This window comes from Triticum aestivum, chromosome 3B (assembly GCF_018294505.1).
Source record: "Triticum aestivum cultivar Chinese Spring chromosome 3B, IWGSC CS RefSeq v2.1, whole genome shotgun sequence".
NCBI classification, from domain to species: Eukaryota; Viridiplantae; Streptophyta; class Magnoliopsida; order Poales; family Poaceae; genus Triticum; species Triticum aestivum.
Genome location: NC_057801.1, coordinates 244,500,891 through 244,572,979, shown reverse-complemented (window position 1 = coordinate 244,572,979; position 72,089 = coordinate 244,500,891). Strand labels below are relative to the sequence as shown.

Here is a 72,089-nt window from a genome sequence, read left to right as displayed (position 1 = left end):
GATGTTGAGTATGTCTACATGGTTTAGAGTAAATTAGATTCAGGTTGATGATCTCGATCATGATGCCATGTTTCTCGATGGACCATAAGCTAGGAGATTGGATTCATTGTCAGAGTTGAATTAGGGATCTATAGGAGCTTGAGGTTGGTTTTTATCATGATAATGGGAATTGGTGGATGAACAATAGTAAGGGTAGCCCTTTCAAGCACTTGGGGATTATAGGACATTAGTAGATCATGTGGAGCACCATAGACATTCAATTAGATTTAATGGATTATGTAGTAAATGATGCAAGTTAATGGGTTGTTGGAGTTGATTCATAGGAAGGAAACAAGATCTTGGAGTGTCATACGACGTGTTTCCTTAGGATAGAAATGCACTATCTTAGACCTTGGAAGAATAGGCTGAACACTTGGATTGTCATGTTTAATTTGAATTTGGCGTTTGTATGTTCTACCCATGGATTTTTGCATGAGGATAGCCACACACGTGAGTTTGGGGATAGTAGACATGTATGATTTTGTCAGACCTCCCCTCGGGGAGCCATGAGGATATGAATAGCATGAGTGATGAGTGGAGTTGACCTATACGGCATGCCTCTTTCGGTAATATGGTGTGATTTGTTTGGAAGACTAGATAGAACAAATGGCATCTCAGGAACTGTGCTTAAGGATAATATGGTAAACATTCACCCACACATCAGAATCCTTGAAACCCTTAAGCCCTACCAAGCCACATCATGGTAGGATCACGATGATGGGCTTTGGCTATAGGTCCGGAACACCTTGACCCATACTCAACCGTGACCACCACCAATACCCCAGCCTACTTTATGTACCCCATGAACAAGCCTTCATGGAGTACTTGGACTGGTTGGTTGGTGACCTACTTGCCTTCCCGAAAAAGGAAGAAGAACCGTTCAGCTGGTTAGGGGACATCTGAAGACCGCCATGTCAAGGAGGAAGAACTACACCAACCACCATCGACAAGAAGTGAACTTCCTCGTCGAAGACCGTGCCTTTCTGCAAACCACTCATCTCGAAGGAACCGAGCATTTCCATGTCAAAGGAAAGATCACACCAAGATTTATCGCCCCTCCAGATCACAACATTTTTCACGTACCACAACTCCGGAAGTGTTTCCAACTTCCTAACTAGCCCGATCTCTGCAAGAACATCGATCAATGAGCCATCGACCTCCAGCCCAATATGACCTATGCGAGAGAACCCATTTGCAACCTGGATCAAGAAGAACGTTATACACGAAGCCACACCACCATCACGTACTTAAGGTTCAATGGAGCATCGCTCGGAAGCAGAAACAGTATAAGGATGTGAAGACCACCCCACATCAAAGTTTCCATATTCCTTTCCGTGCCTAGTTTGGGAATCTCGGGGACGAGATTCTTGTAAGGGGGGTAGGTCTGTCACACCCTGATTTTCATGGCACAATGATAAAATGTGGTTTAACAAAAACTTTTGAGTGTTTTTGTCCTTGCTTGATTTGATTTTTGTGTGTTGGTTGCAAGTGCTCTAAAAATCCAATAAGTCCTCCAACTCCTATACTTCATATCCTTGCTCCAAACTCTTGAACCAATGATCATGCCATGTGTATAGTACATTATAGAATTTTCTTACAAAAATAATTTGGCCAAAAGTATTTTCTAAATTTAGTTTTCCAAAACCCCCTGAATTGAGGTTTGCACTGCAAGTACTTGATTTGGGGTATAAAAATCTTTCAAAGAATATGTTTGACTCCTATTAGGTATAGGACTACCAAAAACCACAAAAATATAATTTGAAAAGTTATTTTCCTATTTTGTTTAAAGGCTTTTTCTTTAGGCCAGAAATGGTCTTTAATTGGTAAAATTATTTTAATGCTTTAAAAATATTTGGGAAAAACCTAGGGAAACTCAGTGGACATATATTGTCCATATATAAGAGTTTCAACACATGGTCATGTTCCAAATATTGGACAAATCCCTCAAAAACCCTTTCTGGATATTTCAAGCTTTTCAAATATTTACAAAGGAAATAATCTCTAAAAATTCCAAGAAAATTCTAGCATGTCACAAATGACATATTTGATGATCTTGCCAAGTATCATGTCATGGAGAATAGTATAACCCCATGAAATCCCCTCAAAACCATTTCTGTCCATTTTGAAGTTTGAGCAACTTTACATTGCCAAACATGTCCAAATGTTCTCAAACTTTGTGAATATGCTCAAATGGTCTAATTACTCATCTAGACCAAATGTCACAAGTTGGAGAGAATGTTATCTTGATCAAAGTGCCCCAAAACCCCTTCCTGTCCAGAACCAAACTTGAACAACTCTACATTGCCAAGTGTCTCCTTTTGGTCCCAATTTTTGTGTACATGTTCAAATCCTCAAATGATGATACTAAACCAATTGGTGCATCAAGGAGAAAAGATTTTCTTGACTAAATCTTGGAAAATCCATTTCTGTTGATTTCTAGGGTTTACCAAAGTTACATTGGCAACTTTCTTCAAATAGACTCAAAATTGGTGAACAACCTCAATTCTATATGCCATTTGATCATGTTAATTCCCATGGCAATTGGACTCCTTTTGCTTTCCCAAATCAGCATCAAACGCCTTCTGGCAGAAATTTAAAATGCATGTTTTGGCCATTTCCACTAATCTCCATGAGCTAAACTTTCTCCCACAGCATCATATGGTCCTCCTCTAACTCCTGCATGCTTTGCTGCCCAAGGAGCAATGATTAAGGGGGGCAGAGACCCATTTTTCTTCCCTGGACAGCAGTTTTCCCTCTCTCTCTCAACCCCACCTCTCCTCTAGTGGCTCCCCAGGGCATCCAATGCCTTTGCAACATTGTTTACTCCCTCATGCAGCCACTAGACACAAGTGGACACGCGAGTGCGCGCGGAAAAGCTGCAGATGCCGGCCAAAGTCATGCTCTGGAGCGCCTAGCAGGGCACCCGACCGTTGACGCTGCATCCCCCGACCACCTCGAGCCTCCGTCGTGTGTCGGTCGATGCCCCTTGACGTCCGCTCCATGCTAGAAGGCCACCCACTTGCTCCCGCACCCTCCTCTCTCTTCTGCAGCTTGCGCCAGAGCACCACCCCGCTCGGCCAATGCTCGTGCCGCTCCTGTGGCCCGCCCGCAGCTCGCACTAAAAAAAAGACACATCCGTGACATTTTGGGCCGAACAATTTTTTTTCTGTCATACTTATGACACTTCTATGATGATAATTGTGACAAAAACCCGGTATCATCATAGATGTGGTGGGCTTCTAATTCTATGACAAAAAATCATGACATGAAATGGGCTTTTCATCCTGGGCGGGCCGGAGATGCAGCTGCATGACATTCTTTGGGCTGTCCATGACGGAAAAAACCGTGGTAGAAGTGAGGGCGAGGAAAATTTCGGGGAGTTCCCGGTTACGGTGGGTTGTTGGGGGCCAAGCGATGCACGTTTCTCTCATACACGTACGTGTGTGTGTGAGAGGCATTGGCTCTAACTGAACCCGAGCGATTGCACTGCAGGCAACGCATTACTGAACCCGAGCGATCGATCAATGGCTGTTAACTAAACCTGATCGAGCGATTCCTTCGCTACTGCTGCTAACTAAAGCCGATCGATGCTGCCTTTGGATGAATAGTGAGCGTTGCGGGGGGGGGGGTGGATGAACAGTGAGCGGTGGGGGTGGATGAATAGGACCCCGTGGCGTTGCCTCTGGATGAACAGGACCCCGATTGATTGAGCCGGTTGGGGATGGATGAACAGGACCCCGTGGAGGGCTAGATGAACAGGACGACCCCGTGGAGGGCTGGATGAACAGTAGATGGTGGAGGGGTGCCCGTGGAGGGGTGGCTGGACAGTAGCCGGTGGAGTAGCGCAAGCTGGAGGCTAGATGAACAAGAGCCCGTGGAGGCTGGAGGAGGTCGACGGTAGCCCGTGGAGGCTGGAGGAGGTCGACGGTGGAGATGAACAGTATCCCGTGGAGTCCCGTTTTGTGGTACGCCACACCCTTCCAGATGAACAGGACCCCCGTTTCGATCGTAGCGCTCCAACACAAGTCCGTTTCGTCCATTTTGTGGTACGCCACACCCCTCCCTATCAACAGGACCCCTGTTTCGACCATAGGAGGTCCATTTCCTCCGTTTTGCGGTACGCCAGACCCCTCCCGATGAACAGGATCCCGTTTTGAACGTGGCTGGTCGAACACAAGGCCGTTTCCTCCGTTCTGCGGTATGCCAGGCCTCGTTTCCATTGCTTGTTCCGTCCAAGCCCTCCTGATGAACACGACGACACATTCAGTTCTGACCCAGCCGGTTGGCTCCCCATGAACAAGAGGCGACGTTGTTTCTCCGTTCTGACCTAGCCATGTACACGAGCCCTGGACGTACGTATGCGCGAGTAGGCGTTCGAGACCTCGTCCGTATGTACGTACGTGGCCGTATTTTCTTTCTTGCACCCTGGCCGTTGTACGTACGTGTACATGCTACGTGCACGCCTCTACTACGACACGGTGCGCGCCTCTACTACGACACATGCGTGCCTCTACATCCACCTGTATGTACGTACACATTCGCGACCAGAATGACAACACTATGTATGCTTCGACCAGGTTGGTCCCGACTGTTAGGCACTTCCTTGCGTGCAAAGATGTAGCTGGTAGGTCCCAGCAGTCAGGGGGTGAATCTTTTTTTTGCCCGGACACACTTCCTTGCGTGCGAAGTTGTAGCTGGTGGGTCCCAGCAGTCAGGGGGGAATTTTTTTTCGCAAAATACGGTGGCCCGTCCAGTGGGTCCCTGCTGTCAGGTGGAGGAACCATTATTTTCCGCGTAATAAGGAGGCACCTCCTTGCTGCGGCCGTGGACCCAGCTGTCAGCCTCTCCACGTATAGTCCACGTCGGATGGAAGTCGTTCCTTGACCACGTTGACCACGCCGCGCCGAGAGCACCAGGGCGGTGGACGACAGTGAGGCCTAGGAAGGGGACGACGCGGAGCCAGGGAAGATGCGACAATGGAAGCCCGCGCGGAGAGGAGTACGAGGGTTCACTGGTTCAGCTGCGGTGTGAGGCTGCCATCGCCGCAGGGCCTGGCCAGCGGTGGGAATAGTAGGGGGCAGTGAGGCCTCTGCAACAGCACAGCCGGCCACGGGAGGCAGGAGCCTGCGGCACGACCGGCGCTGCTTTGGGCGGCTGGAGCAAGAAGACCAGTGGTTGAAGAAGGACTACGGCCGTTGGATGGACATCGTACGGTCACTTGAGCTAGAATCGTTCATATTGACTAAGTTGACAAATTCCTCCGTCCCTGTCAACTTAGTAGGCCCACAAGTCAGCCTCCCACCAAGGTGGGTCCCAGCTAGCAGGGGAAGTATTCATTTTTTTGTGCGTAATAAGGAGGCACTTCTGGTGGGTCCGAGATGACAACAAGGGGAACGTTTTTTCGCGAAATACGGTGGCCCGTCCGGTGGGTCCCAGCAGTCAAGGGGGAAACATTTTGTTTTCACGAAATAAGGTGGCCCGTCCGGCGGGTCCCTGCTGTCAGGTGGAGGAATAATTATTTTGCGCGTAATAAGGAGGCACTTCCTTGCGGCCGCCATGGACCCAGCTGTCAGCCTCTCCACGTACAGTACTCTTCCGATGGAAGTCGGTCGTTGACCACGTTGACCACGCCGCGCCGAGAGCACCAGGGCGATGGATGATGGTGAGGCCTAGGAAGGGGACGACACGGAGCCGGGGAAGACGCATCAGTGGAAGCCTGCGCAGAGAGGAGTACGAGGGTTCACTGGTTCGGCTGCTGTGTGAGGCGGCCGTCGCTGCAGAATAACAGGGGGTGTGGGTGAGTGGAGGGATGGCCTGGCCAGCGGTGGGAGTAGTATGGGGGAGGTGAGGCCTCTGCGGCAGCACAGCCGGCCACGGGAGGCAGGAGAAGGCAGCACGACCGGCGCTGCTTTGGGCGGCTGGAGCAAGAAGACCAGAGGTTGAAGAAGCACTACGGCCGTTGGATGGACATCGTACAGTCACTGAAACTAGAATCGTTTATATTGACTAAGTTGACAAAGCCCTTGGTACGCGCCAACTTAGTAGGCCCATAAGTCAGCCTCCGAAACGGTGCGCCCCAGATGTCAGGGGGACGAATCATTTTTTGGGTGGCCGAAGCTAAGAATATCCGAGATTGAAGAAGAAGCACGACATCAGTTGGATAGGTATCCAATGACCACTGCTGCTAGAACCGTGTGTTGACTACAATAAGTTGACAAAGCCTTGCATACGCGTCAACTTATTTTTTTAGGGGACGCATCAACTTAGTAGGCCCACAAGTGTGTGGCAGAGAACTTATAGCCCATTTGCGATTTGTGAGAATGTACAGGCCATTTTTGAATTCTAATGGAATTTACTACAACCCATTTATAGTTTGTTAAAAGTACAACCCATTTTCTAGCTAGGACAAGATTAATAATTTCAACCAACCGTTGAAGACAGAATTCAATAAAATTTCCCACATTTTGATGGGATCCGAAATATTTTTATCCCGAAATTTCTAGTCGGATTAAATATAAATTTGTATTACGTAAAAATCCAACGAAACATCGCGCGCAACAATGAAAATTTAAGATTTTGAAAATCTGTAAATAATATTTTATAAACTAATTTCGTGTTTGGTGCATTTTTTTATAGTTACTGCCTAGTTTTTATAACTCCATCCCATTTATTACTTTTTAAAGCCCATTCTCCTGTTAAGCCTAATGCATCCCTCCTAGGAAAGATTTGCAGCCCAGCGGGGCGGAGAATAACAAGTTGACCTTGCCTAGGTATTCCTCAAAAAACCTATAGCTGGGCTAGCCATTTTCATCTTGAAAAAATTAATATCTGGACTGAATATATGGCCTGGGCTAGACGGGCCACAACCCGCCCAGTTAATACCCTGCTCTCCTCTGAACAACAACGAAATCATCGCCAAGAAAGAATCTACCGTACTCACGCCTCAAGAACACAAATACTGCTCGAGCTGCTTGGTCCCAGCTTTCAGTCGCACCTTGTGCAATTCTCTCGTTTATATTGACTACATAGGTTGACAATGGTGTGGGACCGTGATGTCAGGAAACCAAGAGGAAGCAAAAAAAATATAGTTGTACATAATAAGGAGGCACTTGCGTACGTACAGCTATGGACCTAGTGGGTCCCTAGTGTCATCCAGTCAAAATAAAGTCATCTCCTGAATCCTCATGTTTGTTGACGATGTTAACAATGCTCGGCGCCACGGTGAGCGCAACAACTCGAAGGATGACGGAGAGGGCCTCGCGAGCCCTACGGATGGTCTGATACAGCACCTGCTGCTCATTCAGGAAGCCAGGATCATCGGACACCTATGAGCACCTTCGAGAAACTGAGACGGCATGAAACGGTAAGGCCACGCTTGGGAGCTCTGGTTTATTTCAAACCTGTATTAACATACAAGTGTAATTTATTCGTCATTGGAAACAACGCGTAAAATACAGGCGTAATGAAACCGAGGGCCCGAGGTCTGTAAGTAAAACCGGCAGGTTACGCGTGTAATTTGAGAGACCAGTGTATATTTTACGAGCACTGCTATATGGACGACATTACCAGACGATACATGCATGACGTGCGTATCATGCCATTCATGGGCAAGGCTGAAACAGCAGCTAACGGCAGGATTAGCAATCGTCCGAGTGTCGTTCAGCATTTTTATCGTGTGTGAAGTACTTTCGATATTTTACTAGTCAAAATCGACCAACCAAGCGCTTCGCCCGAGGCCATCTGCTTTTATTTACAAGCGTCAGTTTTACAAGCGGGTCTAGTTGGAAAACGACGATCCAATCACGGCCTAATGTCATGAGTTGGTTGGAAGATCATATGGTTTCACGTCTAACCTACCCGACTTGTCGTATAGGCTATGAATGAAACATAAGACAATGAACTTCTTAGGCACAGAAATAACAGAAGAGGATGACCTTCTTAACAAGCAAATCACTGGCATTAGATTGACATGCAAAACAATACGAAGCATTATTCTCAGGAGGCACGGTGAACAGCTCGTGATGCCGCATGCCACAACATTCCAAGCTCAACTTTGCAATCAAACACAAGGTCTGGCATTACATAGACAATATTCAGAACAAACTCTTAACACAGGATTATCTCAGCAGAGTAACTATTTACTTCTAAACTGAACACAGGAATAGGAAAAAACAATTGACGCTTCTCACAGCAAGGTCGTCCCACTCAAAAATATCAAATGCATGTCTTCTGGCTAACATCAATGAGCAAATTTTGACAAGGTTTTCCAATTCCAATATATTAAACTAACGTCTTCTTGCTAACATCAATGATTAAACTTTGACAAGCTTTTCCCATTCAAAATATGTAATGCCTATGATCGTGGAGTCCTGTCGTAGCTTCCTATACTTGTTTGGGCACTTTTTGCTTAGTGCACTCCACGTGTTGTAGAATTGCCAATGCTCTCTATAGACTAGTCATGTCACCAGTGTCTAATAATACTCTGTAAAGCTTCTCGGTCATTCCTTCTGTAATGTAGCGCAAATAGTGACTGCTTCTTTCTGGAAAGTGGAACGACCAACTAGACCCAGTAATGCAGCAGTTTGCCTTGGACACATTGGCTCCTTTTGTGCAGTTCAACTAAAATCGAAGTCGGAATAAAACCGAGCTTTAATTTTGATATCCCTGTAAGCAACAATAGGTATAAGGGAAACAATTACTGAGAAATAATGGTTGATGACTTGTACTCCCAGAAGAAAAGCATCTACTGATCTACCTTATCTTAATGGGAAACAAAGCAGGAGAGTAGCAATTCTCCATCAGTGTGATTCGTTCATATTGACTGAGACATTATCTTAACAATGCCTTGTTTCAACATGTATAAAGAACGACAAAGCAAAAAAGTACCATTCCTAAAACAATGCAACTGATTCATTTTAACAGAGACATTACCTTAACAATACCTTGGTTAAACATGTAGGAAGAACTACAAAGTAGGATAGTACCATTCCTAACAAGTGTTGCAGTTTTGAACTAAGATTCAGTAGTTAATTAATTCTGAGAGTGGCATTGCTTAATTTTACCAGTGGCATTAGATTAACGAAAAGCATAAACAGTTCCAGGGGGGAGTTGGTGCAACAACAATATTCTATCTACTTATAAAGGGGGTGATGCAGAGTTTGTTGTAACAAAGCAACAAGCATCATGTTTGGGTTGGTCCCATTTTTGTTCACTACTTAATGGGAAAAGAGAGCAATACAATAGCTTCAATTAAATATTTATTTAAAATAGTACCAATACAAGTAGCACGACATCTCAAAACACACTGCACGATCTTGTGGATGAAGGCAAGTACCTACCTGTCATGACGCTCACAAGATCACGTACGAATCTGCCAACACGAATAGGAAATGCAATCTCGTTTTGTGCAGTTGCACTGAAATCAAGCAAAGTGTTTCAAGTAGCGAAGCAAAATGTCGCAATAGCAACAAGTTGAATAGATACCCCTATTTTAACGGACGCAAAAAGGAAACAATTACTTGCCAATAAATGAGGATGAAACAAATGGTGATAGAAAGAAGCATCTAACTTATCTAGGATGGAAAACAAAGTAGGATAGTAGCATTTCTAAAACGGTTGTATTGATTCATATTAACAGAGACATTCTCTTAAAACAATATTCGTTAAAAAATGTAATTTACTTTTAACAGTGGCATTGCTTCAATTTTCCGGCGGCATTCTTAGATTAACAACAGCAAAATAGTTGTATGGGACATGCCAGCACCATGTGCGTCCACACGTATAAATGGGTGATGCAGAGTATGCAGCCAAGAAGCATATATGCGTTGGTCCCATATTTTTTCTCTTTGACCCTTTTTTCTATGTGAGGGCAGCAAATCTAGTCCTGCACAAACTACCCGACCCCCCAGTTTCTTTCTCTTTTCAACAAAGAGATCGGTTCCTTACAGATGTGTGTACTGGGTTACCCCCTTTTTCCCTTTTCGACCAACAAAGCGACTGGATAGCCAGTCTATACTACTTTTTGTCCCTCCTTTCCTCATTGAACCACGTCCTAGATTCTTGCTCCAGCCCACTGCACCCTTCTTTCCTCTTTGAACAAAGACCTAGATTCGACTACAGATAAAAAAAGATCCACATGCAGCTAGAGCAACGACGGTTTCAAAGAAACTTATACCTTAGTATCGTCGGGATGTGGCAAGGCGTGCGGCGGGAGGCCGGATCTGCCCACAGTACGTACGGCTGCGAGGAAGAAGGGGTCGGTGGCCCTCCCGCATAGGCGCTGGGTGAAAGAGAACAGCGCAGCCGGCAGTGAATTGCCTCCCTCGCTGAAGGCGATAGAGTGAACGTTGCACCTCCTCCCCTTCCCGGTGCGACGGGATACAGATGCCTCCTTCACCAGCTGTGAGTGGGGAGAGAGAGACAAGAGGCCAACACATTCTTGTTTAGATCTGGTGAAGAGATGGTGAGAGACTATAAATATAACAAACCCTAGCAAATGAACGTTGAGCCTCCAGCGTGTACACATATATGTAGTGCGGCGAGAGTGTGGAGAGTGCAAACCATAGCGAACAAGCACTGAGGCTCCAGCTTATATATATACTATAGTACGAACTAAGCTACGGTGCCTTCACTGCACCTTCTTTTGGCTGTATGACAGGTGAGCCAGCCACATTTTGGGCCCACCTGTCATAAACCTAAAGGCAGGTGCACTAAGTCAATGAAGCTGCGTCCATACAGTACTCTCGTGTATACGACTAATATATAGTGGAGTATTCTTCTTTTTCTCTCCATAACAATCGTTTTAAATTGTGTACGTATGAAACGAAACTCTTTATTTAACGTACAGTGAAGAAAACTACTACTACTTCCGATGAACTAACGATCCACGCCCACGCATCCTAGTCGCACTTCCTGTCCTTCACGTGCGGTACACTACCCTCCCTTAAGTGAACAACCACACATGCGCCAAATTATCGGAAACGTGTGAGAGTGTGTACAAATAAAGAATTTTAATTTCAATTATTGGAAAGGTTTGAGAGTATTACAAAGTTTGACTTCAGTCAAATCTAATATGCAGATTAAATAAAAATGGAGGGCTACTACGTCCATCTGGGTTTTTAGTCCACACCATTTTTTAAATCAAAGTTAATAGTTGGACAAATAAAATTATAGGGGAGCTGCAGACAAAGTTATGAGAAGGCTTAGAAATCAATACAAAACTTATGCTCTTAGTACCAACGCCAATCCTTTTTCGAGGAAACATTTGGTTCATAGCAAATTGTGTGATAAAATTGCACCAACGTGAAAGACGACTGCGTCTCCAACGCAACCAAGGTGAACTGACGAAGGATATCATCTTTGTGCATAACAAGCAAAGAACACTGATGGAAGACAGTTTGTTTTTCATTGAAAATCGATCAGCTTCACCAGCCGACGCAACCATGAGGTGCAACCATGAGCATCGATAGGTCATCATGGTGATGCATCATCCATTTGGCATCAAGTTTGGGTGAGGCACCTATGAAGTTCGACAAATCCTCACTGTGGTATGTTTCTTCTCAGTAATCAAGCTCGTGGAAGGAAGAATCACATGGCAGAGGACAGTGAGGTGGAACAACAATGGCCATCCAATTTTGTGCAGTTCCACTAAAATTGAGGAAGACATGCCCGGGTATGGAGATACGCATCGCTATTTCCAAAAATATAAAAAAGGGATATAGTGTTGTTACTTTGTTTTACAAGATTAGCAACGATATCTCAATTGTCAATAAGAATTAATGAAAACTACACCAACAAACAGAAGAATCATAATTATCTTGATGGGAACTAAACCAGGATACTCAAGAAAAAAGCATTTCTTCATTTAACCAGTGATAGTACTACCACCATATGGACAATGACCGCACAACCACCATGTACATTTTGTCGAAACAACATGTATACCTCCACCGAGGCATAAATCAGGACAACTTTTCGAGTGGCATTTCCTCTATAATAGTACTAGTAGGTGATGTTGGACCAGCCGACGCACCCTAGCTACTATACATGGGGAGCTGGGGAGTAGTCGCATAGAAGAAAACCCGCATGCAGCGACCTGGGGAGCTGGACCAGTACAAGAAGTTATACCTCAGGTGGGCGAGATGTCGTTTTGGTGGGCGGGTGGGATCTGCCCACACGACGATAGCGAACAAGGGCGCGGAGGATCTTTGTCCGCGCCAGTGTCGGCTCCGAGAGGACGGTGCGCATCGGCTTCCTCCGTCGCCGACGGCGACAACATCAACGCTGCACCTCCTCACCTCCCGCAGCGGACAGGATTCGGCCGGATCTATGACCACCGGTGAGGAGAGAGATAGAGTGGACACTGTCATCTTGTTTTGATATGGAGAGGGTGAGAGAGCGAGACGCGAGAAACTCTATCAAATAAGAGGCTATAATGGAGTAAAAAAAATCTCTCCATAGCAGTGGTTTTAAATAGAATACGCGTGTTCCTGGAAAAAAGAAACAAAAACTGGCGGACAATTTTTTAACGTACCAAGAAAGAAATCTCGATCAAAAACACGCCCCCGCTTCCAGGTCGTGAGAGTCGTAGCGCACACACACATAGACATAGACATGCATATCCGTGTTTACGTAAAATTCCATTTCCATCTCCATCTCCAATCATATTTGTCCAATTGGCACATTATTTACGTTGTTAAATATATACGCAGCAAATTTAACGTACAACATCTCTTGTTTGCGAACGTCTGGACCGCTGGCACGGCCGGTCCTGACCAACCCGAACCCTCTTCATCACCCGTGCATGCTTCCCACCCGAAACGGTCAGTGTCGCATTCATGCCCGGCCAGAGCGGACGCGACCTCTCACTGGCGCCGGCATTGAAGTGGCGCGCCGGCCGAGAGAGCGTCGCCCGCGCCGCTTCCGGGTGCACGCGACTGCTCCGCGTTCAAAGGTCGCAATAGCCGGCTACAACATGCATGTAAAAAGTTCTTGGAAGTCCGTGCTAAAGCTAGCTGTCCTCCCCCAACTCGTCAATCTTTTCCAGTAGTGCTAGTACTCCATGGAGCGATCCATCGACAAGCAGGCGGGAAAGTTACCGTATACTTGGTTTGCGGTGAGTGGCATGTCGAGCGACCGTGTGGGGTCGAGCCGTGGAGGAGGGTGACACACGAACACGACAGACGTAATTTAAACGTTGGTTTTGCTCGATGGCGCGATCCAACGAAACGAAACATTGGTTTCTCTCCGTTTTCATTTTTCTCCGGAAAAATGGAAACTTTCCACTCCATTTTCATTCCTATTCCAAGGTTGCCCCGTTACAACATTCCATCAAATACAAAGGAAAACTAACACGCATGCTGATGCATCTCAATGATTCACAGATCATAGCCAATATTTACTTCAGAACTAAAGAAAAAAGTGGTGAGAGCGTGTACGAAAGAAAAACTACTGATGGGATCACTACGACTTAAACCCTAAATCCTAAAGATGATTTAATTTCCTGGCCAGGTAGAACCTGTGGAAGGAAAGACGGCTGGCACCCTCAGATCATACGATGCTTTTGTGCAGTTCCACTAAAATCGACCTGAGCATCCCTGATGGCAAAGATATTGAAGAAGTGTGATTAGAATAATAGTACTGGCACAAGTTCATGAGACATAAACTCATCACAAGTAGAAGCCGGTAGAAGTAGAGAAATATCGACATGGAGATGGAGCTACGGCAGTGGAGCAAGCCGGGTCCAAAAGGAAGATGGACTACCTGGGACATCGGGCTGTAGCTAGAGGGGCAGTTGGGACGCGGCATCGGCCCATAGCGCGGTGACCCCCCGATTGGGACGCACCGACTGTGGGTTTTCTCCCTCGCCGATGTCGACTGCTTCTACGCAGAACATTGTTCCCTTCCCCCAGCTGGGGGATCAGGCCCGTCATTCTATGCTTGTGAACAGAGCAACCTAAGCAAGCAGGCTTGTAGCTTAGGCTCCTGCTAGTGTATATATAGTGGTTTTCTTTTTCTCTCCATATCAACCATTTTATATTGCGTACGTGTCATTGAAGAGTGAAATGATGGTTGCTTCTTCCGACTAACTTACTGTGTGATTTGACTGCTCCTTAGTGGCCCCTACACGTACTCCCCCTACGTGTATGCAACAGTCACACGTACACATGGAGGCAAAAACGCGCACGACGCCCTAATGCATGCATGTCCGAGCACACGACGGAACACACATGGTCATGCTCAAGTGTTCAATCTACACGTGCATGCACACACATACTCAGTCAGGGTGAGCTAGTGACCGTATAAACACCGGAAAATATATATATTGAGCGCAATGAGCGTATTATGAAGTCCACTGACCGTATTTTTACAAATATACAGTGACAGACAGTGTATTTATCTCGTTTGAAATTAAGCTATATTAACCAGAGAGGAGGCAGTATGGACTAGCATTACTTTGTTGTGTCCCGTGAACTTGCCGAACGAGGAGAATGTTGCAGGACGGGAGAAGCTTACGCGCGGTGGCTCGCAGGACCAGGAGAAACTTTTGACTAATGCAAGCTCTCCCTCGCTCAGGCGGTGGACGTGCAACAGTTAATTCAGTGTTAGATTGCCAGAAACATACACTATACTACTAGTGCTATTATTGTTCGACTTCCCGAATAGGCAAACAGGCAAGTGCAAAGTTTATTAGTAGTACTAGTACTACTACTATAGTCTATAGAAGTATGTACTATACTAGTACTAGGAACCGGATGAAGGAGCGTCTGCACTCTTATTATAATTAAAAATTGTAAAACTGCACCTAATCCCGGTCCTCTCATGAATTAGGCATTTCTGGCCGTTTAATTTCGTTTGTTAAATGTTAATTGGCCGTCAGATCTAAAGTAACGCTATGTTCGCCATGAACTGGGCCTGAAGTCGGAAGGGCAGCTACTCCCGTAACTATTTTGCAGCCCTGTCGTTAATTGGGCCATGTCTCCTGCTCGGCCCAAGGTTAAGCCCGGTTCAGCCTTACACGACAGCATCTCCCTCCCTTCCTTCGCTGCTCAGGTTATCCCCTCCTCTCCCCGCCGCTGCCCACGACGGCATCTCCTCCCTCCTCGCTTCCCTTCACGCCGATGTCGCCGCCTATGCCTCCGTGTCTCTCGCCCGCCTCTTGGCTGCCCGCGCCGATCCTCTCGCCCGTGACAACGGATCCTCCCCTCCCCAACATCTCTCGCGACCTAGGCGAGTCCTCCCGACACCGTCGCCGGTTATAGCAACCGGAGCAGCGATGCCCGACAACTTGCCCGGTGAAACTGGAGAGAGACAATGATTATATGGGCATGGCATGATGCAGATTTTCCCAGCGGAGCTGAGGAGAGGCGAAGAAGACAGTGGACATGATGCTCCTGCGCGTGGAGCTCCTCTGCACCACTCCACGACCCATCTTCTTTTCGCTGCGAGCCATCCGGTAAACAAGCCCGTGGCCACTTTGCCGCAGGTATGTTCGCACCTCCTTCCCTTACGGTCGCGCCGCCGCGCTACCTGATGTGTGGATGTGTGGCATCTGATTTTTCGGGCGCCGGTTAGGCGGACACGATGCTACTCGGTGCACAACCCGCAGTGGGCGCTGAAGGTGTTCCGAAGAGCAATGGAGGGGGCGGATCCAGCGCACGTCACGGTGTTCTTCAGTCAGCCTCGCTGACCAGTTGCAGGCACACCGTGACATGCCGCTCGAGGAGTACCAGGATAATCAATTTGGGGTTAATACAAGGTCCACGCCTCCCTAACAATTCGTATTATAGATGTATGCATGTGCTAAGATTTTTCTTGCCTTGTTCTAATTTTGATGGCTGGCAGTCAAGTGTCTATTCTCGAGATTGGATGGACTCTCATTCCAACATTTTCCTTGTGGTTGTTCTTGGGCTACTATTAAATGAGTGGTATGTGCTTGCTGTTCATTCTTTTATGTATATCGACATCATGGATTGAGACCATATTTACTCTATTTTTATTCATGATGTTCTCTCTACTCAAAAAAATGAATGGAAGTTCTCCAGCTTGATGTATTCAAGCTCGGTTGTGATAGATTGGCCTGGTTCTGCTGGGTTGTAATGCGAGGCACTGATTTCTACTTTAATGTTTTTTTCCAGAGAGTATTATGTTTGAATGCCCACGTCATCCTTGTTGAAAGTGCAAATGACTACAATGTGACATTCTTTTTTTAATACCAAAAAGTTCAAAGCTTTATAAAAAAAATTGAAACATAATTGCTTTGGCATGTTCAAAAGTATACTGCAATACTAGTAATTTCAGTGCCCATTCTGAAGTGCCAATATCTGAATGCTAAATCTGAACTAACAAGCTCCAACATGCAAAATTGGCATGACATCGATCTTTAGCAGTCTCTAGAGGCACTAGAACATGACAAGAACTTTTTCTATTTAACATTCTATTGCTCATTTTCCTACTTTTATATCGGAAGCTAACCAAAATTTGGGTGGTTGATATTTTTACCTACTCTATATTTTCTAGCTTGACGGATTTTGAAGGTGAGGTACTGATTTTTACATTATTTCATTGGTGGGCTATGTTTTGTATGGACTCGTAAGATTTTTTTTTCCTCACCACCTGATGTTATATACTTTGTGGTATTGAGAAGCCACAGTACGGAACCAAAGCTTTGAACTGTAGTTTTCCTACTTAATATTCATTGCTAAATTTCTCATTTTATCAGTAGTTGAATCTCTATTTTGTTCTTGTGTAAAAAAGGTGCTTCAGTACTGCCCTTTGTATGCAATAGGGAAATGGTCTCTTTGTTCATCATGAGAAACAATAGTTTAAAATTTAGAAATGCTTATGGAGATTACAATATTAGTCATGTGATCCACATCGGAATTTTTATATCATTGCTGATGCACCAAGTTGTTTTGTGGGCAGATCAAGAATGTCTACCGCGTGTTGGGTCAAGGTGACAGAACACAATTCATCCCATTATCACTATGGGTGTATGATGGTATAGTTGTAAGTTAGGATTTATAATACATGAAAAAATTGATTGCTCGCATAAGTAAGAAATGTAATTTACAGGATATATATACTTTTACAATCATACCCTTATGCCACTTGAAAAAGGTGAAGGCAGGTGTTAATTTAATGTCGCTGTTTTGAATCCATGCAGTGAGTGATGTTCATACTTGGCATTCTTCGTCAGAATAGTGGTATGAGGAAAGGCTTCAAAATAAGGGAACAGAAATGTTACAGCGTTACACTTGTGCTCAACATCATTTGCCAGTATTCATGTTAGAGATAATTCAGTGACCTTAATTATGATAACCTTGGATAATGTCTGCTCCTCGTGATGATTGCTATTCTTCTGCTGGTATGAAGGTGAGTGAGAGAGTTTCTCTACTGTAGTTTGTTGGAGTTACCATTCTTCAAAAATTTCTTAATGGATGCAATCAACAGTTCTTAGATGATATGTATTCTAAATTAAGACATAGACAATATAAGTTACCATTTTTTACAAATTTCTGAATGGATATGATACACAGTTCTTAGACAATATAAATTTAGAGAGGGTAAATTACTGAAGCAAGTTCTAAAATTCTATTATGGATATCCGCAATGGTCCGTAGTGTGTTAGCCACTTGATTCTACCAATATCTGTTCCATAATTAACTGGACCGTTTGTTTCTAGAAGCTTGCTACTTTCCTATTTGATCGGCTCCATGAATATTTGCAATGTATCAGACAAAAAACAGTGTTCCAGAGCATTGTACTTAGATTGCCATCCAAATGAAGAGGCTGTTAATTTTAATGTTGGTAATTTATATTTTGCATGGACGATAGCTTATACAGTGTGACTTCACAATGCATATATTTTTGATGGGATGAGAGTCAACCTGCTGTTCCATAGTTCACTGGTTAGGCATTCTTCTACTACTGCAGGTTATAGTATTTTTACAAACAACTTTGCATGAGAGCAAATACAAACTTTTAATGAGAGCAAATACAAGCTTTTAATGTTGAAATAATTGCACAACATTATCTAATATTGAATGTATCCATAATGCCTTGCGATATATTGAGAAACTTCTTCCCGATTGGTAATTTGTATTTTGTCCTTAAAGTTTCAGCACATGTCTTTTGTGCCTATAAGATTATTGTGGGGAATTATTGCCAGGTTCGAATCCTGCCGGCGCATAATTTTTAACTCCGCCTATGTTGTCTCAACATAGCCGGTCCCAAGCCCGGGTAAAGGAGGAGGGTTGTGATAGGCTTGGCGAGCCAACGTAAAAACTCAGCCACTCTTATGGAGATGAAACACCTTGGAATTGAAAGGGTTTAGGCTTAGTAGAACTAAAACCGAGTACATGATGTACGGGTTCAGTACTACTAGGTGTGAGGAGAAGGAGGTTAGCCTTGATGGCCAGATGGTAGCTCGGAAGGACACCTTTCGGTATTTGGGGTCAATGTTGTAGGAGGATGGGGATATTGATGAAGATGTGAACCATTGAATCAAAGCCGGATGGATGAAGTGGCTCCAAGCTTCTGGCATTCTCTGTGACAAGAGAGTGCCACAAAAGTTAAAAGGCAAGTTCTATAGGATGACGGTTTGACCCGCAATGTTGTATGGCATGGAGTGTTGGCCGATTAAAAGGCGACATGTTCAACCGTTAGGTGTGGCGGAGATGTGTATGTTGAGATGGATGTGTGGCCACACGAGGAAGGATCGAGTCCGGAATGATGATATACGAGATAGAGTTGGGGTAGCACCAATTGAGGAGAAGCTTGTCCAACATTGTCTAAGATTGTTATATGCCCAAACAATCTGCCCATACTGCGGCAGCGAGCAGGTGGCGTAGACCCTGCCGCGCCGGAGCTTGGTCAGAGAGAACGGCGTGTACTGCAGATCGGGACGGGCTACCTCGGCGCCGTCGAACGGAGAATCGATGCACTTCCTCCCTTTCCCCGACGGACGGGATGCGGCCGGATCAGTGACCAACGGTGAGAGAGAGGCCACCGCACTCCCTTTCCCCCGGCAGACGGGATGCGGCCGGATCAGTGACCAACGGTGAGAGAGAGAGAGGCCACCGCAGCCTTGTGTGAGATACTCTGAAGAGCGACAAACCAGGCAGGCAGGCTCCATTGTATATAGTGGAACGGACTACCTTTTTCTCCATAAAACTCATTTTAAATTCTTTGTACGTGTCATTGAGCGCTATAACTTTATTTAAAAATAACACGGCAACGCGTCAAGTCAAACTTTGTTTTGTGCACGCATGGTACACGACCTCCCTAGGTAAACAACCGCTACAGGCATTCAAATTAGCACGTGGGCTGCCATTTCATAAAGAAATGAGCTCCACTGTGTACCCGCGCGGGTGTGGCTGGGCACGAAGCATGAGTACATGCACGATGCACCTATTCTCTTCTTGTATACGTACACCACCTACGTGGGGTTGTGTGAGAGAGATACAAACCTAGAGAGATATAGTGTGTGGGTTCGTGAGAGTTTTTTTTGGGGGGGGGGGGGTCAATCAAAAAATGTAAGATATGCAATGTGTGTGAAATAGAGTCCTGGATATAACATATATATAGAGGGGGCGATCCACGAGAAGAGAGTGGAAGTATCATCGGCTTGAGGTGTCCATAGAATCGAAGAGAGGGATGATGTGGTGTGTGTGTGTGCGTGCGTGCGATCGATAAAGAGTGCCATCGAATTTGTGTGTGCCCACATCAAAGATATAGAGTGGCTGGCCTACTGGAACATGAGAGGGGACATGTGCAGTTTGTCTCTGTGGCATGGATACCTACCTGCAGCGCTCGACTATCGGTGTGTGGTGGGGGGAGAGGGAGGCCCAATTAACTTAGAGGTACAATGGCTGGTATATGTTTGGAGGAGGAGAGAGGCCTACCTCATGTATTAAGGAGATCGATCTGCCTCATGTATTAAGGGAGATCGATTGGCATCCATGCATATGTGCAGGAGAGGAATAAGGTTGGGAGAGAGACAGAGCTAGAGTGTTGGAGGGGGTGGTAGTGGAGTTGCTTCTAACAAATGGTGGGATAGGCTTGCTAGACAAACGGAGGGCACGCCCGCAATATCAATAAGAGAGGAGATGGCTGCTTGTTGTCTGTGCACGTGCGAATGAGAGACGGGTCGGGAGGCATGCACGAATGATGAGGGGGGACGATATGGCTGTGGTAAGCAGACATAACTACATAGGAAGATCAATCGCCTTTGTTAGAGAAAGGAGAGACATAACTTGTGAGGTACGTCGATCGATGAAAGGGGGGATAGTTAAAGTCGATCTAGGTATATGTGTGTGTTAGAAGCAAATGAGGCACGAGGAGAAGGATAGAGAGACAGGGATGCATCTAGGAGGTGGTACAAGAGGCATACTATATCGAGGGGAAGGAGTGTGCGAGTACGAGATGGATGAAAAGAGTGGTGGGAGTGAGGCATGGACGGTGACAAGAGAAGAGGGGAAGCTCCTGTTTGTGCTAGGCACACCTGGCTCGAGAGGTATATCGGTCGATGTGTGCTGTAAAGAATGAGCCTGGAGCCTACACACACCGTGGGTGAACGACCTAAAGTGAAAAGATGAATTTGCGCGATGGAGCTAGAGAATGCCAAGGGAGGGTGAGAGGGATGTGGGCGTGTGCATGCACAAGAGAAAGTTAGTGCTAGCTACAAAGATAAGAGGATTGTGTGTGTCGGCGTTCTGGGAACGGGGGTCCCAGACTTGCCTGCCTGCGACCTGCGGCGTGGCACAAAGGAGGCCCACACAGCCCATCTTCATCAAGGCAAGCTCAAGACCCTCGCGAGGGGCCAAGCCTCGCGGGGCGGGCGACAAGGAGCTTCCTCAGGCACAGCCTCGTCAGGCTGGCTCATGACGGGACGGAGAGTTCAAGGCAGGGTACCTCACGAGGTGCCCATGACGCAAGCCATGACGATCAAGGGCACCAGTCGGGCGCCAGCCCGTGCAGTGTCCTCCCTTCCTCTTTGGTGCAAAGGGAGCAAGCGCAGGCGAGAGTATCAAGCAAAGGCATCCATTTTGGTGCAACAAGACCAAGACCAGCCCAACGGCTGGAAGGGAGTCATCATGGAGCCCAAGCCGGCGTCATCACCAGAGCCTTTGGCAGGCGAGGACCAACTTTAGTCAGGATAAGTGTACCCGCTGTTCCCGTTCAAAATGGCCAATTGTTGGCGCCCTTTCCGCTCAATATTTGGGAAGAGGCCCAGGGCCTTCGCCTATAAATAGGACTAGACACCCCCAGGGCGAAGGCATCTGGATCCTCATCAAGAAACCAGTAGTTAGAGCGACTGAACCCCTCTCATCAGTTCATCGCACCATCCAAGAACAGGCCCTCGCGAGGCTGTTCTTCCTTGTATTGTTCCTCATCAGCCCAAGAGGCAATCCACCACACCACACACTGGAGTAGGGTATTACACCACAATGATGGCCTGAACCAGTATAAATCTTGTGTCTCTTGTGCTGTTCTGTTTAGTAGTTTAGGTCCCAGCGATTCGGCGAGGTGTGAGATGGTAGAGGGCTGAATCTCCACGCCCACCCCAGTGTTCGAACCTCAAGGGTCTGCCGGAACCCGAAATCCGACATTTGGCGCGCCAGGTAGGGGTGCGCCGGAATCTGCCTTCCGTCGCCTCGTTCTTCCCCGACCACCGCAACCATGTCTGACGCTTGTCGGGCTCGCGCCGAGTGCCGAGCCGCCCTCGCCTCCCATGTCGCCCAGACGGCTCCCGTCGGCGGGCGCCCTCGTCGTTCCCCGTCACCTGCCGTCAACGCCGCCACCGGGCCAGCGGGGAACGAGCAACAAGCATCATCCCAGCACTCGTCCATGAGGCGGGACGGCCGCACCTCGCTGGTTCTTCGTCACGCGCGCCCCGCGCGGCCATGGAGGCCCGAGCTGCGCTCATCGCGGCAAACGAGCTCCTGCGCTACCGCCCCATCGACGACGTCTACGAAGAATGGCTCGACCGAGTCGCCGAGCTCATCTGCACTGCTGGAGGCGCCCCCGCACCGTCCTTCACGCTGCACCGCACCCCGCCCCGCGCGGGCGATGAAGCTCCTGGGGCGCCTTAGCCGCCTCCTCCTCAAGAAGGCGCCCTGGCCCCAAGGCACGCGGCCCCTGGGCGGAACCCGCTCGGCCAGGCGCCAGCGCGGCAAGAGCAGAGCTACCAAGAAGTCCCTCGCCCACGAGAAGCTGCCCGAGCGCTCCCCGCTCCAGCACGTCAAGACCCTGCGCTGCCTCTAGCCGCGGCGCATGGAGACCCGCAAGACCAAGCTCTCCGTCGTCAAAGGCCCCCCGCAGTCACGGCGGGCTGCCGCGCCTTCATCTCCGAGCTGCGCAGTGTCGCGTGGCCCGCCAAGTTCAAGCCAGGCCTGCCTCCTCGCTACGACGGCACAGCTGACCCTGCGGAGTTCCTCCAACTCTACGAGTTGGGCATCGAGGGTGCCAACGGGGACGAAAAGGTCATGGCGAACTGGTTTCCCATGGCGTTCAAGGACGGAGCCCTTACCTGGCTCCTGAATCTGGCCCCAGGCACAATCTCTTCCTGGGACGAGATGCGCACCCGCTTCATCGCCAACTTCCAGGGTACTCGCGACCGGCCATCCGCCGTGAGCGACATGCGCCGAATCAAGCAGCAGCCAGGGGAAACCTTGCAGAAGTACATCCAGCGCTTCAACAACGCGCGCCTCAAGATCCCCAGGGTAACGGAGGAGGCCATCATCTCTGCCTTCTCCGACGGCGTGCGCGACGTCAAGATGAAGGAGGAGCTGGCGATGCATGAAGATCTGTGCACCTCCTTGGAGCTGTTTAACTTGGCGACCAAGTGCGCCAGGGCTGAAGAAGAAGGAGAAGGATTCGGAGACCTTGAAGACCAAGCCAATCAAGGCAAGCAACCCTTTGACCATGACACCCTTCTTGTTCATCGGTACCCTTTTTTTGATTGCATGATAACGAAATATGACGGTGGTAAACATGTTGTGAACCACCACATGATGCATACCCCTACTCATGACTTTACCTTGTTCATGAATGCAATGTCAAAATACTAGTTGATGCATAATGATGCATGTGTACCATGAACTCTTCGTGGTTACATTCTTTCGAAAACCCGATCGGGTGCCCCTAATGCCCCTGGGAGATGATGATGAACTAGGTCACTACTTGGTGGAGAGGTAGTGTACCGAGGCTTGATGAAAGTGTTGTTTACAGAGACGGATTAGATTTAAGATTTGTTGATCATCCCAACCCTACATGCGCAACCACTCTACGGTTATATCAGAAAGGGCATTATTGATTACCTAGTTCGTGATACCAGGGATGCCCGCATTACTAGTGACGGGAGTGATTTGTGGTCACTCTCGGGATGGGGTCGTGTCAGGTAGGGCGGCCCTGAATATTTTTACAGGGCATCGGACACACCGTTGGTACCCCGTGCTTGTGATATGTGATGGATGTGGGAGCGTGGCTCCACAAAAAGAATTTATTTTGTGATAATGTTGGGCACGGGGGCTACTACCAACCGAGTGGACTCCTTGTTAGTCATGGCTAGGGAAAGGTAGTGATCGGGTGCTTACCCCGAGTATTTGAGGTACAGCGGGATCGTGGATGACACGAAAGCTTCCCGGATCTTGTGGTAAAGTGTGCAACCTCTGTAGAGTGTCAAACTATTCGAATAGCCGTGTCCATGGTCAAGGACGGTTGGGTGGTGCTGCTTAGACTATGCCCATATGTTTCTGAAAACAACATGGTTTGGTGATATTGTTGATGTGATTCATGAGGAAGTCACGATGAGCTTGAGCATGAGTTGTTCATAACTCTTTCTCGAGGCCGATGTCTATAACCTCCTGATACTTGCTGCAGACACAATCATGTCCTTGGTAAATGTTGATCATACTTGCATCAGAAAAACTAGCTTTCCGCAAAAATTCCAATTAAGCAGTAGAGCTTTGCATAATTCTTTTGTTATCACTCTTGAGTTGCTTGCGAGTACATTCAAAGTACTCATTGGCTTGCCACTGGTTATTTTATTGGCCAGGCATGAAAGAACAGGATATAATGAAGAGTACCTTGGTGACGAACATGCGAGCTAGGACGCTTCCCAGTCAGAATGCCTGTAGGGTTAAGACAGTTGGCATAGGTCCAAGTTATTGATGAAGATTTCTGCTGCAATGTTGTACTCAAAACTTGACCACAATGGTCATAATTTATGTAAGACAGTATGTACGGATGTAAGACTCTTGTTATTCAGCTTCTGTGTGTTCAGTGAGCATTGATCTCTGGGATCACTGTACACGTGCATTCGATGATCACGACTTATGAGTCGGGGTCCCCACATGGTGCCATGCATAGATGCGAAAGAGCTTGTGTAGGTGAAAATGAGGATCGGAGGCATGGGGTGCCGGGTGGGGGTGAGGGTTTTTGTGACGTGGGGATGGTGAGGGTTTTCTTTTTTCTTTTTTGAATTGGCTGGTGAGTGTTTTCTGTCCCACAAAGAATTTCGGAGGCAACGGTGCTAGAGCCAACCGTGCGTGATTGACGCAAGAAGCAAAATGAAAGCCATTGCACACGCTTCCAATTTTGGGAACCGTGTGTGATTGAAGCAACAGGCAAAATGAAAGTCATTGCAAATGGTTCCAATTTTGGGAACTGTGTGTGATTGATGTACTACCTTAGTCCTGGTTTATTGGTCCCCTCTGTAATTTGTACCAAATTTCGACCAAATATTTGACTAGGAAATGTTTATGCATGTCACCAAAAATTATATGATTGAACACTATGTTCAAATACGCATCCAACGATATAATTTTTGCTAACCTACACTAAAATTTTGTTAGTTAAATCTTTGGTCAACATTTAACACAAATTGCAACGGGGACCAATAAACGAGGACGGAGGTAGATTCCATCAACCGAACTGATTGCATCCATATCCCATAGTTAGACATAAGTAAACATAGATTAAAAATACTCAGACATAGATAATAAGCGTACACGTACACAAGCATAGTTCAACCGTCATTAAGCATACTCAAGCGTACATATATAGTTCGGATCCCACATCTCATCTCACAAGTCGGCACGATCCCGAAGCTTCTCTAGGAACTCGGCGTACGCGCTGTGCTCCACCCTGCGAGCATACTTCTTTTTAAAGGATCCAATGGCCCGTCCTCTTGCATGTGCCAGAACACTTTGATACGCGTCATCAACCTTGTGGTTGCAGAATGGGCATCGATAGCCGCCGTTCCAGGTCCTAATACGCCTGTTATGCATTCCCGCATAAAGCTCCCTTAGGATTTGCCTCTTGTACCTCCTCTAGACATCTTCATCCTCGCTGTCCACATTGTCAGACAACACCTATACAAATAGTTAAAAAATGTGGCATCAAATTAATGTTTACAAACTAATCTCTAGCGAACATTTGGCAGTTGCCAAAAATTGGCATCAAATCAACAATTACATGCCGTGAAGTAGGATTACGAATTTATGGCTATTTATTTATACATATCCATAGATTATGGTTTGATTTTTAAGCACATTCTTCTATGTACAGACCAATCTTGAAGAAAATAATGGCACAAACATATGTTGGTCATTCAAAATAAATTGTCAAGTCCTGGCTAGGAATTATTAGCACGAACACTAACCCTATTCGGATTATGAGCAGAAATCATTTCCACAGATGAAACAACTGATCACTTATCACTTGTACCATTCAAACAATCAATACACTACACGGATCTAACAAAACTTACTCGTATTTCATGGATTGGGAGAACATAACCATAGGATTTCTATTCCAAAAAGGGGGAGGAAGGAGTAACCAGAGAAACCCTAGGATCTATTTGACACATAAATGGGTATATATGACTAACCAGTTGTCCGTCATCGTCGGAGTGGTCGTCGGAGTCATCGCCTGAGTCATCACTAGAGTCGGTGTGGAACTCCACCTCCGGCTATGGAAGCTCGACGCCATCTACGACGGCAATTCTGTCTCCATATCCACGCCGTGCTCCGGTGCTTTAGCAGCCCTGGCGTCGCCACTCCCTCCGATGGGGCGCTTCAGTGGCATCCTCATACACTGACGACTTCGATGACTGAGAGCGCCGTCGAGGATGCAAGTGGAGAGAGGGGATTGTGTGTGTAGCGAGGATGGGGGGTGCAGCCGCTCGAGCGCACCATTAATATAGAGTAGTGGGAGAGAGGCGGGCCGCGGTTAAACCGCTGGCTCGCCTCCCAGTGAGCCTGCACCGGACTGCTGGCATGCCTACAGTCATTTCACACAGCTACTCGCATGCCTCCTGATGACACTGTTCAGCGAGCACGCCTCCGTAAATTCACACAACTGCATGCATGCCTCCCGGTCTGCCTGCGCGACGGACTGCTTGCATGCGTCCTGTCAACTCACGCCCGCTCGCATGGTACACGGGTCGCATGGCAGCATGTATATTGTTTTTTCTATTTGGATGATAAATGATGCTGCTTTATTTTTTTGCTTAACCCAAGCATGACACGTATCCATTGTTGGTCTAACGCTCACAATTCAAATAAATAGTTCTTTTGCGATATTGGTTCCCAATTATTAATAATCTCCCATTTGTAATTAGATAAAGGTTACATCAAAACTCGTCTCAAATTTGACCCAAAAAAGTACAATGCAACTTTGTATTGGTGTGCATATGACAACACAATAAGTTTCAGGAACTTCAAATAAGTTTTGGATGTACTAGAATTTAAAAATCAAAATTCTCATTGTTAGAAAATTGTTGCACAGGGAGTAAACATGCACCCAATGAGACACATGTGTTTTTGCAATTCATTTAGGTGCACTGTCACGTGTGCATGTAGCTCGAATTTGATTTTTGCACATTTAAACCCATAGAAAATCAATCAATTAATGTTCTAAAACGTCTTAATGATCTCTGGGTTTTTTTGAAACTAAAATGCCCCTCCGTTGGTAACATATATATGTCCATCCGTTCGAATAAATTAGTTATCCCGGGGTTATATATATATATATATATATATATATATATATATATATATATATCATGCATGCATGTGTACGCATGAATCCCTCCCATCGAGTCGAAGTGGCTAGTACAACGACACCTGATGAACCGATCTTGCTCTTTGTGGGGAGAGTGTACGATTTTTGACACATGCGCCACATCAATGTTGTGAAATGGTATTCAAACATGCATGCATGCATCACCTCCATACATATGCATGTAGTGGTTGTCTTCGAATGGTACACTCCCTCGCGTGGTTATCGGCGACAACCCTATATATATTCATGGGCCCGCACGGACATCCATAATCACCTAGACCGACAACAAGATAGGTTACCATGGCAGATATTCTTCATTTGGTTTGTGTTATCGTAGATAGGTCATGGTGACATTCAGACCTAATTAAAATTTGAGTGCATATACTATGGACGTGCATGCATGCATGAATCCCCGTCATCGGCTTGAAGTTTGGTGTAACATACATATGCATCATCAACCTAACCCTCACTCAATGTGGGGATTTCTAGTTCGAAATCACGGTGCCACATCAAAGTTGTTCCATTGTGTACTAAAAAACACACCTGATCCATACATATGTTTGTGCCACACACATGAACTGGTTGTCTTCGGGGACTAGCTAGCTACTTGCGTGATTATTGGCGAGCTAGCCTATCTGGGGTCGCATGGACGACCATCACTTTGACCAGCAACAAGAGAGAGGTTGTACAACCCAGGTGGATTATTCTTGGTCCATTTTACGATCAATCTTGGTGAGATGCCTCTCTGTCCCGCCGACTTAAAAGTGTGTGTGTGTGCAGGGGGGCTGCTACTTTGCACGTTGGTAGGTGAACCATGGTTGGGGGGCATCATAGCTTAGGATTCCCTTCGTGCCGACATGAGGGGGGCTGCTAGCTACTTCGTAGTTTGCTAGGTGAACCACGGTTGGGGGGCATCCATTCATAGCTTAAGATTCCCTTCGTGCCGACACAAGGGAGGGCGGTGGCTGCTAGCTTCTTCGCACTTTGCTAGGTGAGCCTCGGTTGGGGGGGGGCATGCATTCATAGCTTAGGATTCCCTTCGTTCCGACACGAGGGAGGGGGGGCTCCTAGCTACTTCGCACTTTGCTAGGTGAGCCTCGGTTGGGGTGGGGGGCGAGGCATCCATTCATAGCTTAGTATTCCCTTCCTGCCGACACGAGGGAGGGGGTTACTAGCTACTTCACACTTTGCTAGGTGAGCCTCGGTTGGGGCGGGGGGCGGGGCATGCATTCATAGCTTAGGATTCCCTTCGTGCCGACACGAGGGGGGGGGCAAGCAATATCGTGCGGTTTGCGAGATAGGTGCGACATCGAAGTTGCATTTTGTATTTGAAAATCACAACACCCTTTTCATACATATAAATTTGGTCCACATGCAAGTGTGTTCATGTTCTTACCCTCTACCGCGTCATTTTTTGCTAAATTTATGAACATTAGACAAGTCAGATGACGCAACACACACGGTTCACTCAAACTAACCATGTGCCACGTCGGCGCCCCTGTCACGCACACATCCGCATAGTACATTGGGCTCCACAAGGCTCCCCCTCTCATAAATATCTGCCTGCCTCAAGGGTTTTTCTGTTTCATAACACACGGTTGTTATCTCCGTACCGTGTGCGATGTTTCTTCTTCCCAATCCCACTGCATCCCTAGAAAATATCTGCCCGCCTCGAGGAGGGTTTTTTGTGTTTCATAACACACTATCTCTGGACCGTGTGCGATGTTTCTTGTTCCCAATCCCGCTTGCCCCTAGAAAATATCTGCCTTCCTTGAGGGTTTTTCTCTTTCATAACACACGGTTGTTATCTCGCCATCATCAAAAATTTCATTAGCCTAGCATTTGACTCCTGCGTTGTAAAATTTTCAGTACCAGCGTCATTTCCTCAAACACACCCCCCGCCCCCTTCCACACACACACACACACACACACACACACACACACCAAAACCTCCTTGGGCGTGCACACACACACACACACCCTCCCTCGCTTGAAACCCTAGCAAGGTCCCCCCCCCCCCGCCACCGCTGCCGCCGCGAGCCCTCCATTGTCAACATCTGTTGGTTTGTCCGTGCAGATTACCCACCGGTCTCCATACCATGGCCGCCCTGAGTTTCTTAGATGAAGCCTGCCAAACGCCCCTTTTCCCCCTGATCCCCATCCCCATCCCCATCCCCCACTCCAGAGCGTCACAGCCTAAGCCCGGCTATGCTTCCCATGGAGCTCGAGCAGCGACTGGCCCAAAAGAGGTGTATCGCGGTCTCTTCTCCCGACGTCGCCGAGGAAGCTGACGACCATTACTGGCGGCAGGAACTCAAGCAGCGGGCTAGAGTATGCTGGCATGTCTCTTCCGCCGGCTATGACATCAAGGTCATGGACAGTGACGGCCTGAGGCGGGCTATGTCAGAGGTTAAGTGGCCCACCCCAACCCCTCGGGTTCAACCGCCGTCGATCTCATGCATGGCCCCTCCGCTGATCTCCTCTGGCTCGCTATCAACAAGTTGCCAGCCTACATCGCCATTGAGCCCCTTTTGTCATTTATGAAGGACACGTTCTGCGATGCTGACTTGGGATCCACAGCTTCCAAGTCAGACCTCATTACCGGCGACCACGAGGAGGGAACCCTCTCCCGCTCTTCCAAGGGGAAAGAGCCCATCTGCGACAACAGGGAGGGCACCCTACAACCGTGCTCATCCAAGGGCAAGGAGCCCATCTGCGACAACATGGAGCGCATCCAGGGTCCGTTCTCTTCCCACTGGAATGAGCCCATTTGTGACAAGTGAGGAAACCCATGATTTGTTTTGTCGTGCCTCTTCACAAGGGGAAACCCATGATTTGTTTTGTCGAGCCCCTTCTGTAGTGTAGTGAGAATATGTCCAGTTTTAATATGCCTTGTTTATTTCAGTTGTTCACAATGCGATGTCTGTATGTGCAATTATTTACTATGCAGTATATTTCATCAATCCAGTTTTAAACATACTGATAGGAATGCATATATTTGCTTGCTGTTTAGCCTGTTATAGCTACCATATGCCTCTTTTAAATTTTTTTGATTGTTCTGTTTTTTGTAGTTAGCATATGTCTAGTTTCAAATGCTATCTTTGGTTGTTCGTCGTATGCCTTGTTTATTCTAGGTATTCACAACGTGATGTTCTATATGTGCAAGTATGAAATGCATAGTTCAATTCATCAGTACCAGTTTCAACAATACCACTATGGCCATGTTTGTTTCGGATTCTGGGACCAGATTCAGCTTTGCCAGTGAAGCCGAATCTGGAATCCGAAACAAAAAGCTATTTGGAATCAGCTTTGCCAGTGAAGGTGAATATGGATTCGGGTCATTTTTAGTGCAATTTCCTGAAGCACCTCAAAGTGTACTTCGGTGGTGAAGTTGATTCGCAGAAACAGCTTCGCCACTGAAGCGAATCCATGGGTGATTAAGATCCAAGCAAAGTTGAAACAAACAGGACATGAATGACTACATTTGGTTGCTGCATCTTGTAGTTAAACACGCCTTTCCATTTTTATTTAACAATAACTAGTGTACTTAGACTGGCACAATACTACTTTGAATGACTATGTTTGCTTGTTGTTAAATGTTAGGCCTGTTGTAGTTAACACACCATTTCACTTGTTTTGCTTTACCTGCACACTGAAGCTACCTTTTGGATATTATTTTGTCTACCATGGATAATTTTGGTTGATGTTTAGCCTGTTGTGCTTAACATGCTTCTCGATGTCCCTACACAGGACAATTTTGGGAACGACTGCTGTTTTCCATCGAGGTTAGTTTCATCCCATGGCTTATATATGCTCATTGTTTAGGATATCGGTAGCTGGTACCATATAGGTCGGGGGCTGATAAGGGACTAATCGGTGAATCTGACTTTTAACTGAATATATCTGCAACCCATTTATCGTTAGGCTAACTAGGGCCATATGTAATATATCTGAGGGTACATAGCAACATGCACTGTACTTAATGTCTACATATGCAATCCTAGGCTACATAGCAACAAGGAAGAGTGTTACCTTAATGTTCTGATGATGTCTAGATACGCATAGAAGAGCAGCAATAACAACAACAACAACACAACCCTATTTGGATACTCAACTTAGCTTAGAGGTTAGAGTTTGTTTCTAGCTCAAGACTAACCCTGAACTAACTCCATCCAAAGAGGTGTTTGGATGACAAGATTAGATACTTAGATTGACAATAAATGCACTAGGAGAAGTAGCTCCAATTAGCACCTCTTGGGTTGGATAGTTTTTTGGGTGGGTTATAGATGCAACTAGCTCAAACTAGCCCTCATGTTTAGATATACTTTAGGGCTATTTGAGCCCGAACTAGCTCAATCTAACTCTAACCCATGGATACAGCAGCAGTTAATCAGCCGATAATTTGTAAGAATGCAATAAACTCCTTCCGACCCATAATGTAAGACGTTAATTCATCTAATATGTGAGTATATTGGATGTTATAAGATATTATAGAAGAGTGTTGTACTACATCATTGTGCAATTGGTGTTTATATTCTAATATTAACTTGGTGATTTTAGGTACATATGTCATTTGTAAAGATCCGTGCATCGACCCTTTCTGCGTAGGGGGAAATGATATATCGATGAACTAACATCAAGTGAGGAAGCTGATAAAGATTGTTAGCAAAATGGGTCAAAAGATGGCAATTAAACTATTTGTTTACACTTTATCCAATACAACAGCGAACTACATGATGGTAAGTAAGAACTCTACAGCCTTATTTACTGCCCATAATGAGTTGTGTTATATGACAATGTCTGAATCTTTTTTCCTTTGCAGTGGTTCGCAAAGCAGTTTACTAAAAATTACCTCTCAAACTACATGATTGGTGGGCATGCAAAGGTTAAAGTATTTCTACCAGAACATGGTGATTATCTAGATGTTTCCATGAAGACCATGAAGGGTGGGCGGTCGGCCATCACAAGGGATTGGACTAGAGTCGTGCGTGCCTTATGCATGGAGGAGGGCACAATATGGGCATTCCGCTTCACCTTGTTCAGCAGCCAGAATGTATTTCGCCTGTTTCTTTCCGTCTTTAATATTACAAGTATACAACTGTGGTTCATCAATCTTTATTTGTTTCTTATGTAATTCTTGATGTGTACCTATGAATGGAATAATTCATTGGTTGTCTGAACCTGATGGATATGAATAAAGTTATATCATACATTCAATTTCAATTTAAATTTGATATAGTAGCAATTAAATTACGGTGAAATTATAGTCTCCAGGTTGTTACGGCACACACGGTTGGTGAAATACAAACATTTGCGATATACACCATAATCTGAGATGGTTCACAGAGAGGAAACATGTGCAAGCGTGCACACAGTTGCCTTTTGCAAAGCATGTGCGATGTCAAACAATATTACAAACGGTGCTGGCAAACTAACCATTTGCGATAGTTGTCGCAACCATGAACTGTTTCTAACGAAGTATGCATCGTAAACGTTGCACCACAAAATAGCATGTGCGATAGTTGCCTTATCGTGCACGATTCACAGCCATGAGTTGTTTCTGATGAAGTATGCATCATAAATGTTGCACCACAGAATAGTGTGTGTGATAGTTGCCTTATCATACACGATTCGCAGCCATGAACTGTTTCTGATGAAGTATGCATCATAAACATTGCATCGTAAACAATGCGGTACGCACGGCGAGCGAACCAAGGCCGCAAGGCAGAGGACGACGGCGAGGCCTCGGATGGAACGAAAAGGAGCCGTGGAAGATGCGCCGGTCCAGTCGCAGGAGGAGGGGAGTACGAGGGTTGACTGGTTCGGGTGCGGGTGCGTGTTGGGGCTGACGTCGCCGGAGAATAACAGGAGTGTGGGGGAATAGAGGGAGGGACTGGCCAACATTGGAGGGTACGTACGGTAGGGCGGCTGAGGTGCAGCCAGCCATGGGAGGCGGGAGCAGGCGGAGTCGATGGGGTGGTTTGGTTTGGGCGGCTAGAGGAAGAAGAAGACAAGAGATAGAAGATACACGACAGATGTTGGATGTCAATCCAACGGCTGGTAGGGAGAATTGTTTGTTGACTGTCTAGTAAGTCGACACCTCCTTGGATAGGCTATTTCCTCGCGGGTCCCAAATGTCAGAATCCAAATCTTTCACGGTCATGTAGCGTTTCCTATGAAAATTTACAGCCCATTTGATGTGCTAGTTCAAAATAAGTTTGTGGGTGCTGGTGGGGGCTAATCACTTGGCTTCTGTAATGCAGAGTGAGCTCAAGCAGCCGGCGAGAGTGATGTTATTTCCCTTGGTTGGGATTTGTTACAATATTTCACTCTAAATTAAACGAATAGCAAGCCATTTGCCTTGTTTCAAAGAAAATATGACAGTCACAGCCGAGTTGAAAAGGGCAAGAACATCTAACTCCAGCTTAGAAACTATACAAAAGCACGAGGGTTAATTGTTCATCAGGTTTACGAAAAAACCCAGGTTGAAAAGGGCAACAACATCTAACTCCACCACTATTTTCGGCAGTCACAGTCAAATGGATCGGCCAGGTCCATAGAATGAACATCCTGGGTTGTAAAATTTACTGGATTATGACCACAATATGTTGTAAATAGAAGCCCAGCACGTTCAGAAGCTCTTTTGCCCACCTGAGACTCCTTTTTTTGCTCTTTGACATACCCATCCGTCAAAACCATGCTGCTGATAAACTTAAGCCTGATGGACAATAGTAACCTCGCATTCAGCAGGAAGAATGTGACAAATCTAGTGTTTGCACGGTTGGCTACATACCGTTCTAGCGTTATTGCCTTCAATCGAATCTCATGAGAAGTGAGAAAACCCCGATGCTTACAAATCCACCGATTGGTTATAACTTTCTTACCCCGTCCTGTTGCCTAAATAGACATGAAGATTGAAAATAGTTAAGGTCTAAAAAAAGAGAGTCAAAAGAGCAACAACTGAATGGTTAATTCTAGTACACTATATGCGGGCTTCCAATGTGCGTGAAATTATCACCTTTATATACAACTTCTCCATACATGGAAAGCACTGACACAAGCCAATAATCTTGTTCTGATCAAAATTATTCATTTGGATATATAAGATCTTGACAGAATCCAGCACCATAGATAGGCCATCCATGGAGAAACTCTTCATTGAGCATAGAACATAATATTAGTACAAAATGTGTACTCCAAGATGATATATAACTTATGCGTCGAAATTTAAAATGCAGCTTATGGTTACAAGTGTAGATGATAATATAAAGTACCTGAAGAACTGTGGAGCCAAACACCATATTGAAATGAGCACTTAGATCATGTATTACACCCAAGGTCTCCAGTTTAGGCGCAGAGAGGATGGTTATTTTCAACGGTGAATAACTAGAATCAAGGATCAACCTTTGAAGTGAAGGGGCATCTTGGATGATGAGCTGCCTTTCGTCAAAATAAATTCCAATTCTTACAAGGTTAGGCAACTTTATTTGGAGACAACCGATTCTAACTGTGAAAACAAGCACCAAGCACTCCAGGGCAGGGCAACTGGAGTGGATAATGTTGTGCAATGAGGCCTCCGATATACGAATCCACACAAGTGAAAGTTTCTTGAGAAATGGGAGTCGAAGGTTTAGTACCAGATTGTCTGGTAGGTAGCACAGCGTAGAGGTGGCGGTGTGGAGAGAGGAGGAAAACTGCGAGATGGACATCGGTGCTGAGGGCACAAGTACATGGCATTCGGTATGTGGTATGTGATTTCCAGGGGAATAGTAGAACTCAAGCATCTGTAGTTCTGTGAATTCAGGGAATTTCGGCTAGACATCCACCATGCAGGGCATGGTATGCTTGCTCAGGTAGCATGACGGGATGCAGAGGCTTTGAACTGAGCCCTGGTGGGAGGAGATGATGGCTCTGGGGATTTCAAAATCATTGAAGAGAGATAGCTGACGACAGTCGAGATTAAGGGGCACGGCGCGCCATAGAGGGCGCCACCGAATTGAGAGGACTTGGGTGCGGTAGCAATCCTTGGTGGGGATAAGTCAGATGATCTCCCCAAGGACCGTGTCCGGGAGATCACTGCTGCGGTCCACCCGAGATTCTACGGGTTCCTGGGATCCGGTGGGGGCGGGGTCGCCGCTTCTCCCCACGCTGCCGATACGTCCATTTTGCATCATGCTTTTATATCAATATTTATTGCATTATGGCCTGTTATTACACATTATATCTCAATACTTATGTCTATTCTCTCTTATTTTACAGGGTTTATCATGAAGAGGGGGAATGCCGGCAGCTGGAATTCTAGCTGGAAAAGGAGCAAACATTGGAAACCTATTCTGCATTGCTCCAAAAATCCTGAAACTCCACGAAACATGTTTTTGGAATTTATAAGAATTATTGAGCGAAAGAAATACACCAGGGGGCCCACACCCTGTCCAGGAGAGTCGAGGGTGCCCCCCCTATTGGGCGCGCCCCCTATCTCCTGGGCCCCCTGGTGGGCCTCCAGTGTCCATCTTCTGCTATATTAGAGCTTTTACCCTGGAAAAAATCGTGGGCAAGCTTACAGGACGAAACTCCGCCGCCATGAGGCGGAACCTTGGCGGAACCAATCTAGGGCTCTAGCGGAGCTGTTCTGCCAGGGACACTTCCCTTCGGGAGGGGAAAATCATCACCAACGTCATCACCAACGATCCTCTCATCGGGAGGGGGTCAATCTCCATCAAAATCTTCACCAGCACCATCTCCTCTCAAAACCCTAGTTCATCTCTTGTATCCAATCTTGTATCAAAACCACAACTTGGTACCTGTGGGTTGCTAGTAGTGTTGATTACTCCTTGTAGTTGATGCTAATTGGTTTACTTGGTGGAAGATCATATGTTCAGATCCTTTATGCATATTACTACCCCTTTGATTATGAACATGAATATGCTTTGTGAGTAGTTACATTTGTTCCTGAGGACATGGGTGAAGTCTTGCTATTAGTAGTCATGTGAATTTGGTATTCGTTCGATATTCTGATGAGATGTATGTTGTCTTTTCCTCTAGTGGTGTTATGTGAACATCGACTACATGACAATTCACCATTATTTGGGCCTAGAGGAAGGCATGAGGAAGTAATAAGTAGATGATGGGTTGCTAGAGTGACAGAAGCTTAAACCCTAATTTATGCGTTGCTTCGTTAGGGGCTGATATGGATCCATATGTTTAATGCTGTGGTTAGGTTTACCTTAATACTTCTTTTGTAGTTGTGGATGCTTGCAATAGTGGTTAATCATAAGTGGGATGCTTGTGCAAGTAAGGGCAGTACCCAAGCACCGGGCCACCCACATATCAAATTATCAAAGTACCGAACGCGAATCATATGAACGTGATGAAAACTAGCTTGACGATAATTCCCATGTGTCCTCGGGAGCTCCTTTCTCATTATTAGAAATTTTCCAGGCTTATCCTTTGCTACATAAAGGATTGGGCCACCTTGCTGCACTTTATTTACTTTATTTACTTGTTACTCGTTACTATTTATCTTATCACAAAACTATCTATTACCTATTATTTGAGTACTTGCAGAGAAAACCTTACCAAAAACCGCTTATCATTTCCTTCTGCTCCTCATTGGGTTCGACACTCTTACTTATTGAAAGGACTACAATAGATCCCTTACACTTGTGGGTCATCAAGACTCTTTTCTAGCGCCGTTGCCGGGAGTGTAGCGCTTTTGGTGAGTGGAACTTGGTAAGGAAACATTTATATAGTGTGCTGAAATTTTCTGTTACTTGCCACTATGGAAACTAATCCTTTGAGGGGCTTGTTCGGGGTATCTTCACCCCAACCAGAAGAGCAAAGAGTTGCTCCTCAACCTACTAAACTTTATGAAAATATTTACTTTGAGATTCCTTCGGGTATGATAGAGAAACTGCTAGCTAATCCATTTGCAGGAGATGGAACATTGCATCCCGATTTACACCTTATCCTTGTGGATTATTTAAGCTTGCAGGTATTCCCGATGATGTTGTCAAAAGGAAGGTCTTCCCTTTATCTTTGAAGGGAGATGCATTGACATGGTATAGGCTATGTGATGATACGAGATCTTGGAATTATAAGCGATTGAAGTTGGAATTTCACCAGAAGTTCTATCATATGCATCTTGTTCATCGTGATCGTAATTACATATATAATTTCTGGCCTCGCGAAGGAGAAAGCAGCGCTCAAGCTTGGGGGAGTCTTAAGTCAGTGTTATATTCATGCCCCAATCATGAGCTCTCCCGGGAAATGATTATTCAAAACTTTTATGCTCGGCTTTCTCTTGATAACCGCAACCTGCTCTATACTTCATGTGCTGGTTCTTATATGCTGAAGACTATTGATTTCAAATGGGACTTATTGGAAAGAATTAAACGCAACCCTAAAGATTGGGGTTCCAATGATGTTAAGGAGTCGGGTATGACACCTAAGTTCGATTGTGTTAAATCTTTTATGGATACCGATGCTTTTCATGGATTTAGCGCTAAGTATGGACTTGACTCTGAGATAGTAGCTTCTTTCTGTGAATCTTTTGCTACTCACGTTGATCTCCCTAAAGAGAAGTTGTTTGAATATAATCCTCCTATTGAAGTGAAAGTAGTTGCACCTATTACAGTTGAAGAAAAGACTATCACCTATAGTGATTCTATTGTTCCTACTACTTATGTTGAGAAACCTCCTTTTCCTCTTAGGATAAAAGATCATGCTAAAGCTTCAACTGTTGTTCGTAGAGTAATACTAGGACTTATACACCTCCTGAGCAAATTAATGTTGAACCTAGTATTGCTATGGTTAAAGATCTCTTGGATGATGATTTAGATGGGCATGTTATTTATTTCTGTGGTGAGACTGCTAATATTGCTAGACCAGATACAAAGACACAGAGACCTGTCGTAGGCATGCCTGTTATTTTTGTTAAAATAGGAGATCATTGTTATCATGGCTTATGTGATATGGTTGCTAGTGCTAGTGCAATACCTTATACCTTATATCAAGAAATTATGCATGACATTGCACCCATTGAATTAGAAGACATTGATGTTACTATTTTTCTTGCTAATAGGGATACCATTAAACCCTTTGGGATTGTTAGAGATGTTGAAGTTTTGTGTGGGAAGGTAAAATACCCTGCTGATTTTCTTGTTCTTGGTCCCCCACAAGATGATTTTTGTCCCATTATTTTCGATAGACCCTTCTTGAATACAGCTAGTGCTAAGATTGATTGTGAAAAAGATACTGTCACCGTTGGCATAGATGGTATGTCTTTTGAGTTTAATTTTGCTAAGTTTCGTAGACAACCTCGTGATAGGGAACCACCTAGTAAGGATGAAATTATTTGTCTTGCTTCCATTGTTGTTCCTCCTACTGATCCGTTAGAACAATATTTGCTAGACCATGAAAACGATATGTTTATGAAGGAAAGAAGGGAAATAGATGAAGTGTTCCTTAAACAGGAACCTATGCTGAAACATAACCTTCCCGTTGAAATTATTAGGGATCCCCCTCCACCCAAGGGTGATCCCGTGTTTGAACTCAAACCATTACCTCATAATCTTAAGTATGCTTATCCTGATGAAAAGGAAATATATCCTGTTACTATTAGTGCTAACCTTTTAGAGAAAGAAGAAGAAAGATTATTGAAAACTCTGAAGAAGCACCGAGCAGCTATTGGATATACTCTGGATGATCTCAAGGGCATTAGTCCCACATTATGTCAACACAAAATTATAGTGGAAAAGGATGCCAAACCAATTAGAGATCCTCAAAGACGATTAAATCCCAAGATGAAAGAAGTGGTAAGAAAGGAGATACTAAAGCTCCTTGAGGCAGGTATTATTTATCCCGTTGCTGATAGTGAATGGGTAAGCCCTGTCCATTATGTTCCTAAAAAGGGAGGTACTACCGTTGTTCCTAATGATAAAGATGAATTGATCCCGCAAAGAATTATTACAGGTTATAGGATGGTAATTGATTTCCGTAAGTTAAATAAAGCTACTAAGAAAGATCATTACCCTTAACCTTTTATTGATCAAATGCTAGAAAGACTATCCAAACACACTCATTTTTGCTTTCTAGATGGTTATTCTGGTTTCTCTCAAATACTTGTGTCAGCGAAGGATCAATCTAAGACTACTTTTACTTGCCCTTTTGGTACTTTTTCTTATAGACGTATGCCTTTTGGTTTTTGTAATGCACCTCCTACCTTTCAAAGATGCATGATGGCTATATTCTCTGATTTTTGTGAAAAGATTTGTGAGGTATTCATGGATGACTTCTCCGTTTATGGATCCTCCTTTGATGATTGTTTGAGCAACCTTGATCGAGTTTTGCAGAGATGCGAAGACACTAGTCTCCTCCTGAATTGGGAAAAGTGTCACTTTATGGTTAATGAAGGCATTGTCTTGGGGCATAAGATTTCCGAGAGAGGTATTGAAGTTGACAAAGCCAAAGTTGATGCTATTGAAAAGATGACATGTCCCAAGGACATAAAAGGTATAAGAATTTTCCTTGGTCATGCTGGTTTTTATAGGAGATTCATTAAGGACTTTTCTAAAATCTCTAGGCCTCTCACTAATTTATTGCAAAAAGATATTCCTTTTGTTTTTGATGATGATTGTGTAGAAGCATTTGAAATACTTAAAAAAACTTTGATCACTGCACCTATTGTTCATCCACCTGATTGGAATTTACCTTTTGAAATTATGTGTGATGCTAGCGATTATGCTGTAGGTGCTGTTCTAGGGCAAAGAGTCGATAAGAAATTGAATGTTATCCAGTATGCTAGTAAGACCCTTGATACTGCCCAGAGAAATTATGCTACTACTGAAAAAGAATTCTTAGTAGTTGTGTTTGCATGTAATAAGTTTAGACCTTATATTGTTGATTCCAAAGTTACTATTCACACTAATCATGCTGCTATTAAATATCTTATGGAATAGAAAGATGCTAATCCTAGACACATTCGATGGGTTCTCTTGCTCCAAGAATTTGACTTGCATATTATTGATAGAAAGGGAGTTGAGAACCCTGTTGCAGACAACTTGTCTAGGTTAGAGAATGTTTTTGATGACCCACTGCCTATTGATGATAGCTTTACTGATGAACAATTAGCGGTCGTTAATGCTTCTCGTACTGCTCCTTCGTATGCTGATTAGGCTAATTACATTGTTGCTAAATTTATACCGCCTAGTTTCACATACCAGCAAAAGAAAAAGTTCTTTTATGATTTAAGACATTACTTATGGGATGATCCACACCTTTATAAAGGAGTAGATGGTTTTATTAGACGTTGTGTGCCTGACATTAACAGGAACAGATCCTACACAAGTGTCACTCTGAATCCTATGGAGGACACCACGCTGGAGATAGAACTGCACACAAGGTACTACAATCTGGTTTTTATTGGCCTACTCTCTTCAAAGATGCTCGTAAGTTTGTCTTATCTTGTGATGAATGTCAAAGAATAGGTAACATTAGTAGACGTCAAGAAATGCCTATGAATTAATCTCTTGTTATTGAACCATTTGATGTTTGGTGCTTTGATTATATGGGACCTTTTCCTGCCTCTAATGGTTATACACATATTTTAGTTGTTGTTGATTACGTTACTAAGTGGGTAGAAGCTATTCCAACTAGTAGTGTTGATCATAACACTTCTATTAAAATTCTTAAAGAAGTTATTTTTCCGAGGTTTGGAGTCCCTAGATATCTTATGACTGATGGTGGTTCACATTTTATTCATGGTGCTTTCTGTAAGATGCTTGCAAAGTATGATGTTAATCATAGAATCGTATCTCCTTATCATCCACAGTCTAGTGGTCAAGTAGACTTGAGCAATAGAGAGCTCAAATTAATTTTGCAAAAGACTGTGAATAGATCTAGAAAGAATTGGTCCAAAAAACTTGATGATGCATTATGGGCCTATAGAACTGCATACAAAAATCCTATGGGTATGTCTCCATATAAGATGGTTTGTGGAAAAACGTGTCATTTACCTCTTGAACTTGAACATAAAGCATATTGGGCTATTAAAGAGCTCAACTATGACTTCAAACTTGCCGGTGAGAAGAGGTTGTTTGATATTAGCTCACTTGATGAGTGGAGAACTCAAGCCTATGAGAATGCCAAGCTATTCAAAGAAAAAGTCAAACGCTGGCATGACAAAAGGATACAAAAGCATGAGTTTAAAGTAGGAGATTATGTGTTATTATTCAACTCTCGTTTAAGATTTTTTGCAGAAAAACTTCTCTCAAAATGGGAAGGTCCTTACGTTATCGAGGAGGTCTATCGTTCTGGTGCCATAAAAATCAACAACTTCGAAGGCACAAGTCTGAGGGTGGTAAATGGTCAAAGAATTAAACATTATATTTCAGGTAATCCCATCAATGTTGAAACTAATATTATTGAAACCGTAACCCCAGAGGAACACATAAGGGACACTTTCCAGAACGGTCCAGGCTCCGAAAAGGAATAGGTATATGGTACGGTAATAAGTAAACCGACTCCAAAACAACTCCAATGGCAATTTTTATCAGTTTTGGAATATTTAAGAATTTTAGGAAGAAAGAAGTAGTCCGAAAGAGACACGAGGCCCCCACGAGAGTGGAGGGCGCGACCCCCCCTTACTGGGCGCGCCCCCCTGTCTCGTGGGCACCTCGTGTGCCTCCCGGACTCCTTTTCTTGTACATTACGTATTTTGGTTGGTAAAAATTCATTATATATACTCCCAAAGGTTTTGACCACAGTATCACGCAAATATCCTCCATTTTCATTTCGAGCTATTTCTGTTTCAGATTTAGAGCAAGATGTCTTCTCAGGAGTCAGTCGGGGAGAGCCGGGTGTCTCACCCAACACCAGGTCCAGAAGCAAATAGCGATGCTTATCACTTTGGACCATCAACGGAGGATGCGATGGAGGCTGATTTGAAAAGAATAGATGCCATGGAGGAAGATCAAGAAGTTACCTCTCGTCTCCAAGAATAATTTATGACGGGGGAGCTACCTAGCCTGGCAACCCCAGCTTCGGTCATCGCTTCCAACTTTAGATTTCTTTCTTATGAAAATATGAAAAAGAGCTTTACGTGTTCTCCAGAAGCTATGCAGCATCCTTGGGTAAAGGGAGCTTTGGCTGTTACGGGCAAGCTCCGTAAAGAAATTATGGACCTCAAACAATAAGTCAACAAGCTTGAGGAGGAGAACCGTATCCTGAAGGGAATCATTGCCAATAAAATCATAACACCAACCGTGAAGAAGGAGAAATAATCACATGGGTATGGGCACTCCCCTTGGCAACTGCCAAGCTTGGGGAGGTGCCCTGGTATCGTATCACCATCACACTCCTATCTTTACCGTTTTATTTAGTTCGATCCTTTTAGTAGTATCTTGATCTAGTAGATTGAAGTTTTGATATCAAGTAGTTTTGAGTTTTGCTTTGTGATCTCTTTTTGTAATCGAGTCCGTGAGTTATCTATAATAAAGATTAGTGTTGAGTCAAGGGCTTTGCTATGTTGCTATGATCTTGAGAAAGTAGAAAGAATAAAAGAGTTCATATTGATCTTATGAATAGTGATGACTTCAAACATAGAAAGTATGAGGCATAAAAATTGTTGAGTGTTGATAAACGTAGTTTTGGTCATCGTTGCAATTAATAGGAAGTGATAAGGGAAGAGGGGTTCACATGCAAATATATTATATTGGACACCTTTTATAATTGGGAGCACTCATTAAGTATGACATGCTAAAAGAGTTGATGTTGGACAAGGAAGACAATGTAATGGTTTATGTTTTCCGACATCTCAGTTAAAGTATATTGTCATTGACCTTCCAGACATGTTGAGCTTGCCTTTCCCCCTTGTCGGTGTCAAAACCGGCGGATCTCGGGTAGGGGGTCCCGAACTGTGCGTCTAGGCGGATGGTAACAAGAGACGAGGGACACGATGTTTTTACCCAGGTTCGGGCCCTCTCGATGGAGGTAAAACCCTACGTCCTGCTTGATTAATATTGATGATATGGGTAGTACAAGAGTGGATCTACCACGAGATCAAGGAGGCTAAACCCTAGAAGCTAGCCTATGGTATGATTGTTGTAATGTATGTTGTCCTACGGACTAAAGCCCTTCGGTTTATATAGACACCGGAGGAGGCTAGGGTTACATAGAGTCGGTTACAATGATAGGAGATCTACATATCCGTATTGCCAAGCTTGCCTTCCACGCCAAGGAAAGTCCCATCCGGACACGGGACGGAGTCTTCAATCTTGTATCTTCGTAGTCTTGGAGTCTGGCGGATAATCATAGTCCGGCTGTCCGGACACCCCCTAGTCCAGGACTCCCTCAGTAGCCCCTGAACCAGGCTTCAATGACGATAAGTCCGGCGCGCATAATGTTCGGCATTGCAAGGCGGGTTCCTCCCTTGAATAATCCAGAGAAGATCGTGAACACCAGGATAGTGTCCGGCTCTGCAAAATAAATTCCACATTCCACCGTAGAGAGAATAAAATGTACACTTAGTTCAATCTGCTGACGTATTATGCGGCGTGACATCACACCGCCACCAAGCCTTTGTTTGAATCGTTTTTAACTATACCACCTCAGCACGTTTAGCGAAGCGGTTTCCTTGGCACGTCTTGTCGAAGCAGAGATCGTTTTCCCATTATTCCGGGATTCTCATCAATACGGACGTGGGTAACCCAACCGTGCCATTGATGGTGGCGCTTGGGAGATAAGCGAGTTTTACCAGGCCGGTGGGGGACGCACAGTTTTTTCCGCCTATATATAAGGGATAAGGATTCACCTTCTCACCTACGCCTTCTTCCACCTTTGCTTATCCGTCTCCGCGCACTCAAGCTCCAACGCCCAAGCTCGCGCATCTCGCCTCGACCTTCTCCGAATATGTCCGAAGCGGGAGGCAAATGGTTGGCCTCCACCGCTAAGGGGGAGGACATCACCAAGCTGCGCAGCGCCGGATACCTTTCCAGCGATATCACGCATCGGCTGCCCGACGAGGGGCAGCTCATCCCGACCCCTGGGCCTCATGAGAGGGTCGTCTTCCTCCCCCACTTCCTACGAGGACTGGGCTTTCCGCTCCATCCATTTGTCCGGGGGCTCATGTTTTACTACGGCCTGGATTTCCATGATCTGGCGCCGAACTTCATCCTCAACATCTCGGCGTTTATCGTCGTGTGCGAGGCCTTCCTCTGCATCCGGCCCCACTTCGGCCTGTGGCTCAAGACCTTCAACGTCAAGCCGAAGGTTGTGAAGGGCACGCAAGCGGAATGCGGAGGCGCCATGTTGGGCAAATTGCCCAACGTCCTTTGGCTCAAGGGGCCTTTGTGGACTCCATCAAGGGGTGGCAATCGGGGTGGTTCTACATCACCGAGCCGCGCAAACCTACATGGGCGGCGGCCCCCAAGTTTAGATCTGGCATCCCCACGCAGCTCACCTCCTGGAAAGAGAAGGGCTTGCAGTGGGGCAATCCGGTGGAGGCGACGGGACTCCGAGCCTGCATCAAGAAGATGGTGAGCAATAGGCTCAGGCTCGTCGACGTGGTCCAAGTCATGCTCATCCGGCGGATCCTCCCATGCCAAGAACGGGCATTCAATTTGTGGGAGTTCAATCCGGAATAGCACCAGGCGCTAAGCGGGCTCTTCGATACAACATACGAAGGCGCCTGGAGGGTGCTGTTCAAGGGCGCCGAAGCCCCCGCGTCCGCGATGGAAGATCATGGATTCAGCTCGCAGTATCCAACTGACGAGGTAAGTGATTCGACCCCATCACGGGACACTTGTGATAATTAAATTGACTCTTAGTGGGATTTCATTCTGCCTCTTCCTTTGACAGGAATAGATGGAGAAGGCCAAGCTGCTTATCAGCCCGGCTCCCACGCCAGAAGACCCAGTGGACGCCCGCTTAGCAGGGCTGCTGGTTCCGGCACTGCACGTGGTGCCGGAGAAGAAGGCCAAGAAGGTGGCCGCGGGGACTCGAAAGAGTTCCCACAATCAGGCGTCTGACGACGACACGGACTCCTCCCCCGAAGACGAGGAGGAGGAGTATTCTCTCCCGGAGGAGGGAGAGAAGAAGAGGAAGGCTTCCCCAATCGGAGAGGCCGAAGGGTCCAAGAGGGGGAGAACTATTCCCCCGGACAGCTTCGCCAACACCAGCGTTGGCGAGGATGAGTGGCCTCCAAGGGCCAGGCGTCCGGCAAGATCGTAAGTATCCGGATCATTTATATGCAATATCTTCTATGTCACGTAGTATCCTTCTAACGCCGCATTCTGCCTGTAGTCCGGCCGATGACGATCTCCCCGACTCATCGAGCGGGTCGTTGGCCTCTTCGGATGTGAATTCACTTCCGCCTGCCTCTACCCCACGCGCTGACAAGGACGCCGAGGTGGGATCCCAGAGAGGGACCCATCAGGAGGAGGCTCCGGAGGCGCCGTCAGGCAACCTCCCGAACTTTGCGCCGGACTCTACATCGGAACCCGCAGTGGTTCCAGAGTCCGGCAAGTGCCCCCTTCGAAAGAAGGGCAAGACCGTGACACCGGCGGCCTCCGTCCAACCGGAGGCGCCGGATAACTTGTTGGAGGCGCTTAAAGGCGCTTCCATCGAGGAAGAACACCGCACTATCATGGGTGCGGTGATTCAAAAGGTTCAGCTCGCCAAAAGCGGGCTGACCGAAGCCTGCAGCAGCCTTTTAACAGGCTTTGAGGTAAGAAGTTAAAACCATGTAATGTAATACCGCATAGACAGTAGCCCCTGATGCTCAGTTCGGTGTTCGGAAAGAAAAGCCGGACTGAGGATCTAACAAGATATGCGCAGGGTTGCTAAAAATATGTCAATATGGGTTTGCAGGCTGCGCTGCTGGCCTCTGCTGCATTGACGGCGGAGGTCGATGTGCTAAAGCAGGATCTCGAGCGGTCCGAGCAAGAGCTCGGCCATGCGAAGAAGCAGCTCGAGCAAAAAAAGAAGGTGAGTAACACCACTTTGAATAGGTACCTTACAGAGAAGGATTTCGGTTGCAACAAAATTAACAAGGATAATATGTGTATTGCAGGGGCCACTAATGAGGTGGCAGCCCTGAAGGATGCTGTATCCGCGGCGGAACACAGTGCGTCCGCGGAATGGGCTGAGCGAGAAAAACAAGAGGCACGGGTGGCGGAAGTTCGGAAAGAGCTCCAGGCTCTCATGGAAAAGCATGAGAGTTTGGAGCGTGACTCCAAGACTCGAGAGTCCGAGCTTGCCTCGGCTCTCGAAAGTGCCAAGTCCGCCAAGGCCGAGGCCCATAAGGCCCTTCAGGAGGTTGAAGATATAAAGAAAATAGCGGCGGGTAAGGCATTTTTCATGCAGAGCAAGCATGTTAATGTAAATTACCTGATACTTACCCGCATTCGGAGCTCTCCAGGGGTGTTTGCAGATCTGCCGCGTAGTGCGTCCGATGCCGCCGCATTCTATCGTGGCGAGGAGGGGGGCTCGACGGAAAAAGTCTTCTGGTCTCAGTATGCTGAGGCCGGACACCCGGTGCCCCCAAGCGACCAGCTAAAGCAGCTGGTCGAACTCCACAAGGTAGCTGAAGAGGCCATGAAGGGCCTCATAGCCCGGCTGTGGCCTGGACAGGCCATGCCTGGGAGCTACTTTGGCCTCGTGCGGCGGCTGGTGGATGCATGCCCCTGGGTGGATGTCATCAAGCGCTCCGCCTGTATTGAAGGCGCTCGCCGGGCTCTTGCCCGCACAAAGGTGCAATGGGGCAGGTTGGATGCGGAGAAGCTTCTCACGGACCCGCCGCCGCCGGGCAAGGAGTATCGCACGCCCGAGAAGTATTATAAAATTGTCCTGAAGGGAGCCCGCAATATTGCGGATGAGTGCCCCAGAAATGTAATCTTTGAGTGAATTTGCTATGTACTATCCTGTGCGCTTGAAACCTTGTTCATGTGCGCGTTAAGCAATGCTTGTTTAATTTAAAATATTACCTTCTGTGGGGCCGTTTATAAAATCTGAGAGATAGCAAGTCGTTGGCTTCGGCCCCCAAGCCGCGAGTGCTGAGGTGTTCGGGATAAACTTGAGCACTCTTGTTCCCATTGTTGGGTCCATCGAGGGAGGCGCTCAACACAACGGACAAGGCAACCGGACTTATAATGCTTGAACACTCTCACTTAGCCATAGAATTCTATAATTTTAAATTTCGGCGAAGCCCCTGGTATTCGGAAGACCGAATCCGGGGCGCTATCCACGCCTTCATCGGACATTGTCTGGAACTTCGCTCGAAGCGGCGTGAGTCTTTAAGGACCCGAAAAAACCTCTCGAACAGCGACTAGTCTCTCGCCTTATCATGCTAGTCAGTTTTAGCTTTCTCCATTGAGGCGCTCGCCCGGCTCAACCGGGGCGCAATCGCAGTGGTTCTCCCAGTGCCACCTTAGCCGACGGAACGGAACGTAAGGCACCAAAACGAGGGAGCCGGGCAAACCCAACTATTGACCCAAGACACGATTTGGAGCCGATTCATATAATGCTATAAGTTCGGGGTGCCACACTTGTGAAAGTGTTCGGACTTATCACACCATAGGATGGGGAACATAAGCCCCCGGTGTATTAGGCCGTACCAAAATATATGGGTGCGAGATGTCATATAATGAGCATACATATAAAAGGTAATGCAATTGCGATCAAAAAGGTGCTGCATTATTTATGAAAGAAAGTCTGCTAGTGGAGCGGACTGATACAAATAGTGCGGTAAGCAAGGTATTTGGACTAAGTAAACATGTCCCCCTCCAGGGATGAGCTGCGGACTTGGTGTGTATAATCAAATTTAATGCTCGTAATTGAGACCACCTGAGTGTTCGTCGCGGCCTTCTTTAGTCCCTGACTGTTGCATCATGAGTTCGGCAGGTTCACCGCCGGACAGGGCTTCTGGTTAACAGAGTCCTGCGTACATAAAAGAAGAAAAATAAAATAAAAAAAGGGGGGCACACTTGCGAGCCCCCGGTGTGGTCGAACCGCACTCTGGGTCCGTTGCGATCGTGCCCCCTCCCCTGTGCCCATGGTATCTCCAAAGCGTAATGATGTACGCGGAGTGTTATTCTTGCGATCATGCGCGAGCGAGGGTTTGGGCCGCATTGCTACGCGTGCTCTGATCGCGCCAGGTGGTCTTGGTTGGCATTGCTCCGGGCGCGCTTTGCTGTATCCGGCCGTTTAACGGCCGGACTCGAGAATTGCCTTAGAAGGCTGCTCTGTACTTCTGCCGCGAGAGCCGCTGTATGTTCCTCCGTTCGGAGGGAGCGTTCCGTATTCCCATTGACCGTGATGACTCCACGAGGGCCTGACATCTTGAGCTTTAGGTATGCATAGTGCGGCACCGCGTTGAATTTGGCAAACGCGGTTCGTCCGAGCAGAGCGTGATAGCCGCTGCGAAACGGGAATATGTCGAAGATTAACTCTTCGCTCCGGAAATTATTCGGGGATCCGAAGACCACTTCCAGTGTGACTGAGCCTGTACAGTTGGCTTCCACTCCTGGTATGACACCTTTAAAGGTTGTCTTTGTAGGTTTAATCCTTGATGGGTCTATGCCCATTTTGTGCATTGTATCTTGATAAAGCAGGTTCAGGCTGCTGCTGCCGTCCATCAGGACTCTCGTGAGGTGGAACCCATCGACGATTGGGTCTAAAACCAATGCGGTGAATCCGCCATGGCGTATGCTGGTCGGATGGTCTCTTCGATAGAAAGTGATCGGACAAGAGGACCATGGGTTGAATTTTGGGGCGACTGGCTCCATCTCATAGACGTCCCTTAGTGCGCGTTCCCTCTCCCTCTTGGGTATGTGGGTCGCGTATATCATATTCACCGTCCGCACTTGTGGGGGAAAACCCTTCTGTCCTCTGTTGTTCGACGGTCGGGTCTCTTCCTCGTCGTCGTTGTTTAGCCCCTTGTCATTGTTTTCGGCAATTAACTTGCCGGCCTGCTTGAACACCCAGCAGTCTCTATTAGTGTGGTTAGCTGGCTTTTCAGAGGTGCCATGTATCTGGCATAAGCGGTCGAGTATTCGGTCCAGATTGGACGGACCCGGAGTGGTTCTTTTGAATGGTTTTTTCCGCTGACCGAGTTTAGAGCCTCGGAATCCGGCGTTGACTGCCGTATCCTCCTTATCATCGCCGTTAATGCGGCGCTTGTTTTTGTTTCGATGTGACCTGCCGTTGTTGTCCTTAGTATCCGGACTGCCAGAATTTTTATGGAGATTGTTGCTGCAGGCTAGCCAGCTGTCCTCTCCCGCGCAAAAGCGGGTCATTAACGATGTGAGGGCTGCCATGGATTTCGGCTTTTCCTGCCCCAGGTGCCGGGCTAGCCATTCGTCCCGGATGTTATGTTTGAAGGCTGCAAGGGCCTCTGCATCCGGACAATCGACGATTTGATTTTTCTTTGTCAAGAACCGTGTCCAGAATTGTCTGGCCGATTCGTCTGGCTGCTGAATGATGTGGCTTAGGTCATCGGCGTCTGGTGGTCGCACATATGTGCCTTGGAAGTTATCAAGGAATGCGGCCTCCAGGTCTTCCCAACACCCAATTGACTCTGCGGGCAAGCTGTTAAGCCAATGCCGAGCTGGTCCTTTAAGCTTGAGTGGGAGGTACTTGATGGCGTGGAGATCGTCGCCGCGGGCCATATGGATGTGGAGAAGATAGTCTTCGATCCAAACCGTGGGGTCTGTTGTGCCATCGTAAGATTCGATGTTTATAGGTTTAAACCCTTCGGGGATCTGATGATCCATTACTTCGTCAGTGAAGCATAGCGGGTGTGCGGCGCCTCTGTATTGAGCAATATCGCGACGCAGCTCGAGAGAGCACTGTCTGCTGTGCTCGGCCTGGCCAGGGTTATTGTATCCGGCGCGACGGTATTCGTCGTGGGTCGTAGGGCGCCCACGTGATCCATAGATGGATCTGGATTGCCTTGCTTTGTCCTCCAATATGTCTCGCAAGTCCGGCGCGTTCCCTCTTGGCTTCGTACTTTTGGAGCGATGCCGGGGTATGGTCTTGGCTGGGGGCCTGGATGCCTCTCTGTCACGACCAAGGGGTGGTCGGTCAGCCATATCGTGCGCTGGTGATGGAGGTACGTATGCTTCCTCCTCTAATCGGGGGAGCAGCTTGCGTCTTGGGTAACTTTTGGAGGGACGTTCGAGTTTGTACTCTTTGGCCACGAGGACCTCAGTCCATCGATCGGCCAGCAGGTCCTGATCAGCTTGAAGCTGTTGCTGCTTTTTCTTTAAGCTGTTTGCTGTGGCGATAAGCCTGCGCTTGAAGCGCTCTTGTTCGACGAGATCCTCAGGTACGACGAATTCGTCATCGTTGAGGCTTGCTTCGTCTTCGGAGGGAGGCATATAGTTATGATCCTCAACCTCTTCGTCTGCCGCCCTCTCCTGAGGGCTTGCTTCTGCATCCTCCTGCACTGAATCTTGCTGGAGGGGATTGTCTTCGGCACTCTCTGGAGTATTATTATCTCCTGTGCCGGAATCTCCATTCTTGCTATGGCAGGATTTAGAGCGGCGCCGCTGATGCTGGCGTTTGGGCTGCTTCTTTAAGGAGTCTGCCTCCGCTGTTTCTTCGCCGTCCCCGTCTTTGGGGGTGTCCACCATGTATATGTCGTATGACGAGGTGGTCTTCCAGTGCCCTGTTGGCGCTGGTTCCTGTTCGTCTCCGGCATCGTCGTCCATAGCGTCGATGTCTTCGGAGTCATAGTCTAGCATGTCGGTTAGATCGTCGACAGTGGCTACAAAGTGAGTGGTGGGTGGGATCTGAATTTCTTCGTCGTCCGTACCCCAACCATCCTGGCCACAGTCCGGCCAGGACTCTCCCGATAATGAGAGGTGCCTTAATGAATTCAGGATATCGCCAAAAGGCAAGTATTGGAAGATGTCCGCGGCGGTGAATTCCATAACCGGCGCCCAATCCGGATCGATTGGTAGGGGCGCGGGAGGTTCGGAGTCTGGCGAGGAGTCCGGCGCCTCGGAATCGCGAGTTTCGCAGGGGACAAGATTAGTGTTTGGCTCCATCGCCGTGGATGTTGAAGCCCCCAGGGCGGCGTCTATCCACCGGCCCTCGATCTGGGTGATCGGCTCCGGGCTAATGGCCGAAGCGGACCCATGTGCGGCCACCAAGGCACTGTTCGGTGGCAGAGCTAAATCATGCCCGTCATCACAGTGCGGCGCGCTTGGATGTGGCTCGAGTCCGTCGAAGATCAAGTCTCCATGGACATCGGCCGTGAATTTTAAGCTTCCAAATCTGACCTGACGGCCAGGGGCATAGCTTTCGATCTGCTCCAGATGGCCAAGTGAATTGGCCCGCAGTGCGAAGCCGCCGAACACGAAGATCTGTCCGGGGAAAAAAGTCTCACCCTGGACAGCGTTGCTGGTTGAAGATGCCATCAAGCCTATCGATGACGACACAGAGGAACTCTCAATGAAAGCACCAATGTCGGTGTCAAAACCGGCGGATCTCGGGTAGGGGGTCCCGAACTGTGCGTCTAGGCGGATGGTAACAAGAGACGAGGGACACGATGTTTTTACCCAGGTTCGGGCCCTCTCGATGGAGGTAAAACCCTACGTCCTGCATGATTAATATTGATGATATGGGTAGTACAAGAGTGGATCTACCACGAGATCAAGGAGGCTAAACCCTAGAAGCTAGCCTATGGTATGATTGTTGTAATGTATGTTGTCCTACGGACTAAAGCCCTCCGGTTTATATAGACACCGGAGGAGGCTAGGGTTACACAGAGTCGGTTACTATGGTAGGAGATCTACATATCTGTATTGCCAAGCTTGCCTTCCAGGCCAAGGAAAGTCCCATCCGGACACGGGACGGAGTCTTCAATCTTGTATCTTCGTAGTCTTGGAGTCCGGCGGATAATGATAGTCCGGCTGTCCGGACACCCCCTAGTCCAGGACTCCCTCACCCCTCATGCTAGCCAAATTCCTTGCAGCAAGTAGAGATCCTACTTGTGCTTCCAAATATCCTTAAACCCAGTTTTGCCATGAGAGTCCACCATATCTACCTATGGATTGAGTAAGATCCTTCAAGTAAGTTGTCATGTTGCAAGCAATAAAAATTGCTATCTAAATATGTATGACTTATTAGTGCAGAGAAAATAAGCTTTGTTCGATCTTGTTGTGGAAGTAATAAAAGCGACGGACTGCATAATAAAGGTCCACATACAAGGGGCAATATAAAGTGACGTTCTTTTGCATTAAGATTTTATGCATCAACCCTAAACACACATGACAACCTCTTCTTCCCTCTGTGAAGGGTCTATCTTTTACTTTATGTTTTTACTTTATGCTTGAGTCAAGGTGATCTACACCTTTCCCTTTTTCATTTTATCCTTTGGCAAGCTCCTCGTGTTTGAAAGATCATGATATATATATATCCAACTGGATGTAAGTTAGCATGAACTATTATTGTTGACATCACCTAAAGGTGAATATGTTGGGAGGCAACACAATAAGCCCCTATCTTTCTCAGTGTTCGGCTGAAACTCCATAACCACAAGTACTACGTGAGTGTTAGCAATTGTAGAGGGCTACAAGATAGTTGAGTATGTGAACTTGCTGAAAAGCTCTATTACTGACTCTTTCTGATGTCATGATAAATTGCAATTGCTTCAATGAATGAGATTATAGTTTGTTAGTTCCCAATGAAGTTTTCCAAACATAGTTGACATTGTGAATTGACTGTTACTTGAGCATAAGAATTCATATGATAAAATCTATATATGTTGCTGTTATAAGAAGGATCATGATGCCCTCATGTCCGTATTTTATTTTTATCGACACCTCTATCTCTAAACATGTGGACATATTTTTCGATTTCGGCTTCCGCTTGAGGACAAGCGAGGTTTAAGCTTGGGGGAGTTGATACGTCCATTTTGCATCATGCTTTTATATCGATATTTATTGCATTATGGACCGTTATTACACATTATATCTCAATACTTACGGCTATTCTCTCTTATTTTACAAGGTTTATCATGAAGAGGGGGAATGCCGGCAGCTGGAATTCTGACTGGAAAAGGAGCAAACATTGGAAACCTATTCTGCACTGCTCCAAAAATCCTAAAACTCCACGAAACATTGTTTTGGAATTTATAAGAATTATTGAGCAAAAAAAATACACCAGGGTGCCCACACCCTGTCTAGGAGAGTGGAGGGCGCCCCCCTACTGGGTGCGCCCCCTATCTCCTGGGCCCCCTGGTAGGCCTCCGATGTCCATCTTCTGCTATATTAGAGCTTTTACCCTGGAAAAAATTGTGGGCAAGCTTACGGGACGAAACTCCGCCGCCACGAGGCGGAACCTTGGCGGAACCAATCTAGGGCTCTGGCGGAGCTGTTCTGCTAGGGACACTTCCCTCCGGGAGGGGGAAATCATCACCAACGATCCTCTCATTGGGAGGGGGTCAATCTCCATGAACATCTTCACCAACACCATCTCCTCTCAAAACCCTAGTTCATCTCTTGTATCCAATCTTGTATCAAAACCACAAATTGGTACCTGTGGGTTGCTAGTAGTGTTGATTACTCCTTGTAGTTGATGCTAATTAGTTTACTTGGTGGAAGATCATATGTTCAGATCCTTTATGCATATTATTACCCCTCTGATTATGAACATGAATATGCTTTGTGAGTAGTTACGTTTATTCCTGAGGACATGGGTGAAGTCTTGTTGTTAGTAGTCATGTGAATTTGGTATTCGTTCGATATTTTGATGAGATGTATGTTGTCGTTTCCTCTAGTGGTGTTATGTGAACGTCGACTACATGAAACTTCACCATCATCTGGGCCTAGAGGAAGGTATGGGTAATTAATAAGTAGATGATGGGTTGCTAGAGTGACAGAAGCTTAAACCCTAATTTATGTGTTGCTTCGTTAGGCGCTGATATGGATCCATATGTTTAATGCCGTGGTTAGGTTTACCTTAATACTTCTTTTGTAGTTGCGGATGCATGCAATTGGGGTTAATCATAAGTGGGATGCTTTTCCAAGTAAGGGCAATACCCAAGCACCGGTCCACCCACATATAAAATTATCAAAGTACCGAACGCGAATCATATGAACGTGATGAAAACTAGCTTGACGATAAATCCCATGTGTCCTCGGGAGCTCCTTTCTCATTATTAGAAATTGTCCAGGATTATCCTTTGCTACATAAAGGATTGGGCAACCTTGATGCACTTTATTTACTTTATTTACTTGTTACTCGTTACTATTTATCTTATCACAAAACTATCTATTACCTATTATTTCAGTGCTTGCAGAGAAAACCTTACCGAAAACCGCTTATCATTTCCTTCTGCTCCTCGTTGGGTTCAACACTCTTTCTTATCTTTGACATAGGGGATCTATCGTAGTCCTTTCGATAAGTAAGAGTGTCGAACCCAACGAGGAGCAGAAGGAAATGACAAGTGGTTTTCAGTAAGGTATTCTCTACAAGCACTGAAATTGTAGGTAACAGATAGTTTTGTGATAAGATAATTTGTAACGGGTAACAAGCAAAGAAAGTAAATAAGGTGCAATAAGGTGGCCCAATCCTTTTTGTAGCAAAGGACAAGACTGGACGATTTCTTATAATGAGCAAAGCGCTCCCGAGGACACATGGGAATTACCGTCAAGCTAGTTTTCATCACGCTCATATGATTCGCGTTTGGTACTTTGATAATTTGATATGTGGGTGGACCGGTGCTTGGGTACTGCCCTTTCTTGGACAAGCATCCCACTTATGATTAACCCCTATTGCAAGCATCCGCAACTACAAAAGAAGTATGATGTTGGATGCGATGTTGGGACAATGCCATTCACGTATCTAGGATTGCCAATGGGAACTTCTAGGCCTACAATCTATGATCTGCTGCCTCTGGTTGATCGTTTCGAGCACCGTTTATCTGCCTCCTCATGCCTACTTAACCAAGGAAGCCGACTTCAACTTCTATAGTAGGTGTTGTGTTCCATGCCAATATACGTTTTGTGTACATTATCTCTTCCAAAGGGCATTTTACAGCAGTTAGAGCGAATTATGAGACAATGTCTATGGAGAGGCAACACAGATAATCCACGTCAATCATAGGATGCTTGGGATTTAGTCTGTCGCCCTATGAGATTCGGTGGTTTGGGTGTTCTTAACTTGGGCATCCAAAATGAGGCTTTGCTACTAAAGCATCTCTTCAAGTTCTTCAATAAAGTGGACGTTCCTTGGGTGTCATTAATTTGGGACACTTATTATGCATCGTCACCACCCCAAAGCACCCAGATCTGTGGTTCATTTTGGTGGCGTGATATCATGCGTTTATATCCCAAATTCTGCAAGCTAGTTGTTCCATAGGTTAATGCTGGCGACACGATGCTTTTTTGGCTTGACCATTGGCAGCTGGGAAATCGTGTTGTCCTTTTACACAACCGTTTCCCGAGGCTACATTCATTTGTTGTGGATGATGCACTCATAGTCAAGGAGTTTATGGAGCAGCCTGATATCTTGGATCATTTCCATTTTCCTCTATCGCAAGAGGCCTTCTCGGAATTCACACAACTCGAGGCCCTCCTGCCTTTGATCAATCTGGATGGTGAGAGCAAGGACATTTGGAAGTGGCCTTCGAAGTCTGGTGTTTTTATGTCAAAGATATACTATGACTCTTGCTTCTCACACCTAGTGGTTGATCCCATATTCAAATGGATTTGGAAGTGTGCATGCATGCTCAAGTTCAAAGTTTTGGTTGGCTACTCTTAATGGATCGTTTGAACAGTAGGGATATGATGCAACGTTGGCAGTGGATCATCTAGGATGACTCTTGTGTGGTATGCAACCTTGCACAACATGAGGATCGGGCTCATCTTTTCTTTGCTTGCAATTTTAGCCAAAGGGTTTGGAACTATCTTGGGATTTCTTAGACTGTTCAACCGAACCAAACCACATATGATATGGCTCAAGCAGTTAGGAGGGATTTCGGTCACCCTTTCTTCTCTGAGGTTGTCTTCACTACTACTTAGAATATTTGGACACAAAGGAATGGGATGATCTTCAGAAATGATCAACCCTCATTTAGAGCTTGGAGAAGAAACTTTATCCATGACATCTCTCTTCTGTCTCATAGGATTAGATGTAAATATAAAGATAGTTTACTGTCCTGGATAGCTAACCTTACTTGGCCACTTTTCTTGTAAGTATCTTTTCTCTTTTCTGTACATTTGTAAACTTGTAACTTTTCTTCTTTTAGTTTTTAATAAAGGACTGTGAGGCTGTTGCCTTGCAGTAAATAGTCAAAAAAACTACAAAAGAAGTATTAAGGTAAACCTAACTATAGCATGAAACTAGTGGATCCAAATAAGCTCCTTACAAAGCAACGCATAAACTAGGGTTTAAGCTTCTGTCACTCTAGCAACCCATCATCTACTTATTACTTCCCAATGCCTTACTCTAGGCCCAAATAATGGTGAAGTGTCATGTAGTGGACGTTCACATAACACCACTAGAGGAGAGACAGCATACATCTCATCAAAATATCGAACGAATACCAAATTCACATGACTACTAATAGCAAGACTTCACCCATGTCCTCAGGAACAAATGTAACTACTCACAAAGCATATTCATGTTCATGATCAGAGGAGTATTAATATGCATTAAGTATCAGACGTATGATCTTCCACCAAGTAAACCAATTAGCATCAACTACAAGGAGTAATCAACACTACTAGCAACCCACAGGTACCAATTTGTGGTTTTGATACCAGATTGGATACAAGAGATGAACTAGGGTTTTGAGAGGAGATGGTGCTGGTGAAGATGTTGATGGAGATTGACCCCCTCCCGATGAGAGGATCGTTGGTGATGATTTCCCCCTCCCGGAGGGAAGTTTCCCCGGCAGAACAGCTCCGCCAGAGCCCTAGATTGGTTCCGCCAAGGTTCCGCCTCGTGGCGGCGGAGTTTCGTCCCGTAAGCTTGCTTATGATTTTTTTCCAGGGTAAATGCCTTAATATAGCAGAAAATGGGCACCGGAGGGCCACCAGGGGGCCCAGGAGACAGGGGCGCGCCCAGAGGGGGGGAGGGGCACCCTCACCCTGCTGGCCAGGGTGTGGGCCCCCTCTGGTATTTTCTTCGCTCAGTAATTCTTATTAATTCCAAAAGTGACTTCCGTGGAGTTTCAGGATTTTTGGAGTTGTGCAGACTAGGTTTCCAATATTTGCTCCTTTTCCAGCCAGAATCCCAGCTATCGGCATTCTCCCTCTTCATGATAAACCTTGTAAAATTAGAGAGAATAGCCATAAGTATTGTGACATAATGTGTAATAACATCCCATAATGCAATAAATATCGATATAAAAGCATGATGCAAAATGGACGTATCAACTCCCCCAAGCTTAGACCTCGCTTGTCCTCAAGCGGAAGCCGAAATCGAAAAATATATCCACATGTTTAGAGATAGAGGTGTCGATAAAAATAGAATACGGACATGAGGGCATCATGATCATTCTTATAACAACAACATATATAGATTTTATCATATGATTTCTCATGCTCAAGTAACAATCTATTCATAATGTCAAGTATGGATCATAAACTTCATTGGGAACTAATAAACTATATTCTCAGTCATTGAGGCAATTGCAATTTATCATAACATCAGAAAGAGTCAAGAATAGAGCTTTTAAGCAAGTCCACATACTCAACTATCATATAGTCTTCTACAATTGCTAACACTCACGCAATACTTGAGTTTTAGTTGGACACTGAGAAATATAGGGGCTTATAGTGTTGCCTCCCAACGTATTCACCTTTGGGTGATGTCAACAATAATAGCTCATGCTATCTTACATCCAATTGGATATATATATATATATATATATACATACATATATATATGTATATATATATATATCAGGATCTTTCCAACACGAGGTGTTTGCCAAAGGATAAAATGAAAAAGGGAAAGGTGAAGATCACATTGACTCTTGCACAAAGTAAGAGACATAAAGTAAAAGATAGGCCCTTCACAGAGGGAAGCAGAGGTTGTCATGTGACTTTAGGGTTGGATGTACAAAATCTTAATGCGAAAGAACGTCACTTTATATTGCCACTTGTGATATGAACCTTTATTATGCAGTCCATCGCTTTTATTACTTCCATGCCACACGATCGTATAAAGCTTATTTTCTCCGCACTAATAAGTCATACATATTTAGAGAGCAATTTTTATTGCTTGCAACATGACAACTTACTTCAAGGATCTTACTCAATCCATAGGTAGGTATGGTGGACTCTCATGGCAAAAATGGGTTTAAGGATATTTGGAAGCACAAGTAGTATCTCTACTTGGTGCAATGAATTTTTGTCTAGCATGAGGGGGAAAGGCAAGCTCAACATGTTGGGATGATCCATGACAATATACTTTAACTGAGATGTGAGAAAACATAACCCATTACGTTGTCTTCCTTGTCCAACGTCAACTCTTTAGCATGTCATACTTATTGAGTGCTCACAATCATAAAAGATGTCCAAGATAGTATATTTATATGTGAGAACCTCTCTTTCCTTATTACTTCCTCTTAATTGCAACGATGACCAAAACTACGCTTGTCAACTCTCAACAACTTTTATGCCTCATACTCTTTATATGTGAAGTCATTACTATCCATAAGATCAATATGAACTCTTTTATTCTTTTTATTCTTTCTATTTTCTCAAGATCATATTAAGATAGCAAAGCCCTTGACTCAACACTAATCTTTATCATAGATAGCTCACGGAGTCGATTACATAAAGAGATCACAAAGCAAAACTCAAAACTAATTCATACCAAAACTTCAATCTACTAGATCAAGATATTACTAAAAGGATCGAACTAAATAAAACGGCAAAGATATGAGTGTGATGGTGATACGATACCGGGGCACCTCCCCCAAGCTTGGCAGTTGCCAAGGAGAGTGCCCATACCCATGTGATTATGTCCTCGAAGGTGATGAAGAAGGAGTTGTTGATGATGTAGGCTTGTTCCTTAATTTATGCTTGAGGACAACATTTTGCTCCTTTAGATCATCAATCTCCCACTCAAGACATAATATCCTTCTGCGTAGTTCCTGTTTGTTTTGCTGCAAGAGAAGAAAAGGGATAAACTCGATCTTTGGCTTCTTTGCTCTATCGGGGAGGCTTGACTTTTTAAACTCCACATGCATGTCCCCAGGTTGAGGTAATGGGGCTTCATCTTCGTCTGAGCTCATCTCCTCCTTTCCCTTAGGCTCATGGTCTTCCTCTTCCTCAGTGGTCCAGCCACCATGCTCCAAGTCCCTGTAGACCTTAGGGTCTTCAAGGAAATCAGCCACATAACTTTCTCCCTCTGAATCCTGGGACGAAATATAGCTCTAACCTGCGGCAGAAACGGCTCGAAACCAAAACCAAAGATTTTTGCGTGATACGGTGGTCAAAACCTTCAGGAGATTATATAATGAAATTTTACCGACCAAAAGAGCTAACATGCAAGAAAACGGAGTCCGGGAGGCACACAGGGTGCCCACGAGATAGGGGCATTCCCAGTAGGGGTGGGCGCGCCCTCCACCCTCCTGGAGGCCTCGTGTCCTTCCCGGATTACTTCTTGCTTTCCAAAATTCTTAAATATTCCAAAATGGAGAAAAATTGCCATTAGAATTGTTTTGGAGACGGTTTACTTACCGTACCACATACCTATTCCTTATCGGAGTTTGAAACATTCTGGAAAGTGTTCCTTATGTATTCCTTCGGGGTTACGGTCTCAATAATATTGGTTTCAACATTGATAGGATTACCTGAGATATAATGTTTGATTGTTTGACCATTCACCACCCTCGGACTTGTGGCTTCGAAGTTGTTGATTTTTATGGCACCAGAATGATAGACCTCCTCGATAACGTAAGGACCTTCCCATTTAGACAGAAGTTTTCCTACAAAAAATCTTAAATGAGATTTGAATAGCAACACATAATCACCTACGTTAAACTCACGCTTTTGTATCCTTTTGTCATGCCATCTTTTAACTTTTTCTTTGAACAACTTGTCATTCTCGTAGGCCTGGATTCTCCATTCATCAAGTGAGCTAATATCAAATAACCTCTTCTCACCGGCAAGTTTGAAGTCATAGTTGAGCTATTTAATAGCCCAATATGCTATATGTTCAAGTTCAAGAGGTAAGTGACATGCTTTTCCATAAACCATCTTACACGGAGACATACCCATAGGATTTTTGTATGCAGTTCTATAGGCCCATAATGCATCATCAAGTTTCTTGGACCAATTCTTTCTACATCTATTGACAGTCTTTTGCAAAATTAATTTGAGCTCCCTATTGCTTAACTCTACTTGACCACTAGACTGCGAGTGATAAGGAGATGCAATTCTATGATTAACATCATACTTAGCAAGCATCTTACGAAAAGCACCATGAATAAAATGTGAACCACCATCAGTCATAAGATATCTAGGGACTCCAAACCTCGTAAAAATAACTTCTTTAAGCATCTTAATTGTAACGCCTCAGATGTAATTTTCCATTATTGTAACTCCAACTCTTGCCATTTCCAGCTATGTGATAGAATATTTCCTTCGTGGTTGGGTTTTTGTCTTTTGTTTTGCATTTTGTTCATGTCATGGATCTCATCTCATTGCTTCATGTGCATTGCATCACATCATCATGCAACCCTTTTTAAAACTCAACTAAATAAATTGCATAGATCGTTGATCTATTTAAATCGAGGGAATTCACATGGTGATTTCTCTTTAAAACATATCCTCCCAATATTTTAGGGAGCTACTATTAAATATTCCATTAACTTTGGATCACGATAACACACTTACAATTTAATTCTCATGCCTTCCCTACTTCAAGTTTGGTCCCAAAACTTTGCCGTTATCTCACATCCAAGCTCCACCAAAAATCTCCACATTTTGGCCACTCCTAAACCTTGTCCTAGTTCAAACCATTTGAATTAAATTCAAATGAGTTTGAATTTAAATCTTGCATTCGTGCCAACTTCTATTTTCTCGGAACAAGCACATTTTTGTGAGTCCAGGAAAATTATCCGCGCGTCCAACTTTTTCTCCTAACCCCCATTCTTTTCTTTCTTATCTCTGTTTTTTTTCTTTCTCTTAGTGAGAGAGAGAAGAGAGCCTGCAGCCCAGCCAGCCTCTAATCCCAAAGCCCAGCCGACGCTCCCACCAGCTCTAACCCTAGGCCGACCCTCTCCTCTCGCTCGTCTACCTCATTCCCTCTGCCCGCTGCCGCAGCCCTGATCCCCATCTCTCTCCCTCTTCTCTCGGTCTCCACCATCTCCCGTTCGTCCTCCTACGCCGCCACACGCAGAGGAGCAGGGCCCTCGCGCCGCGCGCCTCGCCTGCCCCTGCTCCCGGTTAACCTCGCCGCCGACCTCCTTTGCCCCGTCGCGTCGTTCCTCAAGATCCCGCACCCTGTTTCTCCTCCCGCGCCGACGCCCTCCTTCGGCTGCTCGCGCTTGCAGCTCCGTCCGCGAGCTCATGCAGCCATGGCCGCCACAGGAGCCTCGCGCCCGACCCCCTCGCTGAGGCCATGGATGTCCGCGGCCCCGCCTTCCTGCACCTCCACACGCCGCCCGCACACGCCACCAACCTCTGCTCCGCCTCCATCGAGCTCCATCCCCTGCTGTCACTGGATCGCCAAGATGCAACCCCACCCCGTCGGCCCCTACCTCATACAACACTCAAGCCTTCATGCCCGAGGCCTTTGTCATCTCTCTGTGTTGCGCTACGTGCGACCCTGTCAGCCACATGGTCGCCACCTCTGCAGCCTCCTGCTACTGTTTTGTGCGCCTTCGCTGCCGGTTGGCGTTGACGCAAGACCAACGGCTTCATCGTCGTTCGCCTACATGCCCGAACCTCGAAGATCCCGTGGAACGCCAAGTACCACTATCCATCTCCGAGGATTTCTCCAAGTACTGCACCAGACGCCAAGTACGACTACACCTTGGTGATATGTGAACAACTACACATCTACAACTAGTGCACCTCTACATCCTGGAATCGCGAAGTACCGCACCGAAACGCAAGTACAACAAGGAACCCCGAAGGACTTGGATGCGCCAAGTTCCTCTTTGTCCATGATGATTATGCCAAGACCCCGAGATCGACTTCGCGGATTCACAAGTACCACGACGACCGTCTAGACCGCCAAGTTCCACTACTGGTGAACGTTTTGGAATTGCCAAGTCAGACTACAACGTGAAGACCATGTACAACTACGGATCTCGTGGATTTCACCAAGTACCTCTACCGACGACCCGAACATCTACGGAACGTGTACCACTACTTCCAGCACCGTTGCGAGAACGACTACTTCCCACGACGACCCATGTACAACTACTTCCACTTCAAACCCGTCCGCCTCGAAACGCATGCTTCAAAGGTATAACCGCCGGAACGACCGCCGTGGACCGAACGCATGTGTTGTATGGGATGCACCGTTTGCACCGCGTCCGATATATCACTCGTTTCCATGCCACTAACCCATGGGAACCCGGTAGTCGGGAGCACCCCACATCTCTAGCATGTTTCGCACGTCCGCACGCTTCCTTTTGCACCGGTATCTCCAATAGCTACCGGAACCGATATGTTGCCGTGGCATCATTTTCGGATTCTTCGCCGTGACACCTTTTCTTTCCGTCACGGTGACAAATGCTTCATAACATGCTCAAGTCAATATTTTCATAAAATTGCTTAAAAACTTTCATATGTCATCCGCATCATGATAACAACATTTAAAATGTTTAAAATTGTGTTTGCATTAAATTGCTAAATGCATGTGGGGATTTTCCGGAATTGTTGTTTGTTGTTCCGGCCTCTTTTAAACTTGCCGAAATAGTTAGTTTACTTTTGTTTCACCTCTTGCCATGTTTAATAACATTTAATATTGTTGGTTACATAAACTAGAGAGAACTAAATAATTGAATGTGGTGTTTTGTCAATATGCAACTAATTGCATATTGAGCTCCACTTAAATTGTAGTATCGTTTGTTGCACTTTGCCATGCCATGCCTCTTTAAACCGGGCATGCATCATACTTGTTTGTGCATCATGCCATGTTTGTGCTTGTGCATTTACCATGTTGTTTGTTTCTTTCCGGTGTTGCTTCTTAGTTCTGGTAATGTTGCGATTGTGAGGATTCGTTCGACTACTCCCGTTCGTCTTCTTCATGGACTCGTCCTTCTTCTGGTAATGTTGCGATTGTGATGACCGCTACCATGGATCTCACTACTATCATTGCTATGCTAGTTGCTTCGTTCTATCGCTTTGCTATGCTTCCTATAACTTGTTCTTCAAGCCTCCCAAATTGCCATGAACCTCTAATCTTTGAAACCCTTCCTGGCAAACCGTTGTTTGGCTATGTTACCGCTTTGCTCAGCCCCTCTTATAGCGTTGTTAGTTGCAGGTGAAGTTGAAGATTGCTCCATGGCAGACAGGGTTATGTTGGGATATCACAATATCTCTTATATTATTAATGCATCTATATACTTGGTAAAGGGTGGAAGGCTCGGCCTTATGCCTGGTGTTTTGTTCCACTCTTGCCGCCCTAGTTTCCGTCATACCGGTGTTATGTTCTCGGATTTTGCGTTCCTTACGCGGTCGGGTGATTTATGGGACCCCCTTGACAGTTTGCTTTGAATAAAACTCCTCCAGCAAGGCCCAACCTTGGTTTTACCATTTGCTTCACCACCACCTACTTTTCCCTTGGGAGTCGCTCTCTCGAGGGTCATCTTTATTCAGCCCCCCGGGCCAATGCTTGTCTAAGTGTTGGTCCAAACTAGAGCCACTTGCAGCGCCACCTCAGGGAAACTTGAGGTCTGGTTTTAGTTGTACGTAGTGTTCATCCGGTGTTGCCCTGAGAACGAGATATGTGCAGCTCCTATCGGGATTGTCGGCGCATCGGGCGGTCTTGCTGGACTTGTTTTACCATTGTCGAAATGTCTTGTAAACCGGGATTCCGAGACTGATCGGGTCTTCCTGGGAGAAGGAATATCCTTCGTTGATCGCGAGAGCTTATCATGGGCTAAGTTGGGACACCCCTGCAGGGTATTATCATTAGAAAGCCGTGCCCGCGGTTATGTGGCAGATGGGAATTTGTTAATGTCCGGTTGTAGATAACTTGACACCTGATCCGAATTAAAACGCATCAACCGCGTGTGTAGCCGTGATGGTCTCTTCTCGGCGGAGTCCGGGAAGTGAACACGGTTTCTGTGTTATGATTGACGTAAGTAGGAGCTCAGGATCACTTCTTGATCATTACTAGTTGACGACGTTCCTTTGCTCCTTTTCTCGCTCTCATTTGCGTATGTTAGCCACCATATCATGCTTAGTCGCTGCTGCAACCTCACCACTTTACCCCTTCCTTACCCATTAAGCTTTGCTAGTCTTGATACCCATGGTAATGGGATTGCTGAGTCCTCGTGGATCACAGATTACTACACCAACAGTTGCAGGTACAGGTTATGTGATGATCATGACGTGAGAGCGATGTTACTTGTTTTGGAGTTCTTCTTCTGCTTCTTCGATCAGGGGATTGGTTCTAGGTCGGCAGCCTGGGCTAGCAGGATGGATATTGTTTGAGTTTCTGTATATGTTTCATCCGTAGTCGGATGTTGATCTTGTATATGATGTATTGTTGTATTCATGTGACATTGTATGTCTTGGATGTATCCCTACCTATTATGTAATTTTGATCTAATGATATCCACCTTGCAAAAGCATTTCAATATGCGGGTCTATCCTTGGTGGGACCTTCGAGTTCCTTTTGCATAGGTTCGCATATTGGGCGTGACAAGTTGGTATCAGAGCCTCGACCGACTATAGGAGCCCCTTTGATTGTTGGTCGTTGTTGTGTCTAGAAGAAAACTATTTTGAGTCTTAGGATTATATATATCGGAGAGTAGGATTATTTTTACTCCTCAGTCCCTTCGTCGCTCTGGTGAGGTCTCCTGACGTAGATGTTTTTTCTTTCCTCTCCTCAAATTTCACTAAATTTTTTTTAGGATCACGCGGGTATCTTGGAATCCTTCCGATATTCTTATGACGAGAACATTGTTCTTGGTGCCTCCTGACATTTAGGGATTGTGGCAGTGTCCCGGGGAGTTGAGCTCTGAGGTGTTATCGTCATAATTTTATCGTTGCAGTTCTGGAATACCTGAGTTTTGCCGACATCGAAAATCTCTTTTATGCAGTTGTTGCTGAGATAACCTCGACGCCACCTAGTACTGGGGAATTCGGGAGTATTTCCATAGCTCGTATAACGGATGCTTTTTGAAGGTTGAGGTACACGATTTCCGGAGTTTTCTTGGTTATGTGTTGACGGATGGATACAGCTGGATGTAGGGACTGTTAGTTTGGGTGAGATATATTGCTTCCCCTATATCCCCAACACCATATTGCATAACCAGAAAGTTTTGGGAGTTTATAGGTGGGAATTCAAGTAGCTCCTTGAATATCTTTCCGACAGATGCATGATATGGGATTGGGTAAATCTCTATCATATGTATTTGTTCCGGCTTATCCTGCAAGCCAAATCCTTTGTTTTGTTTTATTTGTGATATTCGAGTTGCTTCTATACCTTTCCTAAATGGTGTTCTCATATTTCTATGGGAGTACTAATCCTTCTTGATCATCGAGGTCATCATGTTAATTCTTTTCCAACCGTGGTGCTTCTCTTCAAGTGGATCCCATTATTTTTCCCATCCGCAAGATCAATTCTAAGTTTTCTCAACGGTCTTTATTGCATCTGTTCCAAGTTGCCTTTGTTTTTCCCGCCCTCCCACCCTTTTTCTTCAAGGACTCAGATTTCTCAATCATGTATACTTTTATTTGTGTGAAGTCTCTTCATTCTTTTCTTTCGATGTTCTTATCCGGTGATTTCCCATGAAGATGCTCAAAAGTTTCAAGTTCATCATCCTTCGTTGTTGTTTCTTGTCCGGCGGATACAATTCAAGCTTTCGATATTCATCATATTCCTTTCCTCGTTCCTAATGCTTTCTCATGTCGATGCACCTCTTAATCACTCACCTCTTGCTATTCATTTGTTCCGGAGTGTTGAAGATATCTCACAAGACTTGTGTTTCCATTCTCAATCCGTTCAAGATATTTCGAGGTTGTTATCTCATTCAAGCCATTTAATTCAATCGGTGCAACCTCTCTTTAAAATTGTTCAATGGTGTTTTCTTTTGAGTGGGCCCTAACCCACATGTCTTTTCCTAGGATCTTACCTGACTCTTCTAATTTTCCCAGAGCTATTCCCAAATTCTTTTCGAAGTTTAACGTAAGAATGAATTTTCATCAGTCACATGCCTTCTCCAAGGTCGCTTTCAAATTCTTTTTATCGTTGGTTCAACCTTTCTAATTTTTCATCCCGGAATATCTCAACAATTCATGGTGGTGTTTCTCATCGTCATTCCCAACATTTGAAGACCGAAGAAGAGTTTCTCTTAAATCTTGCTCCATTCTCTTCAAGATTCATGGTTCTAGTTTGATGCCATCCTCTCAAAATTGTTTTCTATTGTGAGAATTCTTTTCACCCATCCGGAGCATGTCATGAGTTGTTTCCGTTTCTTTCCTCCGAAGGCCATCATGTCATAATTCTTCATTCTCAGAGTGTAGCTATCATTCTACAAATCTTACCGGTGAATCGTTCAAATATCCTCTAATCAGTTCATGATCTCTTCAATCTCTTATATCTAAATCCCCTCAAGCATCTTCATTCATTTTTCCAATTCTTCCCGGTGTTCCTTTATCTTTTCTTCGTTCATTTTCAATTCTTACGATGGTTCGTTCAAGAGTTCTCTTTTCTTGGTTATCATATCAATTCATTCGTTGTTTCCAAATCCAACCGGTGGTTCCATCAATACCTTCTCCAAGTTTACGCTATATCTCTCTTAATCCTTTTGCCAATGGGAATAAGTAGTATGCCAAATCTGTTGCTTGTCATCAAAGGATAAGCATACAATAAATCTTATTCTTATTTCTTCGAGGTGACTAAATTATTTTTATGGAGATTATTCATGATGAATAAATTCTTGATTACAAGTGATTCATCTTTCTTTCCGGAGTTGGTCATCATATCACATTCTCGGTTCGAGAGGCTTCATCTTTCTTTTTGGAGTTCCAAGCTCTCTCAATTATCTCGTCGCGAAGCTCCATCTAAATCATCGCAAGGGTTCACCTTGTGTTTTCAACTTCTCTTTCTTTTTATAATCCTTTTTTTACCGGAGTTCTTCATGGAGGCTCTACATGATGGTTCGTCAAGGATTTCCTTTCAATCTCGAATTGTTTTTCAAGATTTCTCTTGAAGTTATGACCCGACAAGCTATTCTCAAAAATAAACATGGTGCTCAACACATGTTTTTCTTTTCTTTCCGAGGAGTTCAAGTATTCTTCTTCTTGCATTTCGAAGTGCAATTCTTTCAACCTTATCTTTTGAGGTGGTGTTATATCATTCTTGACTATTCCCATTCATGTTTCATGATTCATATGTTGTCAAGAATGACATATTTAAATCCATCATTTTATCTTCGTTAAAAAAATCTTTTCAACCAATCTATCTCTTTGTTGGAGTTATCTTGTGTCATATTTCACCTAAAGCCTTCCCTAAGGAATGTTGCTATTGTGGTGCTTATCAATGATCCAAGTTATCTCTCTATCATCTTGGTGAAGAAGTTTTCATCTTCTTGTTGATCTCAATCCAATCAATTGTTTCCGTTAGTGTTGGGTTGTCACCCCATAATTTTGAGATGTGTTCCATAAGCCCACAACAAGCTTGTGCTTTTCGTTGTTGATTTTCCAAGAACTCCGTTAAATCATACTTTGCAAGGATGCTTTCCAAGCTCATTTCTGGCAGAAGTTGGCATTTTCTTCTCCATTCTTTTATTCCAATGATCTATCTTCTATTCTTTCTTCCGGAGGCATTGTGATGTTTTCTTTCACTCATCATCTCGAATTGTGAGGATCATGTTCTTTTCGTGCTTATCCATTTAACCAGAGTGTTGTGTCATCTTTTCAAGTTCTTTTCATCTTATCAAGTCTTGCATCTCTTTTCAACCTGAGTGCTGTCCGAATTTTATCTTCCTTGTTCCTTGTTTATCTCGTTGTAGTCAGAGTGGTTCCAATTCCTTCTTGTCCATTATACTCGTCATCCTTAGCCTTGCAACCTCCAAGGTTCAATCAGTGTCCCATGTTTCTATTTTCTACCGCAGTGCTCTCAATTGTGTTCAACTCCGTTGTGTTCTTTCGTTCAACTTTTCAACCTCTCAAAGTTCTTTTGTCTCACTCATTTGTCGAAGGAGCAACTTAGTTTTACCTCTTGCCTTCCTCTTCCGTTTCTCTCTGGTGCCATCCTAGATCTCGGGACGAGATCCTGTTGTAGTGGTGGAGTGTTGTAATGCCCCAGATGTAATTTTCCATTATTGTAACTCCAACTCTTGCCATTTCCAGCTATGTGATATAATATTTCCTTCGTGGTTGGGTTTTTCTCTTTTGTTTTGCATTTTGTTCATGTCATGCATCTCATCTCATTGCTTCATGTGCATTGCATCACATCATCATGCAACCCTTTTTAAAACTCAACTAAATAAATTGCTTAGATCCTTGATCTATTTAAATTGAGGGAATTCACATGGTGATTTCTCTTTAAAACATATCCTCCCAATATTTTAGGGAGCTACTATTAAATATTCCATTAACTTTGGATCACGATAACACACTTACAATTTAATTCTCATGCCTTCCCTACTTCAAGTTTGGTCCCAAAACTTTGCCGTTAATTCTTTTATCTCACATCCAAGCTCCACCAAAAATCTCCACATTTTGGCCACTCCTAAACCTTGTCCTAGTTCAAACCATTTGAATTAAATTCAAATGAGTTTTAATTTAAATCTTGCATTCGTGCCAACTTCTATTTTCTCAGAACAAGCACATTTTTGTGAGTCCAGGAAAATTATCCGCGCGTCCAACTTCTTCCCCTAACCTCCCTTTCTTTTCTTACTTATCTCTGTTTTTTTTTATTTCTCTTAGTGAGAGAGATAAGAGAGCCTGCAACCCAGCCAGCCTCTAAGCCCAAAGCCCAGCCGGCGCCCCCACCAGCTCTAACCCTAGGCCGACCCTCTCCTCTCGCTCGTCTTCCTCATTCCCTCTGCCCGCCGCCGCAGCCCTGATCCCCATCTCTCTCGCTCTTCTCTCGGTCTCCACCATCTCCCCTTCGTCCTCCTACGCCGCCACATGCAGAGGAGCAGGGCCCTCGCGCCACGCGCCTCGCCTGCCCCTGCTCCCGGTTAACCTCGCCGCCGACCTCCTTTGCCCCGTCGCGTCGTTCCTCAAGCTCCCGCGCCCTGTTTCTCCTCCCGCGCCGACGCCCTCCTTCGGCTGCTCGCGCCTGCAGCTCCGTCCGCGAGCTCGTGCAGCCATGGCCGCCACAGGAGCCTCGCGCCCGAGCCCCTCGCTGAGGCCATGGATGTCCGCGGCCCTGCCTTCCTGCACCTCCACACGCCGCCCGCACACGCCACCAACCGCTGCTCCGCCTCCATCGAGCTCCATCCCCTGCTGTCACTGGATCGCCAAGATGCAACCCCGACCCTGTCAGCCCCTTCCTCATACAATGCTCAAGCCTTCATGCCCGAGGCCTTCGTCATCTCTCTGTGTTGCGCTGCGTGCGACCCTGTCAGCCACATGGTCGCCACCTCTGCAGCCTCATGTTGCTATTTCGTGCGCCTTCGCTGTCGGTTGGCGCTGACGCAAGACCAACGGCTTCATCGTCGTTCACCTACATGCCCGAACCTCGAAGATCCCATGGAACGCCAAGTACCACTATCCATGTCCGAGGATTTCTCCAAGTATCGCACCGGACGCCAAGTACGACTACACCATGGTGATACGTGAACAACTACACATCTACAACTAGTGTACCTCTACATCCTGGAATCGCGAAGTACCGCACCGAAACGCAAGTACAACAAGGAACCCCGAAGGACTTGGATGCGCCAAGTTCCTCTTTGTCCATGATGATTACGCCAAGACCCCGAGATCGACTACGCGGACTCACAAGTACCACGACGACCGTCAAGACCGCCAAGTTCCACTACCGGTGAACGTTTTGGAATTGCCAAGTCAGACTACAACGCGAAGACCATGTACAACTACGGATCCCGTGGATTTCACCAAGTACCTCTACCGACGACCCGAACATCTACGGAACGTGTACCACTACTTCCACCACCATCGCGAGAACGACTACTTCCCACGACGACCCATGTACAACTACTTCCACTTCGAACCCGTCCGCCTCGAAACACACACTTCAAAGGTATAACCGCCGGAACGACCGCCGTGGACCGAATGCATGTGTTGTATGGGATGCACCGTTTGCACCGCGTCCGAATTGTCACTCGTTTCCATGGCACTAACCCGTGGGAACCCGGTAGTCGGGAGCACCCCACCATCTCTAGCATGTTTCGGACATCCGCACGCTTCCTTTTGCACCGGTATCTCTGTTAGCTACTGGAACCGATATGTTGTCGTGGCATCATTTTTGGATTCTTCGCCGTGACACTTTTTCTGTCTGTCACGGTGACAAATGCTTCATAACATGCTCAAGTCAATATTTTCATAAAATTGCTTAAAATCTTGCATATGTCATCCGCATCATGATAACAACATTTAAAATGTTTAAAATTGTGTTTGCATTAAATTGCTAAATGCATGTGGGGATTTTCCAGAATTGTTGTTTGTTCTTCTGGCCTCTTCTAAACATGCCGAAATAGTTAGTTTACTTTTGTTTCACCTCTTGCCATGTTTAATAACATTTAATATTGTTGGGTACGTAAACTAGAGAGAACTAAATAATTGAATTTGGTGTTTCGTCAATATGCAACTCATTGCATATTGAGCTCCACTTAAATTGTAGTATCGTTTGTTGCACTTTGCCATGCCATGCCTCTTTAAACCGGACATGCATCATACTTGTTTGTGCATCATGCCATGTTTATGCTTGTGCATTTACCATGTTGTTTGTTTCTTTCCGGTGTTGCTTCTTAGTTCCAGTAATGTTGCGATTGTGAGGATCCGTTCGACTACTCCCGTTTGTCTTCTTCATGGACTCGTTCTTCTCCCTAGCGGGATTTCAGGCAAGATGACCGCTACCTTGGATCTCACTACTATCATTGCTATGCTAGTTGCTTCATTCTATCGCTTTGCTGCGCTTCCTATAACTTGTTCTTCAAGCCTCCCAAATTGCCATGAACCTCTAACCTTTGACACCCTTCCTAGCAAACCGTTGTTTGGCTATGTTACCGCTTTGCTCAGCCCCTCTCATAGCATTGTTAGTTGCAGGTGAAGTTGAAGATTGCTCCATGGCGGACAGGGTTATGTTGGGATATCACAATATCTCTTATATTATTAATGCATCTATATACTTGGTAAAGGGTGGAAGGCTCGGCCTTATGCCTGGTGTTTTGTTCCACTCTTGCCGCCCTAGTTTCCATCATACCAGTGTTATGTTCCCGGATTTTGCGTTCCTTACGCGGTCGGGTGATTTATGGGACCCCCTTGACAGTTCGCTTTGAATAAAACTCCTGCAGCAAGGCCCAACCTTGGTTTTACCATTTGCTTCACCACCACCTACTTTTCCCTTGGGAGTTGCTCTCTCGAGGGTCATCTTTATTCAGCCCCACCGGGCCAATGCTTGTCTAAGTGTTGGTTCGAACTAGAGCCACTTGCAGCGCCACCTCGGGGAAACTTGAGGTCTGGTTTTAGTTGTACGTAGTGTTCATCCGGTGTTGCCCTGAGAACGAGATATGTGCAGCTCCTATCGGGATTGTCGGTGCATCGGGCGGTCTTGCTGGACTTGTTTTACCATTGTCGAAATGTCTTGTAAACCGGGATTCTGAGACTGATCGGGTCTTCCTGGGAGAAGGAATATCC

The 72,089-nt window shown here is 45.7% G+C and overlaps 1 long non-coding RNA gene across 4 annotated transcripts; it reads left to right on the top strand.

Moving 5' to 3' along the window:
* Positions 1-15,083: 15,083 nt before the first annotated feature.
* Positions 15,084-24,319, top strand: LOC123069536 (uncharacterized). 4 transcript variants are annotated; one of them, XR_006432622.1, is made up of 5 exons: positions 15,087-15,523; positions 15,613-15,796; positions 15,883-15,965; positions 16,963-17,046; positions 17,204-17,496. It is a non-coding gene; the product is annotated as an uncharacterized lncRNA (long non-coding RNA). The 4 variants fall into 4 exon arrangements; XR_006432619.1 differs by having other exon boundaries at positions 15,613-15,965; XR_006432621.1 differs by adding an exon at positions 24,098-24,319 and having other exon boundaries at positions 15,613-17,412.
* Positions 24,320-72,089: the final 47,770 nt, after the last annotated feature.